Below are 71,483 nucleotides of genomic sequence, written 5' to 3'. Positions count from 1 at the left end.
GTCTGTCGGCGCGCGCTATTGGCGCGATGCCTGCAAGATTGACCATGGATAAATGTCACCGACATGCACACAACTGTCCACAAACTTTCACCTGCACCTCCCAGCACACGGGTGAAAAGGTTTCAAGTTGTACATATCAAGTTACGTCCACAATCTCGGCCATTTTGATTTCTGTTTGGATTTTGTGTTTTCTGTGGCAGTTCACATTGCGATGTTGAAAAAAATATGATGCATTGTGCAGTCCTACATACGAGTAAACTCCAGACGTGAAGGCATGAAGGGTGTAGTATACCCAGCTATAGCTGCAGATAGTGTAGTATACCCAGCTATAGCTGCAGATAGTGTACAGATAGTGTAGTATACCCAGCTATAGCTGCAGATAGTGTAGTATACCCAGCTATAGCTGCAGATAGTGTAGTATACCCAGCTACAGCTGCAGATTGTGTAGTATACCCAGCTATAGCTGCAGATAGTGTAGTAAACCCAGCTACAGCTGCAGATAGTGTAGTATACCCAGCTACAGCTGCAGATAGTGTAGTATACCCAGCTATAGCTGCAGATAGTGTAGTATACCCAGCTACAGCTGCAGATAGTGTAGTATACCCAGCTATAGCTGCAGATAGTGTAGTATACACAGCTACAGCTGCAGATAGTGTAGTATACCCAGCTATAGCTGCAGATAGTGTAGTATACCCAGCTACAACTGCAGATAGTGTAGTATACCCAGCTATAGCTGCAGATAGTGTAGTATACCTAGCTACAGCTGCAGATAGTGTAGTATACACAGCTACAGCTGCAGATAGTGTAGTATACCCAGCTACAGCTGCAGATAGCGTAGTATACTCAGCTACAGCTGCAGATAGCGTAGTAAACCCAGCTATAGCTGCAGATAGCATAGTATAGCCAGCTACAGCTGCAGATAGCGTAGTAAACCCAGCTACAGCTGCAGATAGCGTAGTATACCCAGCTATAGCTGCAGATAGTGTAGTATACCCAGCTATAGCTGCAGATAGTGTAGTAAACCCAGCTATAGCTGCAGATAGTGTAGTATACCCAGCTATAGCTGCAGATAGTGTAGTATACCCAGCTATAGCTGCAGATAGTGTAGTATACCCAGTTACAGCTGCAGATAGTGTAGTGTACCCAGCTATAGCTGCAGATAGTGTAGTATACCCAGTTACAGCTGCAGATAGTGTAGTATACCCAGCTATAGCTGCAGATAGTGTAGTGTACCCAGCTACAGCTGCAGATAGTGTAGTATACCCAGCTACAACTGTGTTCATATGAGTCACTCTCGTTTTTCTTAAGAAATGGTGAATTACTGGCAACAACTGATCTCTCGTAGCAATGACTAACTCAGATTGGTAGAGCCACCCCTGTCTATGATTGACAGGTTTTCACCCCACCTTCGACTTTAGCAATTTGAGAGAAGCATAAATGGCTATACAAATAAACTTGACTTGACTTGACTTAGCTGTCTGACGTGGGCGGACACCATGTTGCACTAACTAGGTCACTTGATGTGGAGACATGTAAGAATGCACCATAAGGTGTGTGTGTGTGTGTGTGTGTATATATATATATATATATATATATATATATATATATATATATATATATATATATATATATATATATATATATGTGGAATTTATTTATTTATTTATTTTTATTTTCAAAAATTTCAAGACCAAAATAGGGGCGTCAGCAAGACTGGCACTTGTCAGTAAAAATAAGTCCAGTTTACTCAAGTCCCCCTGGGTGCACGTATCAAGGCAGAGTGGAATTATATGTGTAGTCCCGCCGCCTCCTTCCGTCTCGGAAGTTGGGGTGGGGCCACGTGCTAAAGTTATGGTTAGTTGAAATTATAGTGGAGACAGGTCACTGTCAGTTTACAATAGGACCATTTGAAAAGCTAAAGATGGCGGCAGTGGCAATGGAGGACCCTGCGAGGTCATGCTGTCAGCAACACTGGCCAATCAAAGCACCTTTGTCTGCATAACATAAAGACAGTCTTCTAATTATAACAATTATAATAATATAGCGATATATCTCTTAGCCCTTTCTTGTTTGCAATGGTGATGGACAGGTTGACGGACAAGATCAGGCAGGAGTCTCCATGGACGATGATGTTCGCGGATGACATTGTGATCTGTAGCGAGAGTAGGGTGCAGGTTGAGGAGAGCCTGGAGAGGTGGAGGTATGCACTGGAGAGAAGAGGAATGAAAGTCAGTAGGAGCAAGACGGAATACCTATGCGTGAATGAGAGAGAGGACAGTGGAATGGTCAGGATGCAAGGAGTGGAGGTGACAAAGGCATTTGATTTCAAATACTTGGGGTCAACTGTCCAAAGTAACGGGGAGTGCAGTAGAGAGGTGAAAAAGAGAGTGCAGGCAGGTTGGAGTGGGTGGAGAAGTGTGTCAGGAGTGATTTGCGACAGAAGGGTATCAGCAAGAGTTAAAGGGAAAGTTTACAAGATGGTTGTGAGACCAGCTATGTTATATGGTTTGGAGACAGTGGCACTGACGAAAAGACAGGAGGCGGAGCTGGAGGTGGCAGAGTTGAAGATGCTAAGATTTTCACTGGGAGTAACGAAAAAGGACAGGATTAGGAACGATTATATTAGAGGGACCGCTCAGGTTGGACGGTTTGGAGACAAAGCAAGAGAGGCAAGATTGAGATGGCTTGGACATGTGTGGAGGAGAGATGCTGGGTATATTGGGAGAAGGATGCTGAATATGGAGCTGCCAGGGAAGAGGAGAAGAGGAAGGCCAAAGAGGAGGTTTATGGATGTGGTGAGGGAAGACATGCAGGTGGCTGGTGTGACGGAGGAAGACGCAGAAGACAGGAAGAAATGGAAACGGATGATCCGCTGTGGCGACCCCTAACGGGAGCAGCCGAAAGTAGTAGTAGAATATATATATACTAATTATTATAATTATAATGTTTTATTTATTCATTTACTAATCAAATGTTCAGATTCATGCAGCAACAGCACGGTTATTTACAGCAGATCCCAAATCTCAGGTGGTGAATAGCACATGCGCACAAGCGAGGTGGGGGAAAAGGCTATTTTTCTGCGAAAACTACACTTTGGAAACCGAAATAAAAATTAATTCTCCATGTTGTGTACAAGTTGCCAAATATGAAATGCAAATGATATTTGGACGACTACCTAATCGTCTCTGTGCATAACTGTGGTCCACTGACTTCCGGTTTCTACAGCAGCGGTCATACCAGTTTCCTGTCTGTCGGCGCGTGCTGTTGGAGCGATGCCTGCAAGATTTGCCATTGTTAAATGCCAACCACATGCACACAACTGTCGACACACTTTCACCTGCACCTCCCAGCAGACGGGTGAAAGGTTTCAAGTTGTACATATCAGGTTACGTGAGGACGAGGACACTCACCACTGGGAGGTGCAGGTGGAAGTGTGTGGACAGTTGTGCGCATGTGGTTGACATTTATCCATAGTAAATCTTGCAGGCATCGCGAAAAATATGCCTGTGTGGTGATACACAATTGAGGGTAGATTCAGCAGGGGATGCTGCTCCTTTAAGGCAGACGTTCAGAGTGCTGACGTAGGCACGGCTTGGGGTTTCCGGGGTGGAGCCACGTGTGCAGCAGCCTAGTGGTTGGTCAGCTGGTTGCCAGGAGAGGTTGTGCTGTATCGGTGTTGTTTTGTGTGGCGAGTAAACGGGATTGACTCGACTCGATCTCTCCGTCTCCTCATCCCTGCACTCCCACATTGGTGACCCCGCACGTTGACAACGAACATGTCGACCCAAAGCGATGACGACACCGCTCCGGCTCCGAGTGATGCTAACGGTACGGCTCATGTTAGCGCTAGCATCTCAGCAGCGACGGTGAAGTTGCCCGAGTTTTGGCAGCACAGTCCCCGGCCATGGTCAGTCACAGTGCTGAGTCGGCTTTGTGCATAACTGTAGTCCACTGACTTCCGGTTTCTACTGCAGCGGTCATACCAGTTTCCTGTCTGTCGGCGCGTGCTATTGGCGCGATGCCTGCAAGATTTACCATGGATAAATGTCAACGACATGCACACAACTGTCCACACACTTTCACCTGGAATAACGCGGGACGTTACGAGGTATTTCCATGTGGTGGCGGCGTTAGATGCCCAAACGACGGCCCGAGCTATGGGGCTACTGGAAGCCCCCCGGCTGTGGGGAAATACGGCGCATCAAGGCCTTCCTTTTGCAGCTCAAGGCCTTCCTTTTGCAGTTGTCGGAGATGGAGAAGGCGGATCGCCTGCTGTCACTCAACGGACTCGGCGATGGCAAACCTTCTGAGCTGCTGGAGAAGATGTTGGCCGTTTTGGGCTCGGCGGACCCCTCCTTCATTCTCACCCATATTTTTCTGCGGCGGCTCCCAGCGCCTGTGCGCACAGCGCTAGCCAGCTCCCCCCTCTCCTCCACCAGAGACTACCGCGCTCTGGGTGCGGAAGCGGGCAGGATTTTCCTCGCCAACCGGCAGCAGTTCGTTCACGCGACGCTCCCCACGCAGACCTCGCCCCCGCCGCAAGAGGACGCAGCTGGCACCGCGGGCGCGTTGGCTGCCCGCCGCCAGCGTGACAGCGGGCTGTGTTATTACCACAGCAGGTTTGGTGCCAGGGCCAAGCGGTGTCGCCCGCCATGCAGCTTCAGCGTCCCGGGAAACGCCAGCGCCGGCGAGAACAGCAGGCTGTTGTTTATCAAGGACGACTTATCTGGCCGGCGGCTGCTGGTCGATTCGGGCGCTCAGCGTAGCATCCTGCCTGCATCGGCCGCGGACACCATGGCCGCGAACGGCACGCCCATACGTACCTACGGCACCAGGTATGTGGAGGTGAGTTTCGGCGGGCGGAGTTTCGGCTGGGACTTCGTTATGGCCGCGGTGTCGGTTCCCCTCCTGGGCGCGGACTTCCTGTGCGCCTTCAGGCTGCTGGTGGATGTTAGGAACTGTCGCTTGATCGATGCCGTCTCTTTCGCTACATACCCGTGTATTGTATTTAGAAATCACGTCAGGACACAGCGCTGTCGCTCGACACAACCTCTCCGTGGCATTCTTTATTTAGACTGACACAGCATCAAAGGCAGACCCGATCAAACAACTCAGAGCCCGCAGGCATCACCAATCGATCCCAGCACAATAGAACAGCACCAAATCAAATGCAGCACTGTCGATGTGTGCATACATAACATTTCCCCCCCCCCCCCGGCAGGATTTCAAACATGAAAGGTTGACACAAAGTCCTCTAGGTGGCCAGGGCGTAAACGTGTGCGAACAGGTCGCGGGGCGGCCTGAGGCTGGTCAGGCCGAGGTGGGGAGGGAGATGGCAGGGGAAGCTGAGGCCCAGAAATGTCTGGGGCCCGTGTAGGAGCTGCATGAAGCCCCGGGGCGTCTCGCCATGCTGAGGGAATGGCTATGGTTGTGTCACCAGCTGTGTGTGGCGGAGCTGACACCTTCCGTAGACGACTGGAGTGCCACCGAGTGCCATCGCTGAGGAGGTAAGTGGCTGGGCCCAGCTGACGGGTGACTTGGAGAGGAGAGGACACATTTCTCAGCACTGAGAGTTAGCTTGTGCTTGGACAGGGCTGCGAAGACCATGTTAAGGCGCTTGTCGTGGATTTCACTGGTGGGCCCGTGTACCACTATATCGTCCAGATAAATGGCCACGCTCAGTATGCCAGCCAGCACGGAGACCATGATTTTCTGGAAGCAGCTAGGGGCGGAGCTGAGACCGAAAGGCATCCTGGTGTAGCGAAACACTCCTGCATGTGTCACAAAGGCTGTGAGGTTTCGGCTGCTGGGGTGGAGGGGCACCTGTAAGTACCCCTGTCTGAGGTCGAGCTTGGAGAACACCTCAGAGCCATAGAACTGAGCAGTGAGTTCTTCTGAGGTGGGCAGTGGATACTTATCAGGGACCACTGCCTTATTTACTGCACGTAGATCGACGCAGACACGCAGGCCCCCCGACTTCTTCTTAGCCACCACGAGGTTTGAGACCCAAGGTGACGCGTCCACCGGTTCAATGATGCCAGCTTCCAGTAGTTGTTGCAGCTCGGCGGAGACCCCATCACGGAGAGCCAACGGGATGCGGCGCAGTGGTTGGATGACAGATTTCACAGCAGGGTTGAGGAGAGGTTGATGGGTGAAGGCAGAGAGGCAGCCCAGCCCCATAAACAGCGATGGCCACTTCTGCTGCCAAGGTGTGGCGACAGTCAGGATTGCTGCCCCCCTTGTGTCTAAGAGGGAAAACCCCAGAGCGGAGAACAGGTCCAGGCCCATCAGGTTGGCCCCACGGCGTGCCACATGAAAAACTGCATTGGGCACCAGCTTGGTTCCATAGCGGACAGTCAGTTGGAGAGAGCCAACCAGATCGATTTTGGAGTCACCATACCCACAGAGGACAGCTGAGGGTGCGGACAGTGGCAGTGAACCGAAAAATTGACTGTAGGTATCAACATTCAGGAGAGACACACTTGCACCGGTGTCCAACAGCAGGGGGATGCACACATCATTAATGTTGACTGTGCATGATTTGAATGACACTGGCCCAGAGCTCACCTTGTGAATGACGGCGGTTGAAGACTGGGGGGTGTGGCCCTCTGACCCAGCCGGGGAAGATCGACAGACGTTGGCAAAGTGATTGTGCTTACCGCAGCTACGGCATGTCTGGCCACGGGCAGGGCAGTTCTGAGCCCTTGAAACATGAGACCGAGACCCACAGTTACCACAGGACTGTTGAGGGCGGGGCCGAGAACGCCGTCGTTGCAGTTGCAAGACGTCCCCAGTGGAGTCGGCGCCCGCCTCGCTCTGGCTGGGTTGCGTCCCGAGGGGCAGCCGTGAGTAGAGGGAGGAGTCGTTGGCAGCTTGACTGGAGGTAGCCACTTGCTGTGTATTTAGCATAGCAGCATACTCAGCTGCTCCCTCAACCTGTAGTGCGATGGTAATTGCTCTGGACAGCAGCAGATCATCTTTTTCCAGCAGGAGAGTCTCACGCACCTTTGCGTAGTTGGTGTGTTCGATTAGCTGGTCGCGAACCATCTCGTCCTGAAGCGCGCCAAACTTGCATGAGCTAGCTAGCCCTCGCAAATTAGCTACGTACTGCCGCACAGACTCACCAGGCAGTTGGTGTCGCTGACGGAATATAAATCGCCGAAGGAGGGCACTCTGTGGAGCAGCGAAATGGGTGCTCATAAGTCCCACAGCATCGGCAAAGCTTGTGACGTTCCCCAGAGTCCCGAGCACACGATGACCCTCTGCTCCCAAGCAGTGAAGCAACAGAGCCGTCTTCCTAGCCTGGCTCACGTCGTCGAGCCCTGAGGCGATGATGTAATTTTCAAAACTATGTAGCCAGCGAGTCCATGGTACCGGAGGCTCGCCAGGTAATGCCAGGAAGGGGGCAGGTGGTGGGAGAGAGATATCAGCCATCCTCGTCGCCAATATTGTATTTAGAAATCACGTCAGGACACAGCGCTGTCGCTCGACACAACCTCTCCGTGGCATTCTTTATTTAGACTGACACAGCATCAAAGGCAGACCCGATCAAACAACCCAGAGCCCGCAGGCATCACCAATCGATCCCAGCACAATAGAACAGCACCAAATCAAATGCAGCACTGTCGATGTGTGCATACATAACACCGTGCACACTGGGAGGTGCAGGGACGCTCGGCCTGTCAAACATGCTCGCCGCCGGAGACACGTATCAACGCCTGCTCGCAGAGTTCCCTGACCTCACCACACCCACGTTCTCGTCAGCGGTGGCCAAGCACGGCGTGGAGCACCATATTGCCACCGACGGCCCCCCGGTCTACGCACGTGCTCGGCGCCTCGACTCTGCTAAGCTCGCGATCGCCAGGGAGGAGGTTGCCACCATGGAACGCCTCGGCATCGTGCGCCGCTCGGACAGCCCGTGGGCCTCCCCCCTGCACATGGTTCCTAAGACTGACGGCGGTTGGCGCCCCTGCGGCGATTTTCGTCGCCTAAACAACGCCACAACCCCTGACCGGTACCCCGTCCTGCACGTACATGACTTCTCCGCCCACCTGGCGGGGGCCACCATCTTTTCCAAAGTAGACGTGCCCAATACAGCGGTCATCACGCCATTTGGGCTCTTCGAGTTCCTTCGGATGCCTTTTGGCCTCAAGGGGGCAGCGCAGACTTTCCAGCGGCTGATGGACTCTGTGCTACGGGATATGCCGTTCTTGTTTGTTTACTTGGATGACATTCTCGTGGCCAGCGCATCCGCGGAGGAGCACCTGACGCACCTCTGGCAGTTGTTCGAGCGGCTCCGTGCGCATGGACTCATAGTCAACCCAGCCAAATGCCGGTTTGGCCTGTCCTCCATCGACTTCCTCGGCCACCGCGTCTCCCCGCAGGGAGCCGTTCTGCTTCTCGCCAGAGTGGACGCCGTCACCAGTTTTCCACACCCCCGCTTTCGCTCTGATCCCTACATCTCACTACTGCCTCCCTCAGTCCTACATCCCCAAGAATCTGCTGTCGGCCAGGTACGTCTTCATCCGCCATGACAGCCACCGTATCCCCCTGCAGCCCCCCTACAATGGGCCCTTCCGCATCATGGAAGCGGGGCCTAAGAACTTTGTGGTGGACATGGGGGGCAAGCCAGAGTGGGTCTCGGTGGACTGTCTCAAGCCTGCCCATTTGGACCTGGGTGGGCCGGTCGAACTGGCCCTGCCCTCGCGGTGTGGATGCCCCCCTTCTTGGGCCCCCCCAACCTCGGCCCCTGCCCGGGCTCTGGCTCTGTCCCCTGCCCCCGTCCCCAAACCCATTAAGTGCAGCCGTTTTGGCCGCCTGGTCCGCACCCTGAGACGTTTAACTATTTCACTGGCGACTGTTCGCCTGTTGGCTGTTTGTGTTTCACTGAGTACTGTCGTGTTACATTACTGTTTTGCATTTTTTCGTGATGGTGAATTCTGGGGGGGGGGCTGTGTGGTGATACACAATTGAGGATAGAATCACCAGGGGTTGCTGCTGCTTTAAGGCAGATGTTCAGAGTGCTGACGTAGGCACTGCTTAGAGATTCCCAGGAAGTGGAACCATGTTTCCTGCAGCCTAGCGGTTAGCTGGTTGCCAGGAGAGATTGTGTTGTATCGGTGTTGTTTTGTGTGGCAAGTAAACGGAATTGACTCGACTCGCTCTCTCCGTCTCCTCATTCCTGCACTCCCACACCATTGTCAATAGCACGTGCCGACAAACAGGAAACTGGTAGTAGAAACGGAAATAAACTGCAGTAGAAACAGAAGTCAGTGGACTACAGTCATGCACAGAGCCGACTGTGAAAGTTAGGAGTCTACTCTTGCTGCGTCGTTCCCAAGATGGCGTCCAAGCGTCTTCTATAGAGGTCTCGGTTAGGATTAAGGTTGGGCCTAACCTCAACCTACAGCCACCGACAGCCACCGGCCTCTCGTGCTCTGTTGATGGGAGTTGGAGGTGTTTCTAATTTTCTCCACTGGGAGGAGCCAGTTGCCCAGAGGGAAGAGCAGATCTGACCTATGACCCCCCAGGCAGAGAGGGCAGTCGGTATGAAACAATCCCATCTGTCTGACAGCAGCAGACTGGAAACGGATGAGCACGGGGATGTAGATTTATAAGGGGAAGAACACTTGTTCATACCTACAACGTGTTTTGAGTTGGGGGTGGTGGTGGTGTGGTGTGGTGTGGTGGTGGTAGGGGGTTGTCGGTTGGATAGGAGACGCTCTGCAATACGAAAAGAGAAAAAAGTATTGACAGCATTTGTGCTCACTACTTTATTTATTCTTAATTTGCCGCACTGATAAGAAGTAAAAGATGATTGATTACATCCCAGATTGGTATTTGGTAATTTTGGCTAAACAATAAACCTCTTTATTTATCTACCCCCCCCCCCGCTCTCTTTCTCTCTCTCTCTTTCTCTCTCTCTCTCTCTCTCTCTCTCTCTCTCTCTCTCTCTCTCTCTCTCTCTCTCTCTCTCTCTCTCTCTCTCTCTCTCTCTCTCTCTCTCTCTCTGTCGCTCTCTCTCTGTGGCTCTCTCTGTCTCTCTGTCGCTCTCTCTCTCTGGCTCTCTCTGTCGCTCTCTCTGTCTCTCTCTCTCTTGCACTCTGTCGCTCTCTCTGTCGCTCTCTCTCTGTCTCTGTCGCTCTCTCTGTCTGTCTGTCTCTCTCTCGCTCTCTCTCTGTCTCTCTCTCTCTCTGGGTCTCTCTGTCGCTCTCTCTGTCTCTCTCTCTGGCTCTCTCTGTCTCTCTGGCTCTCTCTCTCTTTCTCCCTGTCTCTCTCTCTTGCACTCTGTTGCTCTCTCTGTCTCTCTCTCTCTTGCACTCTGTCGCTCTCTCTCTCTCTCTCTCTCTGTCACTCGCTCTCTCTGTCGCTCTCTGTCTCTGTCGTTCTCTCTGTCTCTGTCTCTGTCGCTCTCTCTGTCTCTGTCTCTCTATCGCTCTCTCTCTCTGGCTCTCTCTGTCTCTGTATCTCTGTCGCTCTCTCTCTCTGGCTCTCTCTGTCGCTCTCTCTGTCTCTCCCACTCTCTCTCTCTCTCACTCTCTCTCTCTCTGTCTCTCTCTCTCTCTGGCTCTCTCTCTGGCTCTCTCTGTCTCTCTCGCTCTCTCTCTCTCTCTTGCACTCTGTTGCTCTCTCTGGTTCTCTCTCTGTCTCTGTCGCTCTCTCTGGCTCTCCCTCTGTCGCTCTCTCTGGCTCTCTTTCTGGCTCTCTCTCTGGCTCTCTCTGTCGCTCTCTCTGTCTCTCTCTGTCTCTGTCTCTCTCTCGCTCTGTCTCTGTCGCTCGCTCTCTCTCTCGCTCTCTCTCTCTGGCTCTCTCTCTGTCGCTCTCTCTGGCTCTCTTTCTGGCTCTCTCTCTGGCTCTCTCTGTCGCTCTCTCTGTCTCTCTCTCTCTTGCACTCTGTTTCTCTCTCTGTCTCTCTCTCTCTCTCTTGCACTCTGTTTCTCTCTCTGGCTCTCTCTCTCTTGCACTCTGTTGCTCTCTCTGTCTCTCTCTCGCTCTGTCTCTGTCGCTCGCTCTCTCTGTCGCTCTCTCTGTCGCTCTCCCACTCTCTGTCTCTCTCTCTCAATTCAATTCAGTGGTGCTTTATTGGCATGACTGCATTAATTATAATGTTGCCAACACAGGTGACAGCAAAACAGGTCAACAGAGTGGCAAACAAACAAAAAAAAGGAAAAAGGAATAAATAGATCTGACAGAAACATAGAACAGCACTTTAACAGCAACTGACAGTGTTTTGGTCACTCACTGACCCTTAGGCTATGGCATTCTGACACATATTGTGCCACAAGCCGTGACCTTTGACCCTCTCCTAAAATAAGTGGCCATTGTTCTTTCTCATCCAGGAGTAGAACATTTGGAATCTGGTTTTCAAATGTCTCCTGGTGTTTTTCTCTCATGTTCTGGAATTTCTCACAATTTAGCAGGAAGTGCATCTCTGTCTCCACCTCACCTGCCGTACAGGGACCACATATTCTTTGCTCTTTTGGTAGCCAAGATGTTTTGTGTGTCTGCCCTTTTCAGTGGCTAGACTGTGGTCAGTGAGCCTGTACTTGGTGGGGATATGTCTGTGCTGACTGTCTCTGACAGTGGACAGACAGTCAGTCAGTTGTCTTCTCTTTTTAGGCCCCATAACATTCTCAATTGTGTTGCCATTTGGGTTTGTGTGTCCCAGCATTCCACATATGAGTTGTTGCATTGTGTGATGACTCTAGTCTGTGGTTGGTTAGCAGTGCTGGTCTGAAACTCATCTGTGTCAGTGGTTACGGGGTCAGTTAATTTCACAACCAGCTGACTGAGGGGACTCTTTCTTAGCTCTTGGATTTGAAATGCTTTAAACTGCAGTGTGTGGTGGGGACTTGATTTAAGGGGCATCCAGAATTTAAGTGATCTGTTTTGGATATTCATTATCGATGGGAAGCGGCCTAAATCTGCCCTGCATGCATTTGTTGGTGTTTTCCTTTGCACGTTTAGCAATGTCCGACAGAATTCTGCATGCAGGGCTTCTATTGGATGTTTGTCCCATCTAGTGTAGTTTTGCTGACTGAGTGGACCCCATACTTCACTTCCATATACTGCAGTGGGCAGGAGGACACTGTCAAAGATTTTGGACCAGATTTTAATTGGGATGTCTGTTTTATAGAATTTTATTTTTATTGCATAGAAAGCTCTTCGGCTTTCTCTTTAAGTGCATTCATTACCAGACCAAAGGTTCCCGAGGCACTGACCCTCAGTCACTGACCCTCAGTCCCACTGACCCTCAGTCCCACTGACCCTCAGTCCCACTGACCCTCAGTCCCAGCTCATCATAGTTTAACGTGTGCTCTAGGGTGGTGTTACCTAGAGTAAATATGTGTTTACTTTCCTGACACATGGGCTTCTTCTGGTAGATCATAATTTTTGTCTTTTTTAAGTTTACTGTCAGGGCCCAGTTCTGACAGTATTTCTCTAGCAGATCCAGATGCTGCTGTAGACCCTGTTCTGTGGGTGACAGCAGCACCAGGTCATCTGCATAGAGCAAGAATTTAACTTCTGTGTCGTTTAGGTTGAGGCCAGGAGCTGCAGATTGTTCCAGTAACACCGCTAACTCATTGATGTAGATATTGAACATGGTTGGACTCAAACTGCAGCCCTGTCTCACCCCTCGCCCTCGAGTGAAGTATTCTGTTCTCCTGTCGCCAAGTTTTACTCCGCACTTATTTTCCAAATATATAGGTTTGATTATGTCAAACACTTTACCCCCGACGCCACTTTGGATGATTTATAAGCCATCGTGCCAGATAGAATCAAATGTTCTCTCTCTCTCTCTCCGTCTCTCCGTCTCTGTATCTCTGTCTTTTCTGTCTTCCTCCATCTCTTTTGCGCACTGAAACATGCATAACTACACACATATAAAAAAAAAGAAAAGAAAATCATACGACTACCAACCAAAGTCTCCTGTCTCATAGAAATGTGAGGGTTTTCAGTTCTCTGGACACATGAGGACAGCGCGGCTTTTAAAAGGGGCTTACGGAGAGAGGGTCATGAGACCAGGAGCATTTTGGTATTTTTATAGCCCTAATCTCCTGGATGGATTGCGTTTGTAGGGTTGTGTTGTTCAACCAATGCTGTGTGTGTGTGTGTGGGGGGGGGGTAGCATCTGTGCTCAAGCATGCATTCATGCTAGTAAGATTTAAAGTGCAGATATCCATGTATTGCTTCTTCACCGAGGTTGCATCCTCCATGTGTGAGCTGTCACATAAATCTTCCAGGAGAAGACTGCACGCTGCTGTGAGCCTGAACAGCTGTGCTCTGAACATCCTCTAGTCCTGGATACCTAATCTTGGACTGCGAGATTAAAATCAGCCTGGCTGCAACCTATGAGCTCAGTCAGTTTTGCCCTCCCACAGCACCAGGGATGTTTTGTTACCTTTGGCAACAGCATCAGAAGGGCAGTTTCCTCGCTTTCCTCATCTCCTGTGTTGTCATGGTGGCTGTCCTCGTCTCCTGTGTTGTCATGGTGTATGTCCTCGTCTCCTCTGTTGTCATGGTGACTGTCCTCATCTCCTCTGTTGTCATGGTGGCTGTCCTCATCTCCTGTGTTGTCATGGTGAATGTCCTCGTCTCCTGTGTTGTCATGGTGGCTGTCCTCGTCTCCTGTGTCGTCATGGTGTATGTCCTCGTCTCCTCTGTTGTCATGGTGACTGTCCTCTTCTCCTCTGTTGTCATGGTGAATGTCCTCATCTCCTCTGTTGTCATGGTGAATGTCCTCATCTGCTCTGTTGTCATGGTGAATGTCCTCATCTCCTCTGTTGTAATGGTTAATGTCCTTTATCTCCTCTGTTGCCATGGTGAATGTCCTCATCTCCTCTGTTGTAATGGTTAATGTCCTTTATCTCCTCTGTTGTCATGGCGAATGTCCTCGTCTGCTCTGTTGTCATGGTGACTGCAGGAGACTCACTTGTTCCATGTTGAGACGGTTCTGTTCTGCAATGAGGGATCTTGATTCCAGAAAGCCTAAAGTTTTTTTGTTGTCACGTCTTCGCCTTCGCATGTGGCTGATAACAGGCTTGTTTTGCTTTTTTCTCCGTTATTTTTCTTTCCACATCCACGAGTATTTTTTTTTTTGGACTCGCCCGTCAGTTTGAAATAAATATGACCTACAAAGCCAGAATGGAAACGTTTTTTTTCTCTCTCCACTTTTCTCTTGCAGTTCTCATCCCACCAGAGAGATGGGCTGTTTGTGTGTCCTTCAGTGTTTCTGACTTGTCTTTGTGCGCACTTGGTGCAGCAGCTTTCGTGGTTTTACTTACTTACTCTAAGTCAGCTGCACTGTTTAGTCATTCACCACAGGGTAAAACAAATGAGAGCGTGTGTGTATATGTGTGTGTGTTTGTATGTGCGTGCGTGCATGCATGCGCGCGTGCGTGAGACAGAGAGAGCGAGTGTGTGTGTGTGAAACAGAAAGTGTGTGTGTGTATGTGAGAGAAAGGGAGAGAAAGTATGTGAGAGGGTTTGTGTGTGCGTGCGCGTACGTGCGTGTGTGTGTGTAAGAGAGTGAATGCGAGAGTGTGTTCGTGTGTGAGAGAAAGTGTTTGTGTGTGTGAGAGAGCGTGTTTGTGTTCGCGTGCATGCGTGCGAGTGTGTGTGTGTGCACGTGTGAGAGAGAGAAAGAGAGTGTGAGAGAGAGTGTGTGTGTGTGTGTGTTTGCGTGTGAGACAGAGTGTGTGGGTGTGTGAGAGAGTATTTGTGTGTGAGAGAAAAGAGAGAGCGAGAGAGAGAGAAAGTGTGTGTTTGTGTGTGTGTGTGTGTGTGTGAGAGAGAGAGAGAGAGAGAGAGAGAGAGAGAGTGTGCTTGTGTGTGTGTGAGAGAGAGACAGAGCAAGAGAGAGAGAGAGAGAGAGAGAGAGAGAGAGTGTGTGCTTGTGTGTGTGAGAGAGAGACAGATGAGAGAGAGAGAGAGAGAGAGAGAGAGAGAGAGAGAGAGAGAGAGAGAGAGAGAGAGAGAGAGAGAGAGAGAGAGAGAGAGTGGGCTTGTGTGTGTGAGAGAGAAACAGAGCAAGAGAGAGAGAGAGAGAGAGAGAGAGAGAGAGAGTGCTTGTGTGTGTGAGAGAGACAGAGCAAGAAAGAGAGAGAGAGAGAGAGAGAGAGAGAGAGAGAGAGAGAGAGAGAGAGAGTGGGCTTGTGTGTGTGAGAGAGAAACAGAGCAAGAGAGAGAGAGAGAGAGAGAGAGAGAGAGAGAGAGAGAGAGAGAGAGAGAGAGAGAGAGTGGGCTTGTGTGTGTGAGAGAGAAACAGAGCAAGAGAGAGAGAGAGAGAGAGAGAGAGAGAGAGAGAGAGTGCTTGTGTGTGTGAGAGAGACAGAGCAAGAAAGAGAGAGAGAGAGAGAGAGAGAGAGAGAGTGCTTGTGTGTGTGTGAGAGAGAGACAGAGCAAGAGAGAGAGAGTGTGTGCTTGTGTGTGTGAGAGAGACAGACAGAGCGAGAGAGAGAGGGAGAGAGAGAGAGAGAGTGTGTCCTTGTGTGTGTGAGAGAGAGACAGAGCGAGAGAGAGACAGAGAGAGAGAGAGTGTGCTTGTGTGTGTGAGAGAGAGACAGAGCGAGAGAGCGAGAGAGAGAGAGAATGTGATTGTGCATCATAAGGACACAGCACATGTGTTGTTTTGTTAAACCATCGCGTGTGCTGGGCTGACTGTCAAACCCCTGTGCTGTACCAGAACGGTAGGAGAGCCTGTGCTGCTGCGCATGTCCGTTTAGTTTCTGAGACTCACACTTTCCATTACTTTCCATTACTTTCAATGGCTTTTCATTACGTTCCGTTACTTTCCGTTACTTTTCATTACGTTCCATTAATTTCCGTTACTTTTCATTACGTTCCGTTACTTTTCGTTACGTTCCGTTACTTTCCAACTGTGAACCTACACTACAGAGCTGCGTATGTAACGTTGTTCATGTCTTTCATGGAGACGCGTTTCCCTCGTTACACTTGAAGCTAAAGCAGAAAGCTGTGATGAAGAGGATGTTACAGTAAATGGTTAAGATTGAGGCGTGAACAGGGGGGCAGGCAGGATGGTGAGAGGAGAAAGGGGAGGGAGATGAAATGAGAGTAGGCGGAGCCGGGAGACAGATGCTGGCACAGCCTCATCCCCTGCCTGCCTGCCTGCCTCTCATCGCAGCCCCTTCCCGTGCTTATCTATCGCTCCTCCGCTCCTGCCTGCTTCTCATCACAGCCCCCTCCCCTCCCCGTGCTTCTCTGTCGCTCTTCCGCTCCTGCCTGCCTCTCATCGCAGCCCCCTCCCCTCCCCGTGCCTCTCTACCGCTCCTCCGCTCCTGCCTGCCTCTCATCGCAGCCCCCTCCCCTTTCCGTGCCTCTCTACCGCTCCTCCGCTCCCCCTCTCACCATTCTACCCACCGGCTGTGGGAGTGTTGGGGACGATCGCTGCTCTCGCTCTCCTGCATCCCGTCCTCAAACCATGGACCCTACCAACTCCTCAAACCATGGGATCCTACCGACTGCCTGACTGGTTCCCACGCAGACACGTTTTGATTTAGGATCATTCCTTACTTGGTCTTGGAGTTTGTATTCTGACATCTGAGGACTTGGTCTGCAGTCTCATCTGGGTGCTGCTGCTGCAGGAAAACCTCCTGTTGTGTGTGTGTGCGCGGGCGTGTGTGTGTGTGTGCATACTGTATATATAAGTGTGTGTGTGTGTGTGTGAGTGTGTGTGTGTGTGTGTCGCTTGCCATGCCTGGTCCTGATAGCGTCGGGACTAGCGTGAGCGCGTCACCATGAAAGGGGGTCACCAGCATCGGGGATGTGGGTGTCATCACCTGCTCCGTAAAGTGCTCACCAAATGTGGCTGCTGTTACGTCCATGTCGGAGGTACGTGAGTGCTCGTGAGTCGTGAGTATAACTTCCTTCCGCCTATAAAACCCGAGATGACAAAGTTTAGTACATCTTCCTCTGCACAATGTACGACGTGTTCGAACCTGTGACTCAGTAGATGTGTGTGCTGCTCGTGGTCTGCTGGGTCTGATAACACCGTTATAACGGACCGGACAGGCAAAGAGGGAGCATTTTAGTCTCTTCGGCAGACTGCCTTCGATGTAGGACTCCTGGTAGTCTGAGTTTTGCCCCTGTTAGGGCAAAATCCGGCTCCTGAACCTCGGGGATCTGGAGCCATCGAGTCATTGCTTCAACTCCTCTACTCTTCCTTCCCCCGAAACTGCTTCATAACCCAGCTTATTTCGCAACCGTCCCCAGACTGATACTGAGAAGGGAGTGTCACTTGGTGACTTCAGAAAGGATGAAGGAAGCTGGCATTGTTCTTATTTGTATGTCCACCTTCATTAATAGAGGACACATGACATGTGACATTAAATGTGTGGTGAAGTGTGCTTTGGGTATGGCAGTATATATATATAAATATATTTCTATATCGACGTCAGGGGCAGCCGGGACGCGAACCCGGGTCTCCCGCACCACGGGCGACCGTGTTAACCAGTCGACTAAAGGGTAAGGACCCATTAGCCAACCGGCTAGCGAGTCGACTCATCCATGCTCGTCCCCGCGCTTCAACATACCAACTCTCACGCCCCTGGGCGCACGCGCTTCCGGTGGCCTCACCATCCCCGCTTCTGACACCCATGTAGTGAATTCAGGGGGGGCAGCCGGGATCCGCTGCAGCCGGGACTCGAACCCGGGCGACTGCGGTAACCGTTCAACTAAAGGGTCCGACCCGTGAGCCAAGGGCTAGCGAGTCTAGTCAGTTCGTGATCGTTACAGATTTATGTACTTATATGAAATTAGGCCATGTAACTGGACACCTGTCGTTGTCCCAGTATACAAGAACCGGGGTAGAATCGATTTATTGACGGAAGGATGTCCCACCCCGGTACGGTAGGTGGCGATGTGCTCCCTTTCAGCTGATTGCTACTGGACCTTCTTCCGGTTGACCTATTGCGTCACATACCAAACAAGCGACAAACAAGTTAGCTAGCGGCCGGTCAGCTGACACGACATGACGTTTGTCTCCTCGTCTGTCCAGAAACACGTGGTTCTCGCTCCGGCGCTCGCCACGTCGATACCGTCGTTACTACGCTGTTCCACTTCCGGGAGAAAGACCGCCGCGGGAACTACGGATCATGCGCAGAACGCCCAGGCCAGTTCGGGGCCGATTGAAGCGTATCCATGGCAGAGTAAATCCGTCCCCAACCGCATCATCTAGGTGTGTGTTAGTCCCGCTTCCAGAAGGTCCATGTAGTACCATTACACGTTTACACGACTAACACGTGTACATGTGTTTTACAAGTCCAGTGTGAGTCGGACTAACACAATAAATCCACCTGTTCTAGCATCGCGTGACCGTTGTGAGTGAGTCCAGTCCGAGCAGAGCAGCAGCGGAGGCGGCGCGGCGTGCCTCCGCAGCCCTGCGCCTCCGCAGCCCTGCGCCTCCGCAGCCCTGCGCCTCCGCAGCCCTGCGCCTCCGCAGCCCTGCGCCTCCGCAGCCCTGCGCCTCCGCAGCCCTGCGCCTCCGCAGCCCTGCAGCGGCACCTTCTGACACACTGCAGGGCTCCGCAGCCCTGCGCCTCCGCAGCCCTGCGCCTCCGGAGCCCTGCAGCGGCACCTTCTGACACACTGCAGGGCTCCGCAGCCCTGCGCCTCCGCAGCCCTGCGCCTCCGCAGCCCTGCGCCTCCGCAGCCCTGCAGCAGCACCTTCTGACACACTGCAGGGCTCCGCAGCCCTGCGCCTCCGCAGCCCTGCGCCTCCGCAGCCCTGCAGCAGCACCTTCTGACACACTGCAGGGCTCCGCAGCCCTGCGCCTCCGCAGCCCTGCGCCTCCGCAGCCCTGCGCCTCCGGAGCCCTGCAGCGGCACCTTCTGACACACTGCAGGGCTCCGCAGCCCTGCGCCTCCGCAGCCCTGCGCCTCCGGAGCCCTGCAGTGTGTCAGAAGGTGCTGCTGCAGGGCTGCGCAACGGTCATGGAAGCACATTGAGTCACTGAGTCACTCTCCCAACATTCCTTTCCCCAAAAAGATCAGCTTAACCCCACCCACCAACCCCCATCCTCTCAGCCACACACTCACACACACACACACACCCCATCATACTGAACTGTTGTTCTCTAAAGAGACAAACAAGATTTACGGGGCCAGCAGTAAAACAGCGTTCATTGGAATCTGTCCGCAGCAGAGGAAGTGATGGGGTGAAACCATAGAGTGAGTGGTGGTGGGTGGGGGTGGTGTGTGTGTGGGGGGGTAGATACTGACAGGCACTGCAAGTATATCTGAGTTCACATTACTGAGGGCTCGCTCCTGTGCTTGTGCCGTCTTCCCGGTGTCTCTTCTCAGCCCGTCTCTCTTATCTGGACATCGCAAACATTTACACACGTTTATTTCTGTGCTCTGCACCTGCATGTGTGATTGTGTGTTCGTGTGTGTGTCTGAGTGTGTATGTGTGTGTAGTGTGTTTATGTGTATGTGTTTGTGTGTATGTATGTGCTTGTTTGTGTGTGTATGTGCTTGTTTGTGTGTGTTTGTGTGTCTGTGTGATTGTGTGTTTGTGTGTGTATGTGTGTCTGTGTGATTGTGTGTTTGTGTGTGTATGTGCTTGTTTGTGTGTGTCTGTGTGTTTGTGTGTGTATGTGCTTGTTTGTGTGTGTGTCTGAGTGTGTCTGTCTGTGTGTATGTGTGTGTGTGTTTGTGTGTTTATGTGTGTGTGTCTGTGTGTGTGTGTATATGTGTTTGTGTGTGTGTGTGTGTGTGTGTGTGAGACAGTAATAACACAAAAAGACTCATTTAATCTGTTGCCCCTTAAACGGTGCAACGCTGTTTTACTGCAAAGGTAACGTTATGCACACACACCACACACACACACACACACACACACACACACACACACACACACACACACACACACACACACACACACACAGACACAGACACACAAACAAGCACATAAACACACACCCCCCCTGCCCCTGAAATCCGCTGGTGTTCCAGTTGCTCGGGGTGATTAGAGAGCAGCGCTGGGAGCAGGATAAGTGATGGGGCAGAAAGGGCGCCATTGTGCCGGGATTATACTACCGCAGCCGGCGGCTCGGCTCCTCCCCACCTCCTCTCACAGGTCGCACAGCGTCCCACAGGTCCGAGCGCCCTGCACGGGCCTCGCTGGACTGACAGGAGTCATTAAGGCTGCTTCAAAGAACACTTCCAAACCCTCCACCCCGGACGGACCCGTGTGTGTGTGTGTGTGTGTGTGTGTGTGTGTGTGTGTGTGTGTGTGTGTGTGTGTGTGTGTGTGTGTGTGTGTGTGTGTGTGAGTTCCCTGTATAAGTGAGTGCAGCAGCTCTCCGCGCCGTTCTAACTAACCTATCTCGCGTTCCATCTCCTCTGTCTGGTCTGCGTTTCCGGTCCCTCCTGGATTTCGCGGGCTTTTTTTGGGGGGGGGTCGTGCCTACATTTCGCGACAGCTTTTATCTATTTATTTACCCCCCCCCTTTTTCCTCCCCAGTTGTACCCGGCCAATTACCCCACTCCTCCGAGCCGTCCCGGTCGCTGCTCCACCCCCTCTGCTGATCCGGGGAGGACCGCACACTACCACATGCCTCCTCCCATACACGTGGAGTCGCCAGCCGCTTCTTTTCACCTGACAGTGAGGAGTTTCACCAGGGGGATGTAGCGCGTGGAAGGATCACGCTATTCCCCCCAGTTCCCCCTTACGGGCGCCCCCCACCGACCAGAGGAGGCGCTAGTGCAGCGACCAGGACACATATCCACATCCGGCTTCCCACCCGCAAACACGGCCAATTGTGTCTGTAGGGACGCCCGACCAAGCCGGAGGCACCATAGCGATTCGAACAGGCGATCCCCGTGTTGGTAGGCAACGGACTAGACCGCCACGCCACCCGGACGCTCCTGCATCTTCCCAACCAGAGACAAGGAAGTGACGTTGGTGACGTAGGGCTCAGTGGTTTGCTTTTGATTGGTGAAACTCGCGGGAAACTCCGGTCAGATCTGCGGAAAAGTCGCGGTGATTGGACAAAACTGCAAGGACGCGCAGAATCCACGGGGGGACTGGCTGAACTTGCGTTAACGGTTTTCCCACCTCGTCCGCTCTGTAGACACAGCAGCAACCACGGGAAGGGGGCTGAGGCCCGCCGTCTCGTGCACTGCAGCCCGTCGTCCCCCGGCCTCCCCCTCCCCCTCCCCGCGGTGCCACATCATCCGTTAGCCCCCCCCCCCCTCCTTGCGTCCCATGCTGACACTTGGCGTAGTGCTCAGCAGCAGTTTATAAACACCGCCGGATCCATGGTGGATGTGTTTGGATAGCGCGTGTGGAAACCCACTTAAAGTCCCTCCAGCGATCTAATTGTCCAAGTACGCATAAGTCCCTCTGGTGCACAGACCCGCCGTGAGTAACACAGACCCGCCATGAGGAACACAGACCCGCCATGAGGAACGCAGACCCGCCATGAGGAACGCAGACCCGCCATGAGTAACACAGACCCGCTATGAGGAACGCAGACCCGCCATGAGGAACGCAGACCCGCCATGAGTAAAACAGACCCGCCGTGAGGAACACAGACCTGCCATGAGGACCACAGACCCGCCATGAGTAACACAGACCCGCCGTGAGGAACACTGCGTTAGTCTGCTGGGGTGTGTGTGACGTCATCGGTGCCTGCATGTGCAGAAATAAACCTGGTAACTAAAGAGGACATGGTGCTGGTTAAGTACAGGAGCTGGTCGAGCGCAGCTTCAGCGCTCAGTCGTTGGCTCAGTTCAGTTTTGAGTGTTCTCCACCTGCGGCGTCCTCTCCTGGCTGACCCCACCCCACCCCCACTTTCACTTTTAATGCATCACTTTCTAGTCCGGCTCATTTTTTATCTCAACTCGTAATGAAGCTGGAGTGCGAGTCCGCGTGGAAGGATCACGCTACCCCCCCCCGCAGTCCCCCCCTCCCGAACAGGCGTCCCGACCGACAGGAGGAGGCGCTAGTGCAGCGACCAGGACACATACGCACATCCAGCTCCCCAATCGGCTCTGTGCATAAATGTAGTCCACTGACTTCTGGCGTCTACAATTCCGAGGATGAGCGGACGGACTGAACCGTGGACGGAACTTGATATGAACAGCTGAACCTCTCCGCCCGTGTGCTGGGGGGTGTAGGTGAAGGTGTGTGGACAGTTGTGTGCATGTGGTTGACATGTATCCATGGTGAATCTTGCAGGCATCGCCAAAAATATGCCATTGCCAATAGCACACGCCGACAAACAGGAAACTGGTATGACCGCTGCAGTAGAAACCGGAAGTCATTGGACTACAGTTACGCACAGAGTCGATTGAGTTTTTAGGGACGCCCGACCAAGCCGGAGGTAACACGGGGATTCGAACCGGCGATCCCCGTGTTAATGGCCCGCTACGCTACCCGGACGCCCCTCTTTTATCTGGTTATTTCCGGAGTGGTATGACCAAACCCGGAAGATCTGATTTCTGTGGAGTTATAGTTTGTTTCCATGACTGGGATTATATATCTTGTCAACTTTGAAACAGGTAGTGAGCGCAGCCCAAATCCTCGGGAGTTCGTTGCAGCGGCGATGCTGTCTCCTGGCGCGCACGGGTTGCCCACTCGCGCAACCTCCCCACACCCACGCGGCGTGGACACGCTGGGGCGTGCAGCGCTGCAGCAGTCCTGGTCAGCTGCGGGGCAGAATGTTAAGTGGCGCTCTCGGAGCACCTAAATAAGTCCGCCTCTCGCTGACCGTGGCCATGTATGGGGCTGAGCTGCAGGAACACGGTGCGTGATGGGGTTAACCGTCTCCTCGCCATCTTCCGCGTTGAGACGGACCACTTCCGCGCCACACTACCGCCCGTGAAAGTAGGTCACGCAAGTGGGCTCTATCTCTCCCTCTCCCCTTATCTGTGGGCCTGCGTGTATAATAGCCAGATAAGCTTCGTTGACGTAACCCGTTTCAGTTGTCACGGAGGGGGGACTCATCCATTCACGTTCATCACTGCAGAGTCTGGAAATGAAAAATCCGGGTCAGTTTTACGGAGAGGCTGTGTCACGCCACGGTTATTGTTACTTCTGTTTAATGACAGCATATTTGTGCCTGCAATTGGAACCTATCCACCTCTTGCTTGGGTCGGAAAATGTGCACGAGATGTGTTCTTGCGGTCCATCGGCTCGGTATCGGGGCTTGTCGAGAAGAACGCAGCAGCGGAACAATGCGGGGCGGTGCTGCACAGCATGAAAACAAGACTGTCAGCAGCTTTTTAAGCTGCTGCTGTCAAGGTGCCAAGAACTTTCATTCATCCTGCAGAGACAGGGCGGCTGCTGTTGTGGAGCACGTCGTAACGTCAGTCTAGCTGGACGTGAAATGTGGGTCAGGGAGACTGGCAGAAAGAAAGCAGTCTGGCTCTGTCACGTCTGTCAGCCCGTCCGTCACGCTCCCTGTGCGTGAAAACCGCATCGCACCTCTCGTGGCCCGCAACCCCCCCCCCTCAAGGCTAGCTGAAGAGGTTTCGACCAAACAGCTTTCACAAGACTTGAACTGAAGGTTGAATTAAACAAAACAACAAGGGGGCGTCCGGGTGGCGTGGCGGTCCATTCCGTTGCCTACCAACACGGAGATCGCCGGTTCGATTCCCCGTGTTACCTCCGGCTTGGTCGGGCGTCCCTACAGCCACAATGGTAGAGGCTAGTTCCCATCGATGCAGAGAACGGTCAACTGAGCATGCGCAAGTACTCGTTGCCTCCGTTGTTTGGGTAGGTTAAGGTTAAGGTTAGGGTTAGGGCGGGGTTAAAGTTAGCTAATCAGACGCAGAGTAGGGGTGGGTCTTCCTAGAATCCTAGCGCCTGGATGCTACGCGGGGCGTGTGGAGGCATTTCGCGCATGCTCAGTTGACCGTTCTCTACTCCATTTCCGTTCTCTGCATCGATGGGAACTAGCCTCTACCCAGCCACAATTGGCCGTGTCTGCGGGTGAGAAACCGGATGTGGGTATGTGTCCTGGTCGCTGCACTAGCGCCTCCTCTGTTCGGTGGGGGGCGCCCGTACGGCGGTAAGGGGGAACTGTGGGGAATGGCGTGATCCTCCCACGCGCTACGTCCCCCTGGCGAAACTCCTCACTGTCAGGTGAAAAGAAGCGGCTGGCGTCTCCACATGTATGGGAGGAGGCATGTGGTAGCCTGCAGCCCTCCCCGGCAGAGGAGGTGGAGCAGAAACCGGGACGGCTCGGAAGAGTGGGGGAACTGGGAGAAAAGGGGGAAGGGGGGGGGGATTAAAAAAATACTACTGCAACAATCACAGATGAGTGGACTCGCTAGCTCTCAGATAACAGGTCGGAGCCTTTAGTCGACTGGTTAGCGTAGTCGCCCGTGGTGCGGGAGACGTGGGTTCGCGTCCCGGCTGCGGCGGTTCCCGCACTGCTCTCCGAATTCGCTACACTGCTGTGAACGTAACATACGTTATATAAGCATCTGTGCTAATTCGATGACACTCTAAACAATATTTAGCTGTTTTATATTTCGCTGAACAGTGATGTCACAAGTAGAAAACAGTGACGTCACAAGTAGATTATGCAGCAAAGATGTGAAACGTGTGCAAACCAGCAGTGCCGCAGTGCCGGTGACAATGCAAAGACTCAATTAAACTTTCACGTTCATAAACTGTAAATCTCATGCACCGTGCATGACAATGTCCACCACACACGCACACACGCACGCACGCACGCACCCAAAAAGCATTCATGCGTGCAAGCCAATGTGCGTGTGCAGCGCTGACAATCAGGCTGATGCGGATAATGATCCAGCTGTTGGTGCGTGGGAGCAGGGCTCATTACGTAAGAATCTCAAACAAACAGCAGAAGCAGCACAGTCCCCAGCCGCGCGTCACCACGGCCGAACCCGCGGCGCCATGGAGGGGCAGTTGGCAGAACGCGTTGATGTTCTTCAGAAAACCTTGCATCACTACCCCCGGTACCTGCTGCACTTGTTTACCTCACGGTAGGCTGGCTGCTCATGGGGCCAAAGGGAGGAAAAAACAACCTGAACAAATACAAGGGGGACGCTGGAGAAGACTGGCTAGCTGTCCCCCCTCCCCTCCCCCCAGCAGACAGCTGGGATGAGGGGGGGGGGGCTGCGACTGTAGTCTGCATTGACCCTTTGTGTTGCATCTTCCAACATTTTTTGTGATTATGCTTCTGCTGCGTGTGTGAATTTATTAGAGAGTGCTCCCAAAGGAGAGAGGCCGGAAGCTTGGAATAAAAAGGCAGTGCAGTAAAGGCTGTGAGCCGAAGTGAACCGAACCCCACAACATATAGCTTTTATTGTTGTTGTTGTTTTTACATCTTATTTCCATGTTATTTCTCTGATTCTTTTTCTAAGCTGAACTCTGCCCCTAACACCTCGTTCTCCGCAGTTTCAACATCCACAGCTGTAGTTCACAGCCTTGGCTATAACTTATATTTATATACATTCACATTTATCCACAGCCCTGGCTGTAACTTATATTTATATACATTTACATTTATCCACAGCCCTGGCTGTAACTTATATTTATATACATTTACATTTATCCACAGCCTTGGCTGTAACTTATATTTATATACATTTACATTTATCCACAGCCCTGGATGTAACTTATATTTATATACATTTACATTTATCCACAGCCCTGGCTGTAACTTATATTTATATACATTTACATTTATCCACAGCCCTGGCTGTAACTTATATTTATATACATTTACATTTATCTACAGCCCTGGCTGTAACTTATATTTATATACATTAACATTTATCCACAGCCCTGGCTGTAACTTATATTTATATACATTTACATTTATCCACAGCCTTGGCTGTAACTTATATTTATATACATTTACATTTATCTACAGCCCTGGCTGTAACTTATATTTATATACATTTACATTTATCTACAGCCCTGGCTGTAACTTATATCTATATACATTTACATTTATCTACAGCCCTGGCTGTAACTTATATTTATATACATTTACATTTATCTACAGCCTTGGTTGTAACTTATATTTATATACATTTACATTTATCTACAGCCTTGGTTGTAACTTATATTTATATACATTTACATTTATCCACAGCCCTGGATGTAACTTATATTTATATACATTTACATTTATCCACAGCCCTGGCTGTAACTTATATTTATATACATTTACATTTATCCACAGCCCTGGCTGTAACTTATATTTATATACATTTACATTTATCTACAGCCCTGGCTGTAACTTATATTTATATACATTTACATTTATCCACAGCCCTGGCTGTAACTTATATTTATATACATTTACATTTATCCACAGCCTTGGCTGTAACTTATATTTATATACATTTACATTTATCCACAGCCTTGGCTGTAACTTATATTTATATACATTTACATTTATCTACAGCCCTGGCTGTAACTTATATTTATATACATTTACATTTATCTACAGCCCTGGCTGTAACTTATATCTATATACATTTACATTTATCTACAGCCCTGGCTGTAACTTATATTTATATACATTTACATTTATCTACAGCCTTGGTTGTAACTTATATTTATATACATTTACATTTATTTATAGCCTTGGCTATAACTTATATTTATATACATTTATATTTATTTATAGCCTTGGCTGTAACTTATATTTATTTAAAGCCTTTGCCATCGTGTCAGTTTCCTACAGCAGCGTGGCACGGTCAGTCAGCAGGGTATCTAGCAGGTTTCATTTGGAAGGTTAGCCAACTGTCCCAACACTCCATCAATCTGCCCCCCCCCATAATCTCCCCCCCTCCACATAATCTGCTTGTTGCTGTGCCCGTCGTCCCATTACAGTGATGGTGTTCCGCTCACACAGCAGATTATGAGTTACTTTACTGGAGTGGCTCGTTTGAACTTTGGGTCTAAAAATGACCCACTGAGGGTATCAACATTCCAACTGTTACAGATGTCAGAAATAAAAGCATTTTAGTTATTTATTGGTTTTTGCCCCCCCCCCCTTTTCCCTCAATCGGCTCTGTGCACAACTGTAGTCCACTGACTTCCGGTTTCTACTGCAGCGGTCATACCAGTTTCCTGTTTGCTGGCGTGTGCCGTTGACAATGACATATTTTTGGCGATGCCTGCAAGATTTACCACGGATAAACGTCAACCACATGCACACAACTGCCCACACACTTCCACCTGCACTTCCCAGCACACGGGCGGGGAGGTTCAAGTTGTGCATATCAAGTTACGTCCACAATTATGAGGATGAGCATCCTCATCGCGAAAAATATGCCATAATTAATACCACACGCCAAAAACCAGGAAACTGGCATGACCGCTGCAGTAGAAACCGGAAGTCAGTGGACTATAGTTATGCACAGAGTCGATTGTATCCGGCCAATTACCCCACTCTTCCGAGCCGTTCCGGTCGCTGCTCCACCCCCCTCTGCTGATCCGGGGAGGGCTGCGGACTACCACAGCCGCTTCTTTTCACCTGACAGTGAGGGAGTTTCACCAGGGGGACGTAGCGCGTGTGAGGATCACCTTATTCCCCCCTTCCCCCCCCGAACGGGCGCCCCGACCGACCAGAGGAGGCGCTAGTGCAGCGAGCAGGACATATACCCTCATCCGGCTTCCCACCCACAGACACGGCCAACTGTGTCTGTAGGGACTTCCGACCAAGCCGGAGTTAACGCGGGGATTCGAACCGGCGATCCCCTTGTTGGTAGACAACGGAATAGACGCCTAGATCGCATTACTTTTAAAACACTTATCTATTAAACTATGGCTGCAGTGAGTGTGGCTGTAGGTATAGGGTGTGGCTATAGATATAGGGTGACCTCTTGTCTTGACTCCTGTATGACCTGGTTGTTTCTGTGTAGTGAATGACCTCTAATTTAAAGCGTTACCGGATACTGCAGGCCCGTTGATTGCTGTAAAATAATAATATGCCAGTATGCAGGATAGGAATTTGCCCTGGCCAACAGAGAGGGGAAACAAAGGAAATCGGGGGGGGGGGGGGGACAATCTTTCTTTTGGATCATTAAATGTCAAGATGTGTGTTTCTGAAAGGCCGAATGAGGCAGTTTCGCCAGACATCTGCCTCGGGTTTTCTCTGCGTTCCCCAGAGCTTGTAATTATAATTACAGTTTACAATATGCTGACTCCAAATACTGGCTTCTGGGCAGATTCCAGCATGACTTCACACGGACCCTAAGGATTCTGCTCCATGTCCATGGCAGGGTGTTTAAAGGCCCTGCCTGAGGCGGTTGTAGCATTTCCCACAGACGATGGTCTGAGACGGGACAGCGGAGTGGAGATTAAGTGACGGCTCTCGTATCAGTCCATCATCTGATGGAGGACGGCAGGTCACAGGAAAAGCACATTGGGATTTCCGTCATCCTGGTCTTCAAATAAGGATTATCCACATTCTACCTGAAAAAATAGAAATCAGTTTTGAAATTTGATTAGTTCAGAATCAGAAACACTTTGTCGTTTCATTTCATGCGAACACATGTAACTAAACAAAAATTCCACTGTCCAGGAGAACAAATGCTAGCCAGGATGACTGTCAGTACTGCCGGTCTGCGTGGGCTAGCCGTTAGCTTAGCCTGCCCCGCTTCCGTGTCCTGTGTGTGGAGTGTGGGGAGTTCCCGTACTCCACACGCCGACACTAAAAACACAGTCAAGGCCAGGCGAGGCCACCACCAGACCACCCTCGGTGTTATCGGAACTGCCAGTCTGCATGGGCTAGCAGTTAGCTTAGCCTGCTCAGCTTCCGCGTCCTGTCAGACCGCCCTCGGTGTTACCTCTTTGGGCAAAGCTCCAGGCAGGGCCGTGGTCCCTGGGCCCACAGAAACGCATCAGACCAAGCTCCATCAGCCAATGCAACGTTAGCTCTCCCAGCCAGACACCTTAGACACGCCTCCCAGCACTCCACACGACGACACTAAAAACACAGTCAAGGCTAGGCGAGGCCACCACCAGACCGCCCTCGGTGTTATCGGAACTGCCAGTCTGCATGAGCTAGCAGTTAGCTTAAATGCCCTGCTTCCACTTCCTGTCAGACCGCCCTCGGTGTTTCCTCTTTGGGCACAGCTCCAGGCAGGGCCCTGGTCCCTGGGCCCACAGGATGCCGCAGACCAAGCTCTCCCAGCTGATTACAGTTGATACAGGTTCAACCGATACAGTTGAAACTATAATGACCATAACTCTTCATTTTGTGAGACTAATTTACCCAAGCAAGAAAATACTTTGCCAGAGCCAATGAAATAAACATCATATGAGAGTTTACTGAGCAGTGGGTCCATGTGAATGTGCCATAGTGGGTATTTAGGTGTTTCTTTAATTTAATACTTAAAGTAAAAATTAACTTTTTTCATACTTTCCAGTAAAAGTGTTAAGACATTCAAGATAACAGCTAATTTAATGATACATTTAATCTATATGAGATCTTTTACAGCAATCCAATTTGTTTTTAATTCAAAATGGTGAAAAAATAAATGTGTCTAAACTATGTCAAGTTAATGACTCATTAAACCAATAGATATTTACTATATACTGTGACATTGGATAGATAGATAGATAGATAGATAGATAGATAGATAGATAGATAGATAGATAGATAGATAGATAGATAGATAGATAGATAGATAGATAGATAGATAGATAGATAGATAGATAGATAGATAGATGGATGGACGTGCTATCAACCTTAAAAGAGTTCAGCTAAGCTATAGCTGTCACTTGATTCATTCTGCTACCAAAAACTGCTGGTAATCGTGTGTTGATTTGTACACAAAGAGAGGAAACCACGAAGCGCAGTGTGTTTTTACTTCAGGTTTGTTTTCTTGGATCAGCTTCTTGACAGCTTCCTCATGACGGACTGTCCTGATATGAACACACCTGTTTAGACCGTGTTCTCACGCTGATTAATTTGAATGATAGCATTCTGTGCCAAACTTTTACAACTTCATAAGTTTCTGCACATATTACGCAGGTGTAACAGCATCAGGGATTTATCAGGGTTCAAACCCTGAAGGGGTGGGACCCTACTGAGTTTCCTGCCAGTTTGTTATGTGTTGTCTTCTGCCACAGCTCAAGCTGCCATGAGCTGGAACGAGTTGGAGACATGGAACTTGGCCCAAATGATGTGCAAATGCTTCACAAGAAACATGACATCACTATAATCACAAAAAAGAAAGAGAAAACTTTAAAAGGCCAGGACACACGCACCGTGAGTCTGATTCACTTGAAATTTAATATCCAGCTAAATGTGCTTTACAAAAGGCCAATAGATGGACAGATAGATAGCCACACGACCAAGGCCGGTGGAATTTGTTTTCAGGGCAGCGTGTTAAACTCTACAATACAACAATACATACATGGACAACAGCAGACACTCCACATAGGGTTCAAACTCACAGAACAATACAGTTACACAATTGCAAAGCATAGTACACATAACCACATACATTAGGTGAATGGTATGCATGCCAGTGGTGTGTGAGGAGGGTACTATAGGGAGGAATTCAGAGTCCTGATGGCTAGGGGGAAAACTGTTTGCGAAGTGTTTAGTCTCAGTGGACAGTGACCTGTAGCGCCTCCCTGAGGGAAGGAGCTGGAAGGGGTCATGTGAGGGTTCGGAGGTGATCTCCTTTGCTCACTTTACAGTCCTGTGAGTATGTAGCGATTCAGCTGAGGGGAGTGGGTTGCCTATGATTTTGGATGCCTTGTTGACAATCTGCTGCGGTTTTTTCCACTTTCGACTGTCCGTGCCGCCGTACCATACTATAATAGAAGATGTTATGATGGATTCGGAGATGGCTGAGTAGAACAAAACGAGAATTTGATGTTTGATCAGGTATTTTTTTAAGCTGCCTAAGGAAGTAAAGTCGTTGAGCTTTTGCAATGATGTGTTCAGTGTTAATTTTCCACTTCAGGTTATTGCTGATGTATGTCCCAAGGAATTTAAAAGAGTAGGTGGTGGTGATGGGGTCTCTGTTCATTTGTATGGGTGTTTTGGGTGTTTTCATGCATCGGAAGTCAATAATGAGTTCTTGGGTTTTGGCTGTATTAAGCAGAAGGTCGTTGTTTATGCACCAAGTGACAGCTTGGGCTACTTCAATGTTGTACTGGGGTTCATCATTGTTGGAGATGAGGCCTACAATGGTTGTGTCATCTGCATATTTTATTATTTTCACAGAACTGTGGATGTAAAGTGGGTGGTGTAAAGTGAGAATGGCCAGGGGGAGAGAACACAGCCCTGAGGAACACCTGTACTGAGGGTAAGAGGATGTAAGGTTAGGTTATTAATCTTCACCCTCTGTGGCTTGTTCCACAGGAAGCTCCGAATCCAGTGGCACATGGCTGGGTCAACGTTCAAGAGTATGGTAAAGAGTTTGAGTGGATTGATGGAGCTGAAGGTGGAACTAAAGTCTAACAACAGGATGCATGGGTTTGGTGATTCCAGGTGTTACAGGGGATGGTGGAATGCTATGCTAACTGTATCCGCCATAGACTGGTTGGCTTGATAGGCAAATTGATATGGGTCCATCATTGGGGAGGTGCAAGATTTCAAGTATGACAGAATGATGTGCTCAAATGTTTTCATGGCCACAGATATTAGGGCAAATGGTCTGAAGTCATTGAGGCAGGTGGTCTTTGAGGAATTGACTTGACTTTGACACAGGAATGATGGTAGAGAGTTGAAGCACTATGGGACTGTACACTGGCTTAGAGAGTTGTTAAATATATGCTGAAAAACCATAACATGGCATCTACTTTTTGGATTTTGAGTACGAACACCAAATATAGCTTGATAGCTCGGTAGATAAGACCGCCCACTTTCCTGCTGAAGATCGAGGTTTCAAATCCCAGTTGGGACGAGTCCCCAGTAAGAGTTCCTGGCTTGGACTCCTAGTGCTATACAAGCCACCTGCCTGTCAGATGTATGCCGCTTTGGATGAAAGTGTCTGCTAAGTTGAATTGTAAATTTATATATTTCATATATACTAAATACAGCCTTGGGGGACTGAGATACACAATTCTACTATAAATGAGAAGGATCGGTCCGAAAACATGGCCGCCATCGATCAAAAAGAGCAGGATTTAGCAGGGAATTGGCCATAACTCTTCTTTCTATTATTATTAAATCAACACATACGTTGAGGAGTGTTCACACTGAGCAGGGGCCGCCACACAGTCAAGTCAATTTTATTTGTATAGCCCATTATCACAAATGCAAAATGTTTATATCTTGTAATGAATGGGCTGCATGGATTCGGACGAAATTTGGTTTGCAGGATCTATAGGATCAAGACTCAGTCGGTACATAAAATTTGGTAATTATTGATTAAAGTGGGCGTGGCTTATTACAACAAGTCTTAATTGCTGGACATTTTACATTCAGAACGTCAAAAACAAAAATCACCCGTAAGACCTACAAAACTAACCATTTTTCAGCACATCCATCGGTGTGTGACAGAAGTTCGCCTCACTGAAACCTATGGTCAGCTCAGAAGGTCGTCACTGTCGGCGTTGTGAAGCCTGGAACCCACTCGTTGCTGCTCACAACTTCAATTCTGGGCGATTGAGCTGCTCACTTCCGTTGCACGTGGAAAGTTTTGAACATGCAAGTCGCAGCTTGCGGCTCTGTTATTGATTTGTATTTACAAGCCCACACTACCCCCCCACCCCTTCTGCCATGCCATCTGGTGGCTCATGGTTTGACTGTGTGTCTTGAAGTTTGGAGGCTTTTGGGTCAGTCCTTGTCACCTTCTGGGCCCACTATTTGGTATTGCTAGTCACAAGATAATGCTAGGAGCAATGTGTAACGTATCCATCACTAGAGATGAGATCATCTGACCAATTAAAAACAGTTTTTTCTGTCTTAATACCACATTAGTCTCGTTCTGATCAAGAAATGCCTCAAATACATTTGTCACCTGAAAATACCAACAACATTAGTTTCACTGATCTCTTTTGGATGTGTGATCCATTGGTGGTCACAGTACAGTTTCCTCTGGCAATGTAAAACAACTGCGCACAGAACTGGGAATGGGACACCCCTATGCAACCAACGTCTTCCAATTTCTTGGTTCTACCAGCTGTTTTCTGTCAAAACAGTGCTGTTTTTATAGTATAGTGTTAATCATTTCTGACTGGCAGGTACAAGAGCTGCAGCGACTAAAGTTACTGCAAGGACTCAGTGCAGGACATTGAACTTCATTTCTGTGCAGAAGTTCTGTTCTGCAGTAAACGACCTGAAAGTGTACACCCTATACACCCTAGAGAAACAGCGCTGTACCCTGCAACTACACCGCTGCGCTTTTTCATCTCTTTATTTCTTCTCTGTCTGTAGAACCGTACTCTGTGGCAGTGAGTGAGGGGGATCTTAGCACCTCAGCAGGCTCCATGTCCCACCAGGCCTCGGGCAGCTCCGGCCCTTGCTCGCCCCCCTTGCCCGGGGGGTCACGGCGCCCCGTCAGCACGCTCAAGAAGTGGCTCACCAGTCCCGTCCGTAAGCTGAGCTCTGACAGCAGAGGGGGAGCGGGTAAGGGGGAGAGGCAGATGTCGGGGCTGGATGGGAAGCCACCATCTCTTCCCATCTCCCACAGCCAGCCTCAGGGAAACTCCCTGGATCGCCACAACAACTGCACCATCCTCTCCTTTACAGACGCAGACACAGTAAGACTCTGGGGGGAAAAATACAGGATTCACTCTCATTCACTCCAGTCTTCTGTAGCACTATTTTTCAGAGAGGCCCTTTTGTAACATCTGTTGTCTGTTTTGAACTGCACAGGAGGGGGAAAATGGTCTGCTGAGTCCAGCAGCACAACCTCCATCAGAACCACGCAGCCAGAGCAACCCGTCTGACCATCTGCAAGACAGAGACAATTACAGCCTGGTAAACTTCACCATCATTTCATTCCTTTGTTCTTAGTTGTTGGTTTGTGGCGCTTTCTTTCTTTCTTTCTTTCTTCCTTTCTTCCTTCCTTCCTTTCTTCCTCATAAAATACAGTTGTCTCTACTAGTCAAACGCTGACAGTGAAGCTGAAGTCTTCCTTTGAGACCCGGATCATTGTTCAGACTGAGGCCAGAAATAGAGTCGAGATTGAAAAGGAAAGGTGGAGAGACAGAAAGCCGGTTAGAAAATGGCAAAAGCTTGGTACGCACAACTCAAATCTACGCACAGGGGTTTCGGATAACCTTATGATGGTGGAAGTCCTTCGACAACCCAAATCAAGGATGATGTGAAACGACACATGGTGTAGGATATTCCTCCATTATCCATCCCCCCTGTCAACGTTCATCCCAAACTGTGCAGCTCTTAAAGTAGGAAAGGGGAGCGAGCCCGTCAGATATCTTTGGCTAGATTCTTCCTGCGCTTGCTTGCTTGCTCGGAGGTTGGTCATCAAATCAATTTAAACTTCTATGGCAAAAATTATGCAAAGTATGATTTTTCCTCAGCATTAAAGCGTATTCATTCCCACCGGGGCGGCTTTAAGCAGAGCCTCTCTGATCATCCAGCCTGCTGATGCTATATCCCCGAACCATTATCGATAAATGAGTTAAACTGAGTCGCCATGGCAACTGAAAACAGGGATCACGCATGTGAAGTCAGTGAATTCGGCGTTGACTGCGAGTGGTCTCTGCACCGGCAAAGACCAAGGATGGAGGTGTGACAACCCGACCAACTCCCTTCATGATCTGCTGCATACAGGGGACAGTGTATTGTCATTCCTTCCATGTGCTCGCGTACACAAAAGAAGCGAAATTCCGGTTCCCCAGCCCACAGCAGTGCGACACAAAACACAAAAACACACACGTCCCAAATTTCCCGCCGCAAACATACAAAAACGGAGAGAACAAAGCAAAACAACAACAACAACAACAACAAAAAAAACACTGTTAACAACACAGTCCAAAGATTCCACTGTCCAGGAGAACGACCTCCAGCCGGGAGGACTGCCGGAACTGCCGGTCTGCGTGGGCTAGCAGTTAGCTTAGCCTGCCCCGCTTCCGCGTACTGTCAGACCGCCCCCGGTGTTTCCTCTCCGGGTACATCTCCAGGCAAAGCCGTGGTCCCTGGGCCCACAGGACGTAGCAGACCAAACTCTCCCAGCCGATCCAGTGCCAGCTCTCCTAGCCATCAAACCAAGACAAACTTAGGCGCAGACGTGGACAAAGACACTGCAGGGACGCTATTGGGTGAGGCCGCCGCAAACGTGAGTTCGCGCCGCCATCTTCCCACACCGGAAGTGGGTGTCGATTTTGTTTGTTTGTTTTTTGTTTTTTTTTGTTTTTCATAACCTTCTCTGTCAGCTGGCCAGTTTGGATGGCTTGGATTTAAATAAGCAAGGGTTTAATTCTAGCATGGGGGGTGGGGTTGGGGGTAGGGGTCCTGCTCACATTCATGCAGAGTAGCAGGCATGTGACAGGATTACAACCTCCTAACTTACAAAAACTTTGGATGCTGAAACCAATGTTTCCCCAAACATCCCAATGAGATTGCAAATAAAAAATAAAACGAAGATTTGTAGATGAATTGTTTGTTTGTTAAATTATAACTCTTGCAGGTCTAAGTGGCTCTATGATTCAAATGTAACTGAAGTAATCTGATTGTCTCAGTGACCATAACTGGCCGTAATTATAAACAGGCACCAGCCTGTTCATTTTTCATCATGGAAAAGTACACTCGAAGGGAGGTTGTGAACTCCAAACCATCCAAGACTGCATATCCTCACTCACACACACACGCACACACACGCACACACACACACACACACACACACACACACACACACACACACACACACACATACACACACACACACACACACACACACACACACACACACACACACACACACACACACACACACACACACACACACACACACACACACACAGGCCTGTTTCACTGTGTGCATAGTAGCAAGTCAACTCTGTACTGAGCAGCTTACCCATTGAGTGGAATCAATCCTGTGGGCTTTTTCAGACAGCATCTGGAAGTGATCAGGCATCCAGGCAGCTTCGAACAGGCAGGCAGAGACAAGGTCATGGCTGAGCTGGGCTGGTGTGGGGTGATGGGGGATGGTGGGAGGACACCGAAATTGGAAGATGAGCCAGAGCAGGCTGAAGGGCTTGGCGACCGTGAGGCCGGTGGGTGACCGATGATCCGCTACCTTCAAGGCTGACAGAAAGTGGATTTGGAAAGAAACGAGGGCAGGAGAGTCAGAGCGATGTGGGAGATGTGGAGAATCTTGAGACGGTTGATGACTTAAAAGTGGCCTGTGCGGCTGCAGTGTATGAAGGCAGACCCTCGGGTCGCGTCACTTTTATCTTCTCTGGACTCTGGCCTTTAACTGACAACTGAATGGGGGTAGAATAGCTAATGCTACTGACCCCCTTAACTTTGCATTTCCTATAACCATCAAAGCTCAGTATGGATGTTAAACCATTAACTTTAAGTTTTATGCTCAGCACACCAAGGCTGATGTGAATATAGATTAGTATACTGTATCTTTCACCACCCCTCCTGGCTTCTCCTGGAGCTCCACCTTGCGTGGTGGAGAATTTTGCTTGTACCAGTGATCCCAAGACTGTCCGGAGCTTGGCTCCTGGTGGGGTCACCCAAGGCAGGTTGATCAAGGGGGAGGTTCCAGACAAGGTGTGATCCAACAAAGACCTCAGCGGCAGAACTGGTGGAAGATGTCTCCAGGTCACAACGGCAGTGAAGGTGGATGAAGGCTGCCAACAGAGGGTGGTCCGCAACCGTCTTGGTTCTCCATTCCATTGAACTCTGGCCACCCCCTGCCAAGAACCATGTGGTGGCTGCAGGCGCATCAGCCTCTCCGCATAAAAGGTTGTCACGTGCAGATGTCCTCCTGTTAAGTGGCTTCAGGATCGACCTCTACACCCACCTGAAGACCCAGAGGGACCCAGAGGGAGGACGGTCATACAGAATCAGAAATCAGAAACACTTTGTCATTTCATTTCATGCACTTGCACACATGAAATGAAATGAAACATGGTTTCCCCCAGCCCACAGCAGTGCAACACAAAGACAAAACACATATCCCAAAACTACAAGAACACATATATCCAACTAACACATATAGCTAACGCCAGCCAGGATGACTGATGATGGCTAGCAGTTAGCTTAGCCTGCCCCACTTCCGCATCCTGTCAGACCACCCTCGGTGTTTCCTCTTCGGGCGCAGCTCCTTTCAGGGCCGTGGTCCTTGGGCCCACAGGACGTGGCAGACCAGGCTTCCTCAGCCGATCCAACGCCACTTCTCCCAGCCAGACACCTTCGACCTACATACTTGACCCCAAGTGACTGCTGCTGTTGCTGCTGCTGCTGCTGCTGCTGCTTCTGCTGCTGCTGATGATGATCTTTTACCAAAACCACTGCCATCTGTTGTACTCAGACCTGGCACATGCTACCCGCTGATGTGACAGGGACGAGGGGAGACATAAACCCAACAGTCGAACTAGCATCAACAGTCTTTAGCACATTTCCAAAAGAACATGTACAGGGGAAGCTGAAGGTAATACTATGGTACTTCTAACGTCTGACTGCGGGATTGTGGACTGATTTGTTGCATTGTGAGTCGTCTCTGCTTCAGGAGGCTAAGGACATTTTGCAATTTATTCCCACAGAGAACATTTTCATGAAAAACAAAGCCAAGTATTTTAAAAAGTAGAGAGAATTTTAAAAAGCTGAACAGTTTAAAAGTTCGGCTGGACTCGAAAACTTGAGATTAGCACGTAGGAGGAGTTAGAGTGTAGGGCTTTTGGAGAGAATATTAATAAAGGGAAAATATGTGCACGTCCTCTTTCAGCTGGATCACCACTGGCTGCCAGTAGACAGCAGGGGCTGGAACAGAGTCGATTAATCATGTGTGTAGATGGACAGGGACACGTCCGCGCTACGATGGGGGATATTTTGGGGCCAGAAAAAGGAAATGTACAATGACGTCAGAAGGGGGAAAACTGGCCCTTGGGTTACCCTCCACAGCAGGAGGAAATGGAAGTAGGCCTAGATCGGGCCAACTCTGTCAAGAAGAGGGCAGCGAAAATCATATGTAGAGATTTCAGTGGTAAAGGTGAGGGCTGACACACTTTGTAGATACAGCTCTTATGCCTCAGCCCCTTAATCCAACCAGAATCATCACCAGTATGACCCACCGTTCATTCTCATTCATCACACCGCTTTCTCGGCTCTCTCTCCTTAACAGCATCCCCAGGATAGACATTAAAAAGCCATTATTGCTATAGGATTACTTGAGGTTTGGAGGGGCAATATTTTCCAGCGGAGAAAAGTGAAGGATTGCCCTGCCGATTGGTTCTCCGTGAAAGGTCTGCAAGTTCTTAGCCTGGCATGTCCTTCTCATTTCCTCACTTCTCTGTGGCTGTCTGCTTCCTGAATCAGCAAATGCTAAAGCTGCGGATGAAACCTAATTATCAAAGTTTCTGTCTGGCCCACGTCCATTCACCAGAATGCAAAGCCCCACCGCAGACAATCCACTGTCCCACACAGCAGGCCTGAAAAGGCGGTCTACTGTTACATGTTAGACTGCATTTAGTGCTAATGCAGCAGAACTACAATGCATAGCATGCTCCCTAATCATATGGTGCCTCTTTTCCTCTTTTCCAGAGTCACCAATCCAACTCCAACATCTACCCGGGTGAAAGTGTCTGCACCATGGCTGAAGACTCATCAAGCCAATGGTCTGCTTCAGTTGACAGTGAAGAGGAAAGAAAAATGGCCTTAGAAAAGAGCATGTAGGTGGTGATCTTGACATGTGGGCAAACAGTAGATACCCTTTTTCTATGGAAAATATTTAATTTCACTATGCCAAGGGGCGTCCGGGTGGCGTGGCGGTCTATTCCGTTGCCTACCAACACAGGGGATCTCTGGTTCGAATCCCCGTGTTACCTCCGGCTTGGTCGGGCGTCCCTACAGACACGATTGGCTGTGTCTTCGGGTGGGAAGCCGGATGTGAGTACGGGTCCTGGTAGCTGCACTAGTGCCTCCTCCGGTCGGGGCGTCTATTCGGGGGGGGGGTAACTGGGGGTAATAGCGTGATCCCTGGCGAAACTCCTCACTGTCAGGTGAAAAGAAGCGGCTGGCGACTCCACGTGTATCGGAGGAGGCATGTCGTAGTTTGCAGCCCTCCCCGGATCAGCAGAGGGGGTGGAGGAGCAGCGACCGGGACGACTCGTAAAATAGGGTAATTGGCCAAGTACAATTCGTGAGAAAAAGGGGGGAAAATCCAAAAATGAATAAAAATAATTTCACAATGCCAAAAGATTGGATGATGAGTGGGGGGTACACGTGCATAGGTAAGCAGCTGGCCCACCAGATCAAATCTGGGTTGACAGTTTGGTGCTTGGCTCATGCTGTACCTCTTCAGAGCCAAATGCAATGCATCCTGGTACCCGGGGGTCTTCACTGCAAACCCAACGCACTGGCGGTGCATTGGAACAAGTTAGCCACTTCAGGGACAGCAATTTGTCCTCTTGCATCGGTCAGTGCAACCAAAATACCCCCAACTACTACAGCTACAACCAAAATACCGAGAGACTACAACCAAAATACCTCCAACTACTACAACTACAACCAAGATACCGAGAGACTACAACCAAAATACCTCCAACTACTACAACTACAACCAAGATACCGAGAGACTACAACCAAAATACCTCCAACTACTACAACTACAACCAAAATACTCCCAACTACTCGACATAATGCCAGTTTCTTCTTCCAGCCTCCTTTTTAACCCGGAACCGGAAAAGGGAAAAGGTCACGTGAATCCTAAAATTCTGGATTTGGATTTTTGATAAATTGCGAAAATAAGTTCTGTAGCGAAGAAAGGCGTATAATATTGACACGTTTTGTTCATCAAGATAATCCCCACAAGTCAACCCACCTTTTAATGAATTTTGATCAACACAGGCAGCTAACAGAAGTTTGAAGCACATCACAGCCGTGATGTTAACGGCCATAGTTTGTGTTGCAGAACAAAACGTGAAACTCTCGTAGGCTTATGGTAAACACTCACATTTTCTGCATAGATCGCTGTCACTGGCAATGTATTGCTGGCGGGGCTGGACCTGTGGGCGGGGCTGGACGTCCAACTCCGCCTTCCCGCAGGCTGCAGCCATTACCTTCTCAACTACTCTGCAACCTATGTTTTGATGAATCCCAATACTGACTGTAAGGTAGTCATGATGTTTCGCCCTGCCGTCTCTCCCACGTCCTCCCAGATATGTGCTGACGGAGCTGGTGGAGACGGAGAGACTGTACGTGGAGGATCTTGGACTGATAGTAGAGGTCTGTCATTTGTTCATTACTTCCAAAAACAATTCGCGATAATTCAACCCTGTTTAGAATCTTAACTCGGTAATTCGTGACAATCTCAGTGCAGCATGAGTTCAGCTGGGGGTTAACAGCCCGTAGAACCTGGGTTAAAAAACCTCTGCAACTGTGTGTGTGTGTGTGTGTGTGTATGTGTGTGGGTGCACTTGTGTATTTCTGGATGCATGTGTAGGGCTACATGGGCACCATGGCCAACCAAGGAGTTCCTGAGGACATGAAGGGGAAGGACAAGATAGTTTTCGGAAACATCCATCAGATCTATGACTGGCACAAAGAGTTAGTCTGAATTGCCTGCCCTGGTCTCTTGGGTTTTACTTTGTCTGAGTTGCTCATTTTAGTGTGTGTGTGTAGCTATGACAACAAAGTTCACAACGTCAGGTGTGTGCAGACTGGGGGCTCGGGGGTTTTCTGTCTGATTTCTTCTTCGTGTCTCGTAGCTATTTCCTGGGAGAGCTTGAGAACTGTGTGAGCGAGCCAGACCGACTTGCCGACCTCTTCATCAAACACGTGAGTCTATCTATGATCCCATCGGTGAGTGCGAACGTGCTCGTGGGAAGTTCCTCTGGACTGGTGTCTGTGTGTGTGGTTCGAGTTCAGCTGGAGGTTGCAGCCCTCGCAGAGAGCTCCCACTGTGCGGGAAGACTGTCTCCTTGGCCCAGTGCCATCCAGATGTGTCCTGGTCCCTCAGCACAAGGGCCGGCAGGACAGACTACAGAATAGTCTGCCCAATGAATGCGGGAACCGTCATGAGACCAGTAGTTCACCGCTTTGTTCTTCACGACCCTTTAGTTCTGCTGGGCTTCCCAGCTTCTCTAATCAGGGAGCTTTGAGGTGTGGGATGATAGGGGGGGTGAAGGTAGTTAACTGTCCATCAGAAAAGACAACCAGTAATAACGTAGGTCCAGAGTACCGCGCTTGAGAACCACAGCATTACACGACTGAAAGTCACGGCGGGCGCCCGGGTGGCGCAGCGGGCTATTCCGTTGCCTACCAACACGGAGATCGCCGGTTCGAATCCCTGTGTTACCTCCGGCTTGATCGGGCGTCCCTACAGACACAATTGGGCGTGTCTGCGGGTGGGAAGCCGGATGTGGGTATGTGTCCTGGTCGCTGCAGTAGCGCCTCCTCTGGTCTGTCGGGGCGCCTGTTCGGGAGGGGGGGATAGCGTGATCCTCCCACGCGCTACGTCCCCCTGGCGAAACCCCTCGCTGTCAGGTGAAAAGAAGCGGCTGGCGACTCCACATGTATCGGAGGAGGCATGTGGTCTGCAGCCCTCCCCGGGTCGGCAGAGTGGGCGGAGCAGCGACCGGGACGGCTCGAAAGAGTGGGGTAATTTGCCGGATACAATTAAAGAGGAGAGGAGAGGAGAGGAGAGGAGAGGGGGGGGGGGAGAAAAGTCATGGCAACTATCAAAAGCCTCCGTTGAGTGCAGTCAGATGTAGTCAGCTCTTCACACCGTTTTCATAAATGAATTGGGGTAACAGAGCAAAAGAACAGCTTCCTGTTGTAGTCATGCCGTTGCATTCCAATAGCCCACGCATCACAGTAACCCATATACATATCTCAGATTTGCTGCAACACAACAAGATACTTGAAAATGATGGCGAATGTACCGTTTCCATACAGCTCCTCGTATAAACCCGGTCTTTCCTTCTTTCAGCCACAGGAACCATTTAATGAGGAACAGTTTATGATCTTGTTGAACAAAAGGGAAGTCTTAAGCACGGTCTACCTGAGAGGACGCAAACAGCTGGAGCAACCCCACCAAGTTCCCTTCCGTCTCCTTCAGTCTCTCTCATGTCTCAGTTTGCCCCCGTTCTCTCTGACTTGTCTCTAATGCGTTCTCTCTCTCTCTCTCTCTCTCTCTCTCTCTCTCTCTCTCTCTCTCTCTCTCTCTCTCTCTCTCTCTCTCTCTCTCTCTCTCTCTCTCTCTCTCTCTCTCTCTCTCTCTCTCTCTCTCATTATTGAATCTCCAGGAACGGCGTCTTCACATGTATGTGGTGTACTGTCAGAACAAACCTAAGTCGGAGCACATCGTCTCCGAGTACATTGACTCCTACTTTGAGGTGAGGCCTTCAACACACACCTCATAGTGAGACGGCTGTCTGAAACGTAGCTGTTACGTAGTCTCTTCTTTTCCAAATAGTTGACAGTGAGGTTTAAAGGCAGCCCCCCTGTGTTGTTAACTGATAGGATCTCAGGCAGCAGTTGGGCCACAGACTACAGCTCAATGACCTGCTCATCAAGCCCGTTCAGAGGATCATGAAGTATCAACTACTGCTGAAGGTATTGTAACGACCACGGATGACTTGACTCGCTAGCCCTCGGCTAACGGTTCAGACCCTTTAGTCGACTGGTTAACGTAGTCACACAGGGTGCGGGGGACCCGGGTTCGCGTCCCGGCTGCGGCGGTTCCCGGCTGCCCCCTGAATTCTCTACATTGGTGTCACAAGCGGGATGGCGATACCGTGAGGCCATCGGAAGCGCGTGCGCCCGAAGGCGTGAGGGAGCTGGTACGCTGAAGCGCGGGCACGCGCTTCCCGAAGGGGGGGGGGTATTGTAACGACCACGGATGAATAGACTCGCTAGCGCTTGGATAACGAGTCGGGCCCTTTACTTGACTGGTTAACGTAGTCACACATGGTGCGGGAGACCCGGGTTCGCCTCCCGGCTGCGGCGGTTCCCGGCTTCCCCCCCGAATTTGCTACAGTATGTTTTATAAGGCGGGTGTCTTTATGTCCATGTATAAGGAAAATAATGAGTCAAGAATAGACACTCTGATTAGTGGTTAAGCGAGGGTTAACAATAAACCGTGTAATGGAATTGTTTACTCTCAGGTACAAACGCTGAGAGGCAGGTATTAACAGTCAACGAGCCTTCTGGTTGAGAAATTCTCAAATTCAGCGTTCGGGTAGCGTAGCGGTCTATTCCTTTGCCTACCAACATGGGGATCGCCGGTTCGAATCCCTGTGTTACCTCCGGCTTGGTCGGGTGTCCCTAAAGACACAGTTGGCCGTGTCTGCGGGTGGGAAGCTGGATGTGGGTATGTGTCCTGGTCGCTGCACTAGCGCCTCCTCTGGTCGGTCGGGACGCCTGTTCGGGGGGGGGGCCCTGGGGGGAATAGTGTGATGCTCCCACGCGCTACGTCCCCCTGGTGAAACTCCTAACTGTCAGGTGAAAAGAAGCGGCTGGTGACTCCACGTGTATGGGAGGAGGCATGTGGTAGTCTGCAGCCCTCCCTGGATCAGCAGAGGGGGTGGAGCGGTGACCGGGACGGCTCGGAAGAGTGGGGTAATTGGCCGGGTACAATTGGGGAGAAAAAGGGAGGAAATTTTTCCTCAAACTCGATACCTAGTGAATATCTCACGATGAGGCAAAAAAGAAGTCTCATTTAAAACCCCACAACTACTAAGAAACCTCTCTGCTTTGACCCCTCAGGACTTCCTGAAGTACTACAGTAAAGCAGGAAGGGACGTCGCGGAGTTAGAGGTGGGAGGTCTCTTCAAACTTCAAAGGGGGGGAAAAATCACAATTTTCAACATTAATGCTACAGGAATAACACTCCATTAGCAGTCGTAATACTGAATAGTCTTCTGTGTGTCACTGAAATGCCGCCGAAATTGTGACGTCACTGGCGGACAGACTCACTCTTAGTTCATTTCCTTGTTTGCCCCGAGAATCAGAATCATCTTTATGTAAACATAGTGCATGGAATTTGACTCCAGTTTAGTGGCTGTCAATGTACTCACATACTAGAATAACAGCACAACAAACTTCAGGAATGGGTGATTCTTCAACTTGTGTGTGTTTGTGTATATATATATATATATATATATATATATATATATATATATATATACACTACCGTTCAAAAGTTTGGGATCACCCAAACAATTTTGTGTTTTCCATGAAAAGTCACACTTATTCACCACCATATGTTGTGAAATGAATAGAAAATAGAGTCAAGACATTGACAAGGTTAGAAATAATGATTTGTATTTGAAATAAGATTTTTTTTACATCAAACTTTGCTTTCGTCAAAGAATCCTCCATTTGCAGCAATTACAGCATTGCAGACCTTTGGCATTCTAGCTGTTAATTTGTTGAGGTAATCTGGAGAAATTGCACCCCACGCTTCCAGAAGCAGCTCCCACAAGTTGGATTGGTTGGATGGGCACTTCTTTGAGCAGATTGAGTTTCTGGAGCATCACATTTGTGGGGTCAATTAAACGCTCAAAATGGCCAGAAAAAGAGAACTTTCATCTGAAACTCGACAGTCTATTCTTGTTCTTAGAAATGAAGGCTATTCCATGCGAGAAATTGCTAAGAAATTGAAGATTTCCTACACCGGTGTGTACTACTCCCTTCAGAGGACAGCACAAACAGGCTCTAACCAGAGAAGAAAAAGAAGTGGGAGGCCGCGTTGCACAACTGAGCAAGAAGATAAGTACATTAGAGTCTCTAGTTTGAGAAACAGACGCCTCACAGGTCCCCAACTGGCATCTTCATTAAATAGTACCTGTTAGAGCCTGTTTGTGCTGTCCTCTGAAGGGAGTAGTACACACCGGTGTAGGAAATCTTCAATTTCTTAGCAATTTCTCGCATGGAATAGCCTTCATTTCTAAGAACAAGAATAGACTGTCGAGTTTCAGATGAAAGTTCTCTTTTTCTGGCCATTTTGAGCGTTTAATTGACCCCACAAATGTGATGCTCCAGAAACTCAATCTGCTCAAAGAAGTGCCCATCCAACCAATCCAACTTGTGGGAGCTGCTTCTGGAAGCGTGGGGTGCAATTTCTCCAGATTACCTCAACAAATTAACAGCTAGAATGCCAAAGGTCTGCAATGCTGTAATTGCTGCAAATGGAGGATTCTTTGACGAAAGCAAAGTTTGATGTAAAAAAAATCTTATTTCAAATACAAATCATTATTTCTAACCTTGTCAATGTCTTGACTCTATTTTCTATTCATTTCACAACATATGGTGGTGAATAAGTGTGACTTTTCATGGAAAACACGAAATTGTTTGGGTGATCCCAAACTTTTGAACGGTAGTGTATATATATATACACACACACAAAGAATGGCTATATAAAGGTGAAACAGGAAGGCAGTAGTGCAATGGTGCAGAGTGCAAAGATGCTGGAATAAAAATGTTAGCAGGTTACATGAGGTACATGTATATATACATGAGGTAGGTGGACATGACAGAACATGCATGTATACAATGCACAGTATATACTGCATGCTTAGATGTATTATGACAATGTTAAGTGTTCTTCGGAGTGACAGCCCACGGAAGGAAACTGTTCTTGTACAAACTGAGACAACTCCTCCCCTTGTGTCAGAGGGGAGGAGTTGGAAGAGGTTGTGACCAGGGTGTGATGGGTCTGCAGTGATGTTGCCTGCCTGTTTCCTGAATCTGGAGGTGTATAAGTCCTGAATGGAGGGCAGGTTGGCACCAGTGATTTTCTTTGCAGTCCTGACTGTCCGTTGTAGTCTGTCCCTGTCCTGTTTGGTGGCCGATCTAAAGCAGACAGTGATGGATGTGCAGAGGACAGACTGGATTATTGCTGAGAAGAACTGAATCAGCAGTTCCTAAGGGAGGTTCGACTTCCTGACCTGACGGAGAAAGTACATCCTCTGCTGGGCCTTTTTGATGATTGTGTCTGTGTTGGATGCCCACCTTAGGTCCTGGGAGGTTGTGGATCCCAGAAACCTGAAGGTTTCCATAACCGACACAGTGCTGTTGAGTATAGTGGGGGGGGGGGTTGGAGGGCTCCTCTTGAAGTCCACTCTCATCTCCACTGTTTTGAGCATGTTCAACTCCAGCTTCTTATGACCGCACCAGAGGGCCAGCTGTATACAGACTCGTCACTGTCCCGGATGAGGCTGATGATGGTTGTGTCATCCACAAACTTCGGGGGTTTAACGGACGGGTCACCTGAGGTGCAGTCATTTGTGTAGAGGCAGAAGAACAGAGGGAAGAAAACACATCCCTGGGGAGCACCAGTGCTGATTGTCCAGGTGCTGGATGTGATTTCCCCATCCTCACCAGCTGCCTCCTGTCTGTCAGTGTTAATCCACTGGCAGGCGGGGACTGGTACAGGGAGCCGGTTGAGTTTGGAGTGGAGGATGCTAGACTATATCGTATAGGGAAAATGCAAATAACCGTGCTTCATATAGCTGTATAATGTTACGTTTGTAGAGTCGATGTTTGCATATTGTTCAGTGCAGCCTGCCGGTAAACCAGGAAGTAAGTTTTTCCATGATAATGATGGGACGTTCGGCATTTCAGAGACGCACAGAAGCTGCCAATGAGCTGCCATCCCTACAACATAGAGATCATGTCGTAACTTGTGATTGTTTCCCCCGACATTGTGGAAAAGTGTCAAATTCACGAATTTCTTCTGAATTTATATTCAACAGTACGCTTTTTTCCTCAATAGCCTATATCGCTCTAATTTGTCCCACCAGAGAGCGGTGGAGGTCACGTGTTTTGTACCCAAACGCTGTAATGACATGATGAATGTGGGCAGGCTCCAAGGCTTCGAGGTGAGGCACGATTGTATTTCTGCCGAATTTTCCGTCAACACCAAAAAAGACACCCCTCATATTAGAGTTGTTTTTTATCCCCATATCTTTTTATGATTTTTAACGAAAACATTGTTGTAGGGCAAAATCACAGCTCAGGGGAAGCTGCTCCAGCAGGACACCTTCTCTGTCAGTGAGCAGGAAAAGGGCGTCTTCTCCAAGGCCAAGGAGAGGCGGGTCTTCTTGTTTGAGCAGCTGGTCATCTTCAGCGAACCAATTGACAAGAAGAAAGGGTTCTCTTTGCCAGGGTACACTTTTAAAAACAGCATCAAGGTGGGTGTAACACACATTTCACGAGTGTGTGTGTGTGTGTGTGTGTGTGTGTGTGTGTGTGTGTGTGTGTGTGTGTGTGTGTGTGTGTGTGTGTGTGTCTGTGTGAAGGCTTAAAAAGACAACTCCTTTCTACGCTAAAGGTCAGCTGTTTGGGTGTGGAGGACCACTCCAAGCAGGATCCATGCCTCCTTGCCTTGACCTCCCGGGGGACCGATGGCAGTGTGACGCGGTTCATCATGCAGGCGCTGTGCCCAGAGACGTGCTGGGCTTGGGTCAATGACGTGGTCCAGATCTTGGAAAGTCAGAGGAACTTCCTCAATGGTACCAGAGCCTGGGGAAGGTCACAAGGTCGCATGTACTTTCAACTCGGATTGCCAGTGACTCGCATTAACACCCTCTCCTCCTCCTCCTCCTCCTCCACTGTAGCCCTTCAATCCCCGATAGAGTACCAACGTCGGGAAAGCAAGTCGAGCAGCCTGGGCAGAGCCATGAAGCCTCCCATGACATCGGCCGTCGGTCTGCGCCCTCGCTCCTCTGCATCTATGGACGGAAAGCATCAGCCACACCTGCTCTCCTACAACGCCTCCTTACCCTCGCTGCATCTGCCTAGCCAGGGCCAGGCCTCAGAGAAGGCTAGGAAGGTAAGCCAACATCAGACTCCTCCCTTTCGCAAGCTGCACACAAGCACATTATCAGCACAGGTAAACACACAGTCCCTCTATCCGAATCACAGAGAATTTGGCTATTTCATAAATATGAAGCAGCATGTTTCTCTCTCTTTCTCAAACTCCCCAAACCTCCCCCCTCTCCCTGAAGCTTCCCTTCTCTGTCCCTACGGGCTCAGACACACCAAACCGACTAGCGGTGATGAAGGCCGACTGTCACCTGCCATCTGGGCCAAAAAGTAGCACTTGAACACACCGTAAAGCCTACAACTGACGGCCAACTAGCATGCTCGTTCTGCACTGATCCACTAAGCTGAACAGCCAACCAGAGTGATCTCTCTCACTGACGGGCTCTGCCGGTTCAACGTGCTGAATCGGCCGAAAAGCTGCCGACAGGGGTCACAGATGCTCACCAGGGTCACAGATGCTTACCGACGGTCTGACCTTTGTGGCCTGGTGTGTCAGGGCCCTAAGGTTTATAATGCCACTTCCCAGATGCCTCCCTGACTCACCTGCTACTGTCTTTCCCCCAGCAGATCAGTTTTGTCCCAGAGATGAAACATTGCCATGGACTCTCCAATGGCCTACCGGGACTCAGCCAGCACAGCATGCAGGTACTGCACGGTCATATTACATAACTTAGACATAAAACCGCTTTACTTCACTTCTACCCATGAAGCTCTGTGGTTCACCAGGCTGCCAGGCTCTGGTCATTACACATGAGCGTATACCCACGAGGTTGATATCAGTTGTCTGCAAGCGCGTGTCAACCTCCTCGCAGTGTCGTTAACAGTTGGACCTGTGAATGAAAACTGCAATAAAGGTAAAGGTAGTGAAGGGCAGATGTAGGTTAACAACTGTAAAATCCAGAGGTGGGGATAAGTCTTGGTTTTCCAAGTCAGAAGACGGTCTCAAATCTTTGGCACTTAAGTCCCAAGTTCTGAACACCGAGTTTCAAGTCCTAAACAAGTCATTAGATGTTCTTCGTCAAATGTAATGCCATGGCGAAATTTTACCACCAGAGTTATGGCTAATATGCTAAATTTACGTAAATCATGAATGCCATTTAACATTTGTGTTCATTACAGGTCGATTCAAGGTAGAGCTGTAATTATGCAAACGAAGAGTCGATTGGCTGCGCGCTTTTCAAAAGCATTTTATCTTTGGGCTTGGAGAAGGTATCAAGTCTTTCAAGTCAGGAAGTTCACGTTTGGGGCGTCGGGTGGCATAGCGGTCTATTCTGTTGCCTGCCAACACGGAGAGCGCCGGTTCGAATCCCCGTGTTGCCTCCGGCTTGGTCGGGCGTCCCTACAGACACAACTGGCCGTGTCTGCGTGTGGGAAGCCGGATGTGGGTATGTGTCCTGATTGCTGCACTAGCGCCTCCTCTGGTCGGTCAGGGCTCCTGTTCGGGGGGGGGGGGATTATCCCACGCACTACTCCCCCTGGCGAAACTCCTTACTGTCAGGTGAAAAGAAACGGCTGGCGACTCCACATGTATCAGAGGAGGCAGGTGGTAGTCTGCAGCCCTCCCCGGATCAGCAGAGGGGGTGGAGCAGCAACCGGGGTAATTGGCCAATACAATTGTATGAGAAAGGGGGGAAAAAAGTCCAAGTCATGAGTCATTGCTGTTCAATTCAAAGACAGGTTGCAACCCCCCCCCCCCCTCCATTTTATCAAGGCTAAAGTTAAATTTATGACTCGAGCCGGACTCGAGACCAAGTCATGTGACTTGACTCCACACCCCTGGTAAGACCTTATCGTCTCAGGAGTAGTGTGCTGCGGGCGAGAAGCCGGTGCTGGTATCGCTGATATGAGGGGGGAAATGAGCCTGGCCGTTCTCTCGGCTGGCCTCAAGGGAAATATCCTGTTGTTGTTTCTGCGTGAGATTTACAAACCTGAGCAACCTGATCTCTGGCCAGCCTCCCAGCCTGACGGAGTAACACCCATTCGGTTTGTGTAAAAGCCCAGTGACCTGCTATTTTATCTCATTTGCTCAGACTTCCCACCATCGGCAGGAAACGGATCGGATCACGGTGCTCTTGTTGGACGCGTTTATCAAGGCTTTTCAGAAACAATGGCGCTTGTCCTCGCGCTCTCTGTCTTTGTGTTATTGCATCCGACAGTGTTTCCATCCTGCGTCGGTCGAGGAAGCCTCGACAGTTTCCCCTTCTAATGCGCGGGGAGCTTCTCGAGGTGCTAGTCCAGGGGTCCCCAATAGGCGGCCCGCGGGCCACGTCCGGCCCGTGACGGGTTGATTTATGGTCCCCGAGAATTTTTGGAGAAATGCCAGAATTTTTTTATTTCCCTACCCCCCCAAAAAAATTAATTTCTTAGTAAAAGTAAGACTGGTAATATATCGAAAAATAGATAAAAAATCTCTGTTTAAATTATAATACCTGCAACGTATCGACACCGAAACAAACTAACGAACAACATGCTGCTGGAGGTTGAGTGGCCCGTGGTTTTAAAAGTGGCCCTAAAAGTGGCCCGCTATGAACAGTAATTGGGGACCCCTGTGCTAGTCGTTCCAGTACTTGTCAGAACTCTTATTACCCATTTTACTGAAGAACCTGTATATTTGTATTCTTGCTTCCCCCGTGGCTGCAAGGTTCGATTGACAGCTGTCCGGTTCAGTCTGAGGATAAAACATCCTGCAAACAGTTCAACCCACGTTTTGTTTTTCTCATCTGCGGAGCGTGGTCGGAAATTCACCATGTTTTACGAGGCCTAGAAGTGAGCAACGAACGAAGAATGCCCGACTCTTGAAGTCTCGTTTTCATGTTCACATTCTGTCATAATTGCATTATAGGAACTTCCCTCGAGTGTAATTATAGGCGAGGTCCTGTTCTGGTAATTGTTAGTTGAACAAGAAATATGAACTTAGGTTTGTCCACAAAGACGTGATAGGCATAAAAAAAACAAAAACAAGGCGTAATGATCTTAGCATTTTTGTATATATGAGTAATTCTTTCTTCTTTCTGAGTAATCTTACAAATCATCGACTTGCACGTGCATCTCGTAACAGTGGTGTGCGCAAGCCTCTTCTGCTGGTAAGATTTAATGGGGATCTCTTCTTTATCCTTTTAAGTTGCAAAAATATATATATTTCAAAGAGGTACAAGGCTGAGGAGGAGGAGGAGGAGGAGGAGGAGGAGGTGGTTTTGCTCCTCTCGTGACCGTGGCAGCCACGATCGATGCTGTTATTGTTGTTTCTTGGGAATCCTTGTTACTGCTTTCTTTCTTTTTAGTTTTTGCTGTTCTCACTTTTCATTGCATTCCTTGTTATTATTTTTTCCCCATTGAGTCATTGTGAGACAGATGCCGAGAAGGACGTGCTCTGCTGTGTGAAAAACCAAGTTCATTAGAGAGGGGGCAGGGTATTATAAGCCTCCTGCTCCTTTTCCAACATACACTGTGTATGTTGGATTCTCTCGTGAGAATTCTTGTTGAATCCTTCTGGTTTTATTTTTTATCACTTGTTGTTTTGGGGTTTTTTTATGCTTGGTCATTTTTTCTTTCATTTTGCATGCTCGACATGACGTTTGAATTTGAATTTGTAACTTTAACACCTACTATATGTCACCACACTAATGCAGATGGTTGTTTTCTCCCCCTGTCAGGGTATGGCTGACAATCTCCATGGAATCACAGTGAGCGAGAGCGGCTTGCATCATCCAAGCGACCTGGATCAGCTGGCAGAGAGTGACCAGTGAGGGCCAGCGAGGGCCAGTGATGAGCCTTGGGTTCACTGTACTCCCCTGGAATAAGAGCTCCTCCAAGCAGTCTGCAGGCCGAGACAAATCTTAACACGCATAGTCGACCTGCTTAGTAATTTTCAGGTATCAGCTAAGATTGTGTGATTTTGCTGTCAGGATGTTTTGTACCGAACCTCCTCTGAAACTTTGACGTGTACCGCCACGACGCAGGCAAGGACTCCCAATACCACCCTCTGATCTTGTATGACAATCTTCTTCCGATTGTGCACCTGTGCGTGCGTGCGCGTGCGTGCGTGTACTGTATGGGTGGCCCGTGTTCGTCATGGGGGGGGGGGGTCGTGTATCTGTGATGATCAGAAATGCAAATGATTTGATAGATATTTTTCTAGTGCAAAGAGAGATAAGAGCGGACTTCTCTACCAATCTTTTTTTTTTCAAACTCTCGAGTGTTTTTCTATCGTACTCTATTTTCCAATAAGGGACCATTCCGCCATTTTTCTTCAACTCCCTCTTTGCTAATTTAATAAAAATCCGGTTGACGACTCGCGCGCACAGTAGTGCGTCCCATGATGACTGAGTCCTTGACTTGTCTCTCCCAGCACCGGGTCGCCATTGTGTCATGTGTGTGGACCTTTAAAGATTTACTGTCGCCCCCGACTCCACTGTGGAATAATACGTACGGGCCCTGCACGCCCCGCAAAGTAGCAGTGGACACGTTTCCCCCTTTGGGGGGGGGGGCTATTTTAACCCTGCCATTGTTAAAATGTTATCTGAAGAGAACACTCGCAAACGCAGACAAAGCTCACGTCGTAATCAAGTGAAGAGAGGAAAGAGGGGAACGGAGATAAAACGAGTTGCTCATCTGTCAATGTCATCTCGAATGTAAATAATATCACGTGGGATCATATGAATAAAATGGCGTCATTGTAGCTCATGATGTGGCCCTCGTGCATGTGCAGAAACAACGAGAAAGGGATGCGCCGCTCAGATAGTGTTTGGGATCTCCGTGCAGAGAAACGGTCTTTTCAACTTGTTGTACCTGCAACTAGACACGAATCCTGCTCACCGAGTGTGTGTGTGTGTGTGTGTTTGTGCGTGTGTGTGTGTGTGTGTGTGTGGTGACCATGTGAAGGGGTCTGAAGGTCAGCTGCCACAAAGATGACTGGTTTGCTCTCGTATCCAGTGACGGCGCTACGGGGGGGGGGCATTGGCCGGGCCTCGCCCCCCCAATGAAAGTTGTACCCCCCCGCCAATTACCCAGTGATGATGTGACAATTAGTACTTAAACATCATGTAAAAATTAAAATTAATTAATGCACACAGCACATTTAAATACATAACCAATAATAATAATAATAATCAACGAAATAAAATGCTTAAATGTCGTGATTGTGGAGGAGCGGGGTTGGCAGGACACCGGAGCGGAACATCAGCGTGTGATTTTGTCCATTTGGGTGGTCATTGCGTGTGACACACAGGAAAAGGATGCTTTAAAAACGTCGCAAAATCGACTGAGCTAGCTAGCTAGCTAGCTAACTGTACAATCGTGATGGCTATAAGAAAATGGCTACGATCTGCTTGTAGCGTCTGCGCGCGAATGGAAAACAACGGGGGGAAAGAGCAGAGCACAAGTAAGGATTCTAAGCGCACATTAGCCCCTAGCTAACGGGTCTGACCCTTTAGCCGAGCGGTTAGCGACGTCGCCTTGTGGCGTAGTACACCTCGTATCGAATCCCGCACCGGGCAAGAAAATAACCGGTTACATAATTGTTAAAAAAAATTTCACAATCGAAGAATATTCAAATATAGAATGTAAATTTGACAGCCCTCATGCCCCCCCCCCCGTAGGCCCGGCCGTCAGATTTGTTCTGGCGCCGACACTGCTCGTATCGCTTCTGTTGCCAGCATGTTCACCAGTCGGCGGTTTCTAGAATGTGCAAACTGGTGAATAACTGAACTGACGCCAGCTGCAGCAAAATGGAAAACAAACGGACCGGCATGTCGGAGGGGAACCCCGAGGGGCTTCTAGGACTTCAGAGAAGGCCCAGCATACCAGCATTTTAACTGCTACATTTAAAATATTGAATAATAAGTCTCTCTTCTAATTCTAGTGTTAGCCCTGGTTTCTATCACGTCTGCTTCAGCGATGAAAGGGTTACTGCCCTGAAACCACGGGAGTCCAGTCATCCAGTCAGATGTTGCTGCTGCTGAGCTCTCTCTGGTCTCGCGCCCAGCCGCCCACCATTTTCTTATCTTGCTGAAACGAGGTTGGTGACTTCAGGGGGACTGTTGGTGGACGTCCGTTCCTTGCCCTGTGATGGCCTGGCGGCCTACCCAGGGTGTCTCCCCGCCTGCCGCCCAGGGGCTGCTGGTATAGGCTCCAGCAGGATGAGCGGTTTGGATAATGGATGGATGGATGGATGGCACTACGTGAAGCAAAATGGAAAATAAACAGTCTAGATTTCCAAAATGTGGAGCTAGCCTGGTCTGGCCTGCTGGAGTAGATGCTGAAGGACTGAATGAAATATAATCTAACATCTGATTTTAACAAACTTTTCTGTCCAACTTTTTTTGGTAACACTTTCTGTGAAGCTTGCATCTATAACGCCCCATAAGTGTAACTATAAGTCATTGTTAGATTCATTATAACCGTGTATACGCCCTCACGACACCTCATAACCACCTTTATGATGCATTGTGTCAATTTAAAACGGATTTATGCATTATAAATATGTCATCATTAGCCTGTTTATCTGTCAAATGTCATAATGCATCATAGCCAACTTGTTTTGCTGAAGTTTTGTAGAGATGCACTTCGGTGCTATTTCAGTCTTCAGCCATAGCTGTCAGTCATTGTAATACACATTATAGGAAAGTATGGGCGTTATAGATGCAATAGATGCTTATAGGGTGTTATAGATGCTTCTAGGGCGTTATAGATGCTTATAGTGTGTTATAGATGCAAGCATCAGAGAAAGTTTTACCCATTTGTTCTTTCTTTACATAACGTCTGTCATTTGGTCAAAGAAACAAAGTTGGAGTGCATAAACAGGATGTTTGAGCTCTGCCAAGACACGAGTAATAGAAGGAAGACTTTTCATCCTTCCCTCTAGTGCTTGTTGAGACATGCAAAGAATTGCTTCAGGTAGACCAGGGGGCTGAGGTCAGACCAGGCCATCAGCCCATCTCCAATGAGGAGATCAAGGACAACCATGAAGACAGACGCCGGGGGGGCCCTAAAAACGCCCTTCTCATTGTCAAGTCAGACATGCATGCCGCTACCTTGAGGGACAAAATTAGCTGCAAGGTGACAGATGGTTCACATGCCACAGTCCCCATTATATTTTCCCCATTTGAAAAACCTCATTCTTCCCAAAAACTGCATTAACGACGTAAAAAAACCCTTCCACAATAAGATCTGTGTTTCACACAAGGGTAAATTACCTACCAATGTTGTTCTGTGTCAGCTGTGATGTCATGGCAGCATTACTTTTATTTGCTGCAGATAAAATGGCTGCAGATAAAATGGCTGACCGACTGGGACACTATGTTGGTAAGTTATAGTCAGACTTGACCGTTCGTGTGTTGTTACAATAGAAACTTGCGAGTGTCTGGGTAGTGGTCTAGTTCATTGCCTACCAACACGGGGATCGCTGGTTCGAATCCCTGTGTTGCCTTCGGCTTGGTCAGGCGTCCCTACAGACACAATTGGCCGTTTCTGCGGGTGGGAAGGCGGATGTGGGTATGTGTCCTGGTCACTGCACTAGCGCCTCCACTGATCGGTCAGGGCGCCTGTTTGGGCCCAGACAGCATCCGGATGTGGGCCACTTCAGGCAGTAATGCGGCACTGATGGCCTTCTTCTGGCCCTGACAAAATGGATGTGAGCCTGAAGTGGCCCACATGTATAATAGCAAATATGACCCAAATATGCCAAATCACATTTGGGCCTTTTTGGCAAAGACACGGTGCTCTGGGCAACATGTAATCTGGATGTGACCCTGAAGTGGCCCGTGGGGTAAATGGTGAATATGGCCCAAATATTACAAAACAAATATGGGCCACCTTTGGCAAATATGTGGCACATGCGGCATTGCTGTGGCTTGGTTCTGGCCCAGATCTGGCAAACAGGAGCGGTCCGCTCAAGTGCCATCATTCCACATGGTATGTGGGCCGGATGAAGTTGTCGTGTGTGGGATGGGTCTGGGCCACAGCAATTTTGCTGTGGGGGGGAGGGGGGGAATAGCGTGATCCTCCCACGTGCTACGTCCCCCTGGTGAAACTCCTCACTGTCAGGTGAAAAGAAGCGGCTGGTGACTCCACATGTATGGGAGGAGGCATGTGTAGTCTGCAGCCCTCCCCGGATCGGCAGAGGGGGTGGAGCAACGACCGGGACGGCTCGGAAGAGCGGGGTAGTTGGCTGGGGGAGAAAAGGGGAGGGGCAATAGAAATGTACTGCTTCATAACTCACCTGCACGCTGTAAAAAGACTCAGAAGGATGCAGTCAGTGGTTTTTTCCTGTATTAATCAAACCTTTGTTTATTTTTATAAATGGATAAACAAAACGAGGTTGGGGACAGTGGCCTCCCCGCAGGGCCCCTCTACAGCTCCTACAATACCTTTATGATAGCTAGATTTCGTCTGATCAAGTTTCCATGAAGATGAATAATGATTCTCAGAGGCCATGATTTCCATCATCATCACAGCGCTAATGAAGGGATGAGCTGTTTGCCGCGGGAGAACCGGGACAGGACCGCAGGAAATGTGTTTACTCAGCCCCAGAATGGAGTCTGAAGCTTCTCCACTGTCCATGATGAGATTTCACAATAACAGATGTTGATATTTGTGCTTGAATATCAGTCTTAATGAAATCCCCTTTTTCCGCTCATGTTCTATGAAAGGACTCTGACGTGAATAATGTGCTCCTTCTTTTTTCCGTCGCTGAGATCCGCCAAGATAACTTGGTGGCTATGAAGTTGTATGAACTTTACTGATAAGCCATAAGCTCACGCGCTGGTTGGTTGCTACAGAGCTGTAAAGTTCACACTGGACAGTGTGGTTTTACAGGCCCCTGGCCTAAGCCTTTGACCTGACCGCTGCTTTGTAACGGTTAAAAAAAAAAACAATCACAAATTCTGCAAACTCAATTGAATAATTAAATACAAACAATAATAAATACAATTTTAAAAATAATAATAACAAATAATAGTAAAACAAAAAATAAAGTAAATTACATTACATTAAATATAATTAAATAATAATAAAATAAAACAGTAAAACATAATTAAATAAAATATAATTAAATAAGAATGAAATAAAAAAACTGTAAAAAATAATTAAATAAATTAAATAAAATATAATTAAATAGGAATGAAATAAAACAATAGTAAAATAAAATAAATAAATGGCAGCCTGCCCAGGGTTGTCTCCCCGCCTGCCGCCCAGTGGCTGCTGGGATTGGCTCCAGCATCCCCGTCACCCTGAGAGCAGGAGAAGCGATAAGTGATGGACGGAAAATTGCAAATTCAAAAACATCTGGTAAGCTCAAGCAGTTTAAAAGACAGTAATACATAAAGACAACTCTCAGGTTTATAGTAACTCTGAATCAGCCCTTAAACCAGAAACGCTGGCTGACACAGCAGATGAGAGATGTTCTCCTGGTGTTGCGGGGCAGTATGCTACACCAGGTTCCCTGCTGCTGTGAGCTGGGCTTCATTAGGACCAGGACGGTAAGCATCATCCGGTGAGTTCTACGGTGATGCTCCCCTCCACACAGACGTAGCCCAGATGAGAACAGCTAACATGGCGTGTAACCTGATCCATGTGAGGCGGGAAGGGCCGGATCCACATTAACCGAGGCCCTGGATGAAGTGCATCGTGGATGCATCCAATAAAGAGCTTTACAAATTAATTCAGCTGTTTCTTCCAGATCATCCATCCATCCATTATCCAAACCATCCATCCATCCATCCATTATCCAAACCACTTCTCCCGCTCTCAGGATCACGGGGATGCTGGAGCCTATCCCAGCAGCCATTGGGTGGCAGGTGGGGAGACACCCTGGACAGGCCGCCAGACCATCCAAAGATGTGCGAGACCTTAGACAATAGTCCACGTAGCCCATATGGAGTGCTGGGTCTGCGTACGGGCCAACTGGGTCGTCGCAGTAGCAGGAGAATAATGAACATCAGCATGGACAAGTAGAAAGTACTGCAGGTTACAGTCCAGCCAAGCAGCACCAATGTGCTGACAGTACCCAAACCTTAGAGGATAGAAATAGGGACAGAGGAGGGTGGATTTTCCTGATGTACCTTGTTAGCTATTACCAATATGGGCGTGTACTTGTACAAAGACACTGGTATATGCTTTAAGGCGGCACGGTGGCGCAGTGGTTAGCGCGGTCGCCTCTCACAGCAAGAAGGTCCTGGGTTCGAGCCCCGGGGTAGTCCAACCTTGAGGGTCGTCCCGGGTCGTCCTCTGTGTGGAGTTTGCATGTTCTCCCCGTGTCTGTGTGGGTTTCCTCCGGGGGCTCCGGTTTCCTCCCACAGTCCAAAGACATGTAGGTCAGGTGACTCACCCGTACTAACTTGTCCCTAGGTATGAATGTGTGCGTGTGTGTGCGTGTGTGTGTGTGTGTGTGTGTGTGGGCCCTGTGTGATGGCCTGGTGGTCTGTCCAGGGTGTCCCCCTGCCTGCTGCCCAATGACTGCTGGGATAGGCTCCAGCATCCCTGCGACCCTGAGAGCAGGATAAGCGGTTGGATAATGGATGGAGGGATGGATGGATGGAGGGATGGATGGATGCTTTAAGTCATTCCGTATCTGTTTGAATACAAATATTGACATGGACAAAAACAAATATTCACAAGCCAATGATGTATTTTAGCTCTGTGCCTGCTGATGTGTAGTTAACAGTGAGGCGTCCGGTGCATTGTGAGAGTACTTACCGTCCCATGAAGGCTGCGTGGAGACAAACAGACCTTGGCCAGAATGGCACCGGAAATACTTGTCTGACTAAGCTTTCTCTCCTGAAAAGTGATTTTTCCTTCCAAGGATATAAACACGGTCCTGGGTCTGTAAGACGCGGGCTCATCGTGCATCTTCTTCCAGACACAATACGACCCAGACAGCATGCGGGCCACAGTGATGTGGCACCGGTGGCCTTCTTCTGGCCCTGACAAGCTGGATGTGAGCCTGAAGTGGCCCGCATGTATAACAGCAAATATGCCAAATCACATGTGGGCCTTTTCTGGAAAAGCTGCGGTGCTCTGGGCAACATGGGATCTGGATGTGACCCTGAAGTGGCCCCGTGTGGTAAATGGTGAATATGGCTCAAATATCACACAACAAATATGGGCCACCTTTGGCAGATATGTGGCACATGCGGAACTGCTATGGCTTGGTTCTGGCCCAGATCTGGAAAACAGGAGCGGACCGCCCAAGTGCCATCTATCCCTGTGGTATGTGGGCCGGATGAAGTGCCGGTGTGGGACGGGTCCGGGCCACAGCAATGTTGCTGTCTGGGTGGTGTGGATAAAGGGCCCTCCATCAGTGCCCACTCTGCGGCAGGATGACCCACATCATGTCCGCCGTTCAGTTTTGCTCGCTGAGCTGATCCTCTGAAGAACCCAGCACACCTCTCACACTATTCAGTCGATACCGGTCACATCTGTGGGGACGTCATGAGAGTTTCCAGATGGCGACTCAAAATTGGCTTTAAAATGCTGACAGACGGACGAGGAACGGGTGAGTCTGGTATACAGCGCCATCTAGTGTGCAGACCACGATTTATCAGACGAGTTGGGACACATTTGCACAACCACAAAGCAAAACAACTTTAATGGATTTCTGGCTGAATACCACACTGAATGCTGGGTATTGTATTGCGTGGTCGGTGAGGAGAAACAGGGCGCCAGGTTCGAGCCCCTGTTACATAAAGCATCCACGCCCTGACGAGGAGACACCGCAGACGAGGCCCAGCAGCTCCTCATCAGACCAAGGGGGGGGGGGATAACTTCTTAGGGCAGTCAGTTAACTTACCTCCTGTCAGTCAGTTAACTTGCCTCCTGTCAGTCAGTTAAGCTACCTCCTGTCAGTCAGTTAACTTGCCTCCTGTCAGTCAGTTAACCTACTTCCTGTCAGCCAGTTAACCTACCTCCTGTCAGTCAGTTAAATAACCTCCTGTCAGTCAGTTAACCTACCTCTTGTCAGTCAGTTAACTTACCTCCTGTCAGTCAGTTAATCTACTTCCTGTCAGTCAGTTAACTTACCTCCTGTCAGTCAGTCAACCTACCTCCTGTCAGTCAGTTAATCTACTTCCTGTCAGTCAGTTAACCTACCTCCTGTCAGTCAGTTAACTTACCTCCTGTCAGTCAGTTAACCTACTTCCTGTCAGTCAGTTAATCTACTTCCTGTCAGTCAGTTAACCTACCTCCTGTCAGTCAGTTAATCTACTTCCTGTCAGTCAGTTAACCTACCTCCTGTCAGTCAGTTTATCTACTTCCTGTCAGTCAGTTACCTTACCTCCTGTCAGTCAGTTAACCTACCTCTTGTCAGTCAGTTAACCTACCTCCTGTCAGTCAGTCAATCTACTTCCTGTCAGTCAGTTAACCTACCTCCTGTCAGTCAGTTAATCTACTTCCTGTCAGTCAGTTAACCTACCTCCTGTCAGTCAGTTTATCTACTTCCTGTCAGTCAGTTACCTTACGTCCTGTCAGTCAGTTAACTTACCTCCTGTCAGTCAGTTAACCTACCTCCTGTCAGTCAGTTAACTTGCCTCCTGTCAGTCAGTCAATCTACCTCCTGTCAGTCAGTTAACTTACATCCTGTCAGTCAGTTAATCTACTTCCTGTCAGTCAGTTAACCTACCTCCTGTCAGTCGTCACGTAAGGGTGAAGAGATATATAGTGTGTGTGTGTGTGAGAGAGAGCGAGAAAATCTTTGTGTCCATGTGTGTACGTATGCATCTCCGTTGTTCCAGTCAGTGGCGGCTGGTGCTAAAACACATTTTTTTGGGGGGGGGGGCAATGTACCTTGGTGCAGCACACATGACAGCTGCTTTAACGTCCACACAGTCACAGAGTTATTAAGAAGGACGATGTGGCCTAGAGATTTTATCAGGGTTGGTAGACGGTGGATGATTGACAGTCGAGACGAGGCGTGGTGGTGGGTGTGAACATGATTGACAGCCACGAGAATTGTCCAGTCACGTTAGATCAAAAAACCATTACAACAATTCCGATTCGCTGCCAATAAAAGTGGGCGTGTCTGGGGAGGCACAGAACTGCGCCCCCTGGGAAACCTGAAGGAACCAATCAGACAGCAGCCTCAGGTCACCTGCTCACCACAAGTTTGAGGGCTTACATAAGGTATGGTTTGGCCGGCGCCCCTCACCCAGGAAGTATATGTATTCAAACAGGAAGTATATGTGTTCAGACAGGAAGTATATGTATTCAGACAGGAAGTATATGTATTCAGACAGAAATCAACCAAACACCATTTGAACCAGTATTTAATGCTGCTCACAGACTGACAACACTTTTATTTCATCATTATTATATTATTATACAACTACATTATATTCAACATGTTTAAGTAGATCTCTTGACGTTTGAAGGGGGCGGTGCCCCAGCGCCCTCTACTGGCCAGCCACCACTGGTTCCAGTACATCTGCTTACAAATGGATCGTGGCACCCAAGGTAGGGGACTGAGACTGGCTGAGACATCAGACCCAACGTCAGAATATGAAAGTGGTCTTTATACACCACACCAATGCCCCACTGGCAAAAATCTACCCAGCTACCTACCACACTTGTAACTGCTGCAACCAATCACCCACCAACCATATCACGTGTTGTGGTCCTGTCCAACACTGACTGATTTCTGGTGTCCACATGTTTAACACACGTGGGGCAGGACTTGGTAGGAACCTGAAGCCTGACCCTCTTACAGCCCGATGCGGAGCGCCACCATCTGCAGCACCCAGTCTGTCTTTGATACAACAGCGCGTCTCGGCCTTTACCTCTCTTTCAGCTGGGCACCTCATTTTACTAAAGTGGAAACGTGCCCCCCCCCCCCCACACACACACACAGATACCACCTCAAACCAAACTTGAAAAAATTAGATTTTCACTTAAAAACTCCAGTAATCCCTTTGACATGACCCGGAAGCCCTTTGTCGAACATGGCTACCATCCACCCAGTGGATGGTATGGCCAGTGGGAGGAATGTGGGTGGGGATTTGGATGGGGATGTGGGGTGGGGATGTAGGTGGGGATGTGGGTGGGAATGTGGGTGGGGATTTGGGTGGGGATGTGGGTGGGTTTATAGGTATGATGAGTGCACCTATCTGCCTTTCACTTGGTGTTCTTCTCCTGTAACCAGTGGGTGGGACTGGGCTAATGGGTGTATGAAGACTGGGTAAGAATCAATTGGAGGGCGTCCGGGTGGTGTGGCGGTCTATTCCGTTGCCTACCAACATGGGAATCGCCGGTTCAAATCTCCGTGTTACCTCCGGCTGGGTCGGGCGTCCCTACAGTCTGCGGGTGGGAAGCCGGATGTGTCCTGGTCGCTGCACTAGCGCCTCCTCTGGTCGGTGGGGGCGCCGGGGGAGAATAGCGTGATCCTCCCATGCGCTACGTCCCCCTGGTGAAACTCCTCACTGTCAGGTGAAAAGAAGCGGCTGGCGACTCCACATGTATGGGAGGAGGCACGTGGTAGTCTGCAGCCCTCCCCGGATTAGCAGGGGGGGGGGTGCAGCAGAGACCGGGACAGCCCGGAAGAGTGGGATGATTGGCCGGGTACAACTGGGGGGAAACAAGGGGGGGGGGTAATTGGAACAGGGAGTGATTCCGGTTCTTGTTGCTGCTGTTTTTCTACTGTTTGTATACCCCAGTGTCACAGCTTCTGTACGGAGCAGGAGGTGCTCTCTCAGCTCTCAGCTGGCTCTCACAGCTGGTCAGACCCTCACCAATCTAACATAAAAGTCGGTCAGACCATGAAAACTGGAAAACGCCAACCTTCTGATTCTGGACCCTGCCCGCGTTTCCTTCCTGTTTGTCTTATTCCTGTAAATGCTCTGCCTTCTTCTAAATCTCATGAGTGTGTGTGTGTGTGTGTGTGTGTGTGTGTGTGTGTGTGTGTGTGTGTGTGTGTGTGTCGGCCTATCCTGGGTGTCTCCTGCTGCCGTCCAATGAACGCTGGGATATGCTCCAGCATCCCCGCGACCCTGAGAGCAGGATGAGGGCTGGCTGGCTGGCTGGCTGGATGGCTGGATGGATGAATGGATGGCTGGCTGGATGGCTGGATGGATGAATGGCTGGCTGGCTGGCTGGCTGGATGGCTGGCTGGCTGGCTGGCTGGCTGGCTAGATGAATGGATGGCTGGCTGGATGGATGGCTGGCTGGCTGGCTGGCTGGATGAATGGATGGCTGGCTGGCTGGCTGGATGAATGGATGGCTGGCTGGATGACTCTCTACCCCGGACGTATTGAGGTTAATTATGAGCAGGACATCAACAGGGAACTGTGTGTATGTTCAAGATGTGCAGCCTCAGCCACAGTAAAGTGCTTCTTAACAGCCACACTGCAACCCGCTATCATCCTGCAGGCAACGTCTGCAGTGCAGTAGACGAGGACGTGGAAAAAGATCTGATCTGAGAGGGAGTCCGGATGTCGGCCGGATACTCACGTTACAGTGATGACAGCGCAGCTACCGACTCCAGAATATCCCGCACGCTGTTTACTACCACACACCAGCCACGGCAACGCACGTTATGCTGGTGCGGACTGAAACAGGCTGTTTGGAGAAGGGCAGTGGAAACCTGGGGTGGGAAAGCACGTGCTGTCCGGGTGTTTTCCAGACATCAGCCTCCTGAATCACTGACCGTGACTCAACAGCAGGGAGCAGGGGGGAGGGGGAGGGGGGTGTCTGTTGAACGTCACTGTCAAATTCTCTGCTGAATCCTCTTTTGTTGTTTCTGTAGCATTAAAACAGCCTCTGGCAGGAGTGCATTTCCGGGAGTTTGTTATTATGGGACGTGAGGAGGTGCAGCCTCTGCTGCTGTGGCAGGTTGTTATTCAGTTACATGGATGATGCCATGAGGCCTTTTTCATGCCAATGCCAACTTTTGTCATTGATCTTTTTTGTAAAACTGAAAGCAAATGCTTACCAAATACATTGATCAATAAACATGATGAGACTTCCGGTGTGGGAAAACTTCCGGTGTGGGAAGGTGGCTGCGCGAATGCATGTTTGCAGCGGCCTCACCCAGTACCGTCCATGCAGTGTCTTTGTCCACGTCTGCGTCTCAGTTTGTGTCTTCGTTTGATGACTGGGAGAGCTGGCGAGAGCTTGGTCTGTTGCCACCTGTGGGCAAAGGGACCACGGCCCTGCCTGGAGCTGCACCCGAGGAGGAAACACCGAGGGCGGTCTGACAGGACGCGGAAGCGGGGCGGGCTAAGCTAACTGCTAGCCCATGCAGAATGGCAGTTTCGATGACACCAAGGGTGGTCTGGCAGCGGCCTCGCCTGGCGTGGACTGTGTTTATAGTGTCGTCGTGTGGAGTGCGGGGAGGTGTGTCGAAGGTGTCTGGCTGGGAGAGCTGGCGTTGGATTGGCTGGGGGAGCCTGGTCTGCTGCGTCCAGTGGGCCCAAGGACCACGGCCCTGCCTGGAGCTGCACCCGAGGAGGAAACACCGAGGGTGATCCGACAGGATGTGGAAGCGGGGCAGGCTAAGCTAACTGCTAGCCCATGCAGACCGGCAGTCCGACAGTCATCCTGACGTTCGCTCTCTTGGACAGTGAATTTATTATTTTTTAAAATATGTTGGGTATGTGTGTTCTTGTAGCATTTTTTTTTTTTGGTAGTTTGTTTGTATGTGTTCTTGTAGTTTGGACATGTGTTTTTGTCTTTGTGTTGCACTGCTGTGGGCTGGGGAAATTATATGTCATTTCATTTCATGTGCATGGAATGAAATGACAAATAAATGTTCCTCATTCCTGATATTAACACTGGGTAGTCATTCCCTAAGCCTGTTTCAGTTTCCTGTCAGTAGAGAGACATCATGACAATATACACCATATGGACAGGATTGGGACAGCTGGCCATTACACCGACAGGAGCTTTTGATATCCCATTCTAAATACATAGGCATTACTATGGAGTTGGTCCCCCCTTGCTGCTATAACAGCTTCCACTCGTCTGGGAAGGCTTTCCACAAGATTTTGGAGTGTGTCTGTGGGAATTTTGCCCATTCATCCCGAAGAGCATTTGTGAGGTCAGGCACTGATGTTGGACGAGAAGACCTGGCTCGCAATCTCCGTTCTAGTTCATCCCAAAGGTGTTTGATGGGGTTGAGGTCAGAGCTCTGTGCAGACCAGTCAAGTTCTTCCACACCAAACTCACCCAACCATGTCTTAATGGACCTTGCTTTGTGCACTGGGGTGCAGTCATGCTGGAACAGAAAAGGGCCCTCCCCAAACTGTTCCCACAAAGTTGGAAACATAGAATTGTCCAAAATGTCTTGGTATGCTGAAGCATTAAGATTTCCCTTCACTGGAACTAAGGGGCTTAGCCCAACCCCTGAAAAACAACCCCATACCACTATCCCTCCTCCACCAAACTGTACAGTTGGCACAATGCATTCAGGCAAGTAACATTCTCCTGGCATCTGCCAAACCCCGACTCGTCCATCAGACTGCCAGACAGAGAAGCGTGATTCGTCACTCCACAGAACACGTTTCCACTGCTTCAGAGTCCAGTGGCAGCGTGCCTTACACCACTCCATCTGACGCTTGGCATGGTGCTTGGTGATGTGAGGCTTGCATGCAGCTGCTCGGCCATGGAAACCCATTCCATGAAGCTCCTGGGGCACAGTTTTTGTGCTGATGTTAATGCCAGAGGAAGTTTGCAACTCTGCAGTTATTGAGTCAACAGAGCGTTGACGACCTTTACGCACTAGGAGAATTTACAGCACCTTTTGGAGGTGATCACAACAGAAATGAGAAAATTAAAAGGGTGGTTTGACATGATACCATTACATTTGAACAAAACAAAGATTGTGTTGTTAGGAAGTTGTGAAATAAACACCCAAGTACAAATGAGGATAGACAATGTCAACGCAGCAAGAGTATATTAAAATTAATTTCTAGGTGTGATAATAGACCACAGAATCTGCTGGAAACCTCATCCAAAATATGTGAGCAAAGCTGGCAAGCAGCATTGCAGTGAAAACAAGGCATATTCTGGATCATAAAGCATTGTACACACTACATTGTTCCCTTGTATTGCCATATCTGACCTATAGTCTAGTCAGTTAAGGCAAAATGGCTGCAAAAAGTCATTCACATTTGAGCCTATGTTTTTCTGTTAATTTAGAGTCCAATAAAGAAAAAAATGCAAGGAGCCCAAAATTTTAGGTGGGGGAAGTCTCTGAAATGGCCACGCCCACTTTTTAGGCCTGGAAATCAGTATCTCGGCTCCTGAATGTCGCAGAGAGCTGATCATGGGCTCAAAAGAAGCAGAAGCACCACATTTATATAAGCATTATGAACAAACATATACCCCAAAACCTTTACTTTTTCAGATATTTTAAGAAAACTAATTTTTACTGGTCACGTTTCACGTATCAGCTCCTGAAGGTTGTAAAAAGCTATATTTGACATGAATCTCATTCGCTGCCTATGTTATAAAGCATGAAGCACAATACACACACGAATCATGAGTTTAGAAAATATCTTAGTTGTCTGTGGTTCTTCTTATCACTTGGGATGTAATGCCGCCTCTGACCACAATTACAAATTGGCGCTGTTTGTTTATCAAGTGGTTGATTCTACAGGAAAGGAAGCAGAAGTGCACATGTTTCAGTAAAGCTAGTTTACTGTAAACATTTGCCAAAATATGACATGCATGCCTCATCTGGCCTTCATATCAGTGAGTTAATTTGTTCCTGACCTCGTGGATGGATGGTAAGGAACAGTGTTGTTTTATTTTTGTATGTTTACCTTGTAAAACATTATTTTCACCTTAGCTCATATGTGTAGGCCTAACTAGCCTTGCAAGCATGACTTGCTCGATACACTCGACAGCACAGTTGCACAGTTGTAGTATTTGGCTAAGGCATTACCTACTTTTGGACAGTTGGTGTTTGTGTGTCTGCTTGCTCTACACATGTTGGTTAATTTTGGGCATTTTTAGTTGGCTGGTATGAAAGGGTGAAAGTATTTGTAGTAACAACACTTTTATTATGCTATATTTGGACACACTTTTATTGGACTATATTTTGTATCTATGCAGAAGAATAAATAACATTGTTTATTGCATGCTATTTTTGTGGGAGGGTGGATGTATTGTGCCATACCAGTGAAACATCACTCTGTTACAAACTTGTGTACAGAAAAATCAAGTTTAAATTAGTTCTGATTTTCCATGATCAGATGATCCCCCATCCTAACTATGGAACTAGGGAACAAGACCCTGTGCATTGTCTGCAAGGTTAGTTTTCACGTGTGTGCTTCAGTAGTATAATGTTTATGACATCAATGAGTCCAACAGTGTTAGTTTTCATGCGTATTCCTTCAGTAATGTAATGTTTATGACAGCAATGAGTCCAACATTTCATTTCTAAATTCATGACAGGAATCTGGTGGAAGGGACATAACTGCTGTCACAGCTCCTAAGCTGCTTCACCAAGTAAAACTGTTTGAGGAATCCGGACTGATCACCAATGATGCGGATATCAATCTTTCACAGAGACTGTCAGCTGTCAATGCAGAAACTTTACAGGATGGATATAAAATCCACAAGAGTTGCTATGATCGCTATAATAACAGCCATTTCAATTGTGCGAAGGATCGTAAACGGAAAAGAGAACTGGACCTTGCAGATCACCAGACTATTGGGGCAAACACACGAGCAAAGGCTGGGCCTAGTCTTGCGTTTGGAGCCGAACTTTGCTTCTATTGTGAAGAGCCAGCCATTGAGAACCCTCGGAAGAAGGACAAATCAGAACCATTGTTAGCTGCTGCGGGAAAAGAAAAGTCAGCAAAACATGTGAAGGATTTCACAGACAATCTAGCGATGATGGCCAAAGTCCTGAATGATGGCAAAATACTCAGATTACTTGAAACTGATGTTAGATCACGGGAGTTATTCTATCACAGGAAGTGCCACTCAAGATACCGTAACAGGTGAGCCAGCACAACATACCCTTTTAAGTTCAATTCTTAAGTTGAGCTATAGTCGGGCCATATATATATATTTTAATAATTTGATTATTTCTTCTTACTAGATACAGTTCAGCGAGCTGCAGGATAAAGCAAGAAAGAACTTCATCACAGAACTCCCCAGACATGATCCAGTATGCTGAATATATCGCCATGGAGGAAGTAGGGAACTTCATTGATGACAGCTCAGAAAATGTTTTTGATCTTCACAAACTCGAGAATATTTATCTGCAGAAAGTTGAAGATTTGGGCTTCGACCGGCCCAAATCTCACTCTACACGATTTGCTGAGAAACTCTCGAACAGCTGTCTGGACATAAATGTAGTGCAGAAAGAGACAGGGGCACATTACAGGGTTATTAAGAAGGGTAGTTTGGACAATGTAAAACAGCCTGCTACAACTCCCTTGTCCCCCTGTCATTGAATGGGGTTGGACTACCGAAGGGGAGGAACTCTTCGTCAAGTGGAGCACAGTTTCCACAAGAGATACATTGTCTCAAGTAACAGGGGTGTGTAGTTGCAGATCTAATAAGTGTACCTCATGTTCTTGTGCTGGCAGAGGGATGAAATGTCTCATTTATTGCAAGTGCCTCAGCAAGTGTTTGAATCCAGTCTGATGGGATGTGTGAGGTTAAAATAAAGATTTTTTTGGACCTCACATGGTTTGCTTTGTTTCTTTGGTGGTTACTGGGTTCCTCCTCTTATAACAAAGAGTCAACTTGAATACTAGCACTCCATGAGTAGATGTAACACTTTTACTCAAACAAACTGTATAGCCTTATTGCACAGATTTGGCTAAAGTTGATTGCATGCTGCTGATCAATTCAATGGAAAAAAGAACATGTTCATGAATAGCTCAAAACGTGAAGGTTTTAGGGCATACAGTATATTTGTTCAGAGCACTAATATAAATAGTTATTTCCACATCTTTTGAGCCCAATATCAACTCGGGGCAACCTCCGAGAGCTGAGCCTGAGATATAGTCCCAGGGCTAAAAAGTGGGCGTGGCCATGTATGTGACCAGTGAAAATTAGTTTTTTGTAAATACCTGAAAAAGTAAAGGTTTTGGGGTATATGTTTGTTCATAATGCTTATATAAATGTGGTGCTTCTGCTTCTTTTGAGCCCATGATCAGCTCTCTGCGACATTCAGGAGCCGAGATACTGATTTCCAGGCCTAAAAAGTGGGCGTGGCCATTTCAGAGACTTCCCCCACCTAAAATTTTGGGCTCCTTGCATTTTTTTCTTTATTGGACCCTAAATTAACAGAAAAACATTGGCTCAAATGTGAATGACTTTTTGCAGCCTTGACCCCATATTTGCCCTTAACTGACCAGACTACTACTGTGTGGAGGTATGGGGTAGCACCTACAAAAGCAACCGATTTCACAAAAACACTAATATATGCTGTTTTTCAAGTCACGTGCCTTGGGGTTCATATATCCCATAGAATGTAACACAGCACAAATAACATATGAAGCCAGAAATAATTCACTCCCGGTAATGTACAAAAAAAGGTTCTTGGACAGAGAGAGGGGTTGTAATGTGAGAGGAAAGTTTAATCTAAAGAGACTCTGTTTGTACAGCTTTGAAGAGTATGTGTATTACCATCTGTGGGGTGAATTGGTGGAATAGTTTAGATGTGGAACTCAAGCAAAGTACAAACATTATTCAGTTCAAAAGATCCATCCATCCATCCATCCGTCCATCCATCCGTCCGTCCATCCGTCCGTCCATCCGTCCGTCCATCCATCCGTCTATCCATCCATCCATCCATTAGCCAAACCACTTATGCTGCTCTCGGTCTATCCCAGCAGTCATTGGGCGGCAGGCGGGGAGACACCCGGGACAGGCCGCCAGGCCATCACAGGCCCCCCCCCCCACACACACACACACACCACACAAACACACACACCCACCCACACACACACCTAGGGACAATTTAGTATGGCCAATCCACCTGACCTACATGTCTTTGGACTGTGGGAGGAAACCGGAGCACCTGGAGGAAACCCACACAGACATGTGTGGAGAACATGCAAACTCCACACAGAGGACGACCCGGGAAGTTCAAAAACTACTACTACTACTACTACTACTACTACTACTACGACTTTCGGCTGCTCCCGTTAGGGGGCGCCACAGCGGATCATCCGTTTCCATCTCTTCCTGTCCTGTGCATCTCCCTCTGTCACACCAGCCACCTGCATGTCCTCCCTCACCACATCCATAAACCTCCTCTTTGGCCTTCCTCTTCTCCTCTTCCCTGGCAGCTCCATATTCAGCATCCTTCTCCCAATATACCCAGCATCTCTCCTCCGCACATGTCCAAACCATCTCAGTCTTGTCTCTCTTGCTTTGTCTCCAAACCGTCCAACCTGAGCTGTCCTTCTAATATACTCATTCCTAATCCTGTCCTTCTTCATCACTCCCAATGAAAATCTTATCATCTTCATCTCTGCCACCTCCAGCTCCTCCTCCTGTCTTTTCGTCAGTGCCACTGTCTCCAAACCATACAACACAGCTGGTCTCAAAACCATCTTGTAAACCTTCCCTTTAACTCTTGCTGGTACCCTGGTTTTTATGTTTTTTGTTATTTCTTTTGTTACATGCTCAAAACAAATCAAATCAAAATTAATAAGTAGGCAGGTTGTGTTACTTAATGATCCAGTAGAAAGAACGCCAGCTGAATGTCGGTTTGGAACCCTCTCAAGTCCCTGGTGTTGTATCAAACTCTGTATCCCCGTCGACATCCATTTCCTCCCAGAGTTCGATCCAACACCGAGATGCTTGATTAACCTTAACCTAACCTCAATTTAAACCTAAACATAAACCGTAACCTCAACCTAACCCTAACCCTAACCTAAACATAAACCCTAACCTCAACCTAACCTCAACCTAAACATAAACCCTAACCTCACCCTAACCTCAACCTAAACATAAACCCTAACCATAACCCTAAACCTAACCATGACCCTAACCCTAACCATAACGCTAACCATGACCCTAACCCTAACCATAACCCTACCCCCGGTCCTTATCCTAAACCTAACTCCTCCCCCTACCCGAATGAAGGTCTGTATCCCAACCCCCCTGTAGCGAGAGGCAGCTTGGACCCACAACACACCGCCATAATTAGTTCACACCTCAACCATACCCCACCGCTGCATTTCATACCTCTCATCTCCACCTTTTCACATAAAATAACCGGTCTCCACCATGCCATAAAGAACAATTTCTCCAGTTTACAGTCTCAGCACCCGGCTTTCCACAACAACAAAATCATCTCAGCTTACAGAAAGAACAAGAGCCTCCACAACATACTTGTCAAATCCCAATTCTCAGATCATAGATCCATACCACAACCACAGTACAGTCACCACTACAGAAACAGAAAATACATCCAAAACCCACACACCAACACAGCTATGCCCACCTTAGGCTCATTCTCCATCAACACCACAAACGTCATCTACATCATTACATGCACCCTCTGTAATAAACACTACATTGGAGAAACCCACCACTCTATACACACTCGACTCTCACAACACATGCACAACATCGGGGAAGGCAAACTTCGGACCCCCCTAATCACACACTTCCAAACGCACCCCTCTACCCACCTCA

The 71,483-nt window shown here is 48.9% G+C and overlaps 1 protein-coding gene and 1 long non-coding RNA gene across 7 annotated transcripts; both read left to right on the top strand.

Annotated features, from left to right (window-relative positions):
• Positions 1–15,670: 15,670 nt before the first annotated feature.
• Positions 15,671–52,562, top strand: arhgef25b (Rho guanine nucleotide exchange factor (GEF) 25b). 6 transcript variants are annotated; one of them, XM_056273275.1, is made up of 16 exons: positions 15,671–15,689; positions 33,357–33,682; positions 33,798–33,902; positions 38,661–38,788; positions 40,277–40,343; positions 40,561–40,664; positions 40,826–40,895; positions 42,365–42,454; positions 42,582–42,674; positions 43,827–43,877; positions 46,865–46,942; positions 47,063–47,254; positions 47,395–47,575; positions 47,681–47,895; positions 48,453–48,533; positions 51,542–52,562. In XM_056273275.1, exons 2-16 carry the CDS (start codon positions 33,410–33,412, stop codon positions 51,632–51,634), a joined length of 1,821 nt encoding a protein of 606 aa, XP_056129250.1. In that variant the 5' UTR covers positions 15,671–15,689; positions 33,357–33,409; the 3' UTR covers positions 51,635–52,562. The 6 variants fall into 6 exon arrangements, with proteins under 6 accessions (XP_056129250.1, XP_056129245.1, XP_056129244.1 ...); XM_056273270.1 differs by lacking the exon at positions 15,671–15,689 and adding an exon at positions 15,950–16,851 and having other exon boundaries at positions 48,456–48,533; XM_056273269.1 differs by lacking the exon at positions 15,671–15,689 and adding an exon at positions 15,950–16,851.
• A 13,903-nt stretch (positions 52,563–66,465) lies between these two features.
• Positions 66,466–67,701, top strand: LOC130108515 (uncharacterized). The gene is made up of 3 exons (XR_008809890.1): positions 66,466–66,598; positions 67,067–67,124; positions 67,269–67,701. It is a non-coding gene; the product is annotated as an uncharacterized LOC130108515 (long non-coding RNA).
• Positions 67,702–71,483: the final 3,782 nt, after the last annotated feature.

This window comes from Lampris incognitus, chromosome 2 (genome assembly GCF_029633865.1).
Source record: "Lampris incognitus isolate fLamInc1 chromosome 2, fLamInc1.hap2, whole genome shotgun sequence".
In the NCBI taxonomy this organism is placed as follows: domain Eukaryota; kingdom Metazoa; phylum Chordata; class Actinopteri; order Lampriformes; family Lampridae; genus Lampris; species Lampris incognitus.
This window is presented reverse-complemented; position numbering and strand designations above follow the sequence as displayed.

Bases quoted from the DNA above. Each gene is read 5' to 3' on its own strand.
- arhgef25b (XM_056273269.1), top strand. From the start codon at position 16,758: ATGAAAGGGGGTCACCAGCATCGGGGATGTGGGTGTCATCACCTGCTC. The intron at 38,789-40,276 runs GTAGGTGGTGAT...ACGTCCTCCCAG, and splicing joins ATGGCCTTAGAAAAGAGCAT to ATATGTGCTGACGGAGCTGG. The intron at 47,576-47,680 runs GTACCAGAGCCT...CCTCCACTGTAG, and splicing joins TCAGAGGAACTTCCTCAATG to CCCTTCAATCCCCGATAGAG.